The sequence below is a fragment of the Lactuca virosa genome, chromosome 2 (genome assembly GCF_052849685.1).
Source record: "Lactuca virosa cultivar CGN04683 chromosome 2, Lactuca_virosa_CGN04683_v6, whole genome shotgun sequence".
Taxonomy (NCBI): Eukaryota; Viridiplantae; Streptophyta; class Magnoliopsida; order Asterales; family Asteraceae; genus Lactuca; species Lactuca virosa.
In genome coordinates this window covers 164,615,163-164,687,251 of record NC_136427.1, presented here as the reverse complement: position 1 = coordinate 164,687,251, position 72,089 = coordinate 164,615,163, and the positions used below count along the sequence as shown (strand labels likewise).

At 37.7% G+C, this 72,089-nt stretch overlaps 5 protein-coding genes across 5 annotated transcripts; 2 read left to right on the top strand and 3 right to left on the bottom strand.

Annotated features, from left to right (window-relative positions):
• The first annotated feature begins 48,338 nt into the window (after window positions 1–48,338).
• On the top strand, window positions 48,339–51,604 carry LOC145157942 (protein FAR1-RELATED SEQUENCE 5-like). The gene is made up of 6 exons (XM_079076915.1): window positions 48,339–48,495; window positions 48,931–49,167; window positions 49,568–49,757; window positions 49,862–50,120; window positions 50,261–50,704; window positions 50,993–51,604. The coding sequence occupies exons 1-6, from the start codon at window positions 48,339–48,341 to the stop codon at window positions 51,602–51,604; spliced, it is 1,899 nt and encodes a 632-aa protein (XP_078933041.1).
• A 782-nt stretch (window positions 51,605–52,386) lies between these two features.
• LOC145156591 (uncharacterized) lies at window positions 52,387–55,517 on the bottom strand. Its single transcript, XM_079075895.1, has 9 exons — window positions 54,897–55,517; window positions 54,583–54,789; window positions 54,447–54,491; window positions 54,325–54,372; window positions 53,652–54,205; window positions 53,382–53,564; window positions 53,182–53,292; window positions 52,943–53,080; window positions 52,387–52,866 (listed from the first exon to the last, which is right to left on the bottom strand). Exons 1-5 carry the CDS (start codon window positions 55,140–55,142, stop codon window positions 54,161–54,163), a joined length of 591 nt encoding a protein of 196 aa, XP_078932021.1. The 5' UTR covers window positions 55,143–55,517; the 3' UTR covers window positions 52,387–52,866; window positions 52,943–53,080; window positions 53,182–53,292; window positions 53,382–53,564; window positions 53,652–54,160.
• On the bottom strand, window positions 55,233–57,686 carry LOC145157941 (uncharacterized). The gene is made up of 5 exons (XM_079076914.1): window positions 57,492–57,686; window positions 56,214–56,565; window positions 56,033–56,125; window positions 55,824–55,952; window positions 55,233–55,735 (listed from the first exon to the last, which is right to left on the bottom strand). Exons 2-5 carry the CDS (start codon window positions 56,314–56,316, stop codon window positions 55,233–55,235), a joined length of 828 nt encoding a protein of 275 aa, XP_078933040.1. The 5' UTR covers window positions 56,317–56,565; window positions 57,492–57,686.
• Window positions 57,687–59,133: 1,447 nt separating this feature from the next.
• Window positions 59,134–62,292, top strand: LOC145159684 (putative HVA22-like protein g). Its single transcript, XM_079078706.1, has 7 exons — window positions 59,134–59,426; window positions 59,652–59,728; window positions 59,849–59,947; window positions 61,260–61,316; window positions 61,401–61,464; window positions 61,640–61,849; window positions 61,946–62,292. Exons 2-7 carry the CDS (start codon window positions 59,697–59,699, stop codon window positions 62,180–62,182), a joined length of 699 nt encoding a protein of 232 aa, XP_078934832.1. The 5' UTR covers window positions 59,134–59,426; window positions 59,652–59,696; the 3' UTR covers window positions 62,183–62,292.
• On the bottom strand, window positions 62,242–62,980 carry LOC145159685 (uncharacterized). The gene has a single exon (XM_079078707.1). The coding sequence runs from the start codon at window positions 62,841–62,843 to the stop codon at window positions 62,358–62,360; it is 486 nt and encodes a 161-aa protein (XP_078934833.1). The 5' UTR covers window positions 62,844–62,980; the 3' UTR covers window positions 62,242–62,357.
• Between the last annotated feature and the right edge of the window lie 9,109 nt (window positions 62,981–72,089).

Genomic DNA, 72,089 nt, shown 5'->3' with positions numbered 1-72,089 from the left:
TACGCATTATCAATGCACAACCAATTAGTAAACAACAAACCATATATCTAGGTTTTAAGACCATATGATATTATCGTCTCGCGATCACTCGTGATAAATTCCATGAAGTGATACCAGCAAGCGCGGGTCTAATCCAATGCTCAAATCGAACTCATAAGCACTCATGAACGTTGTAGCAAACATTTGTCATGTCTAATACACTTTAGACAATCTACACACCAATTCATGACAATCTTCTTTCATACCTACTCCCAAAGTATGAGCGATTGTGGAAGATTCGAATAATCTTATTATTCAGGAAGTCAAAACATACAAAATGAAACAATAGGTAAATAATTAACATAAGACAGTAACTTTACTTATAAATAATACCCTTTTATTTAATCATCAAATGTCAATTACATTTATCTATTACACGTTTATAAACTATCTAATCTAAACTAATATCGTCCTTCAGCCTGATGCTCCTAGCGTGCTGCAAGTGCTTAACCCTACTCAGTCCCTTCGTAAGGGGGTCTGTTGGGTTATCTTCTGACGATATCATCTTCACTACGAGGAGACCTTCTTCCACCCGATGTCGAATAAAGTGATATTTTCTGTCGATATGTCGAGATCTGCCATGATCCCTTGGTTCCTTGGTCAAGGCAACCGCTCCTTCATTATCACAGAAAATTTCCATTGGCTCCTTTATGTCTGGCACAACTCCAAGGTCTCCAATGAAGTTCTTCAACCATATCGCCTCCTTTGACGCTTCGCTCGCCGCTATATACTCTGATCCGCACGTTGAATCAGATACGGTCTCCTGCTTGGAACTCTTCCAAGTCACTGCTCCTCCATTTAGAGTAAAGACCCAGCCCGACTGTGAACTGTAGTTGTCCCTGTTGATTTGAAAACTGGCGTCACTATACCCTCGCACCCTTAAGGCATCACTCCCACCGAGGACTAGAAACCATTCCTTGGTCCTCCGAAGGTACTTAAGAATATTCTTGATTGCGGTCCAATGTGCTTTTCCAGGATTCCCTTGATATCTGCTAACCATGCTCAAAGTGAAGGCCACATCAGGGCGAGTACAAGTCATAGCATACATAATCAAGCCAACTACGGAAGCGTATGGTACTCGTCTCATTTCTGCTATCCCGACTTCGGTACTCGGGCTTTAAGTCTTACTCAACTTGGCATTACTTTGGATTGGTAACTCCCCCTTCTTTGAATTCTGCATACTAAAACGTTTTAGTACCTTGTCCAAGTAAGTATTCTGACTAAGTCCTATTAGTCTCTTACCTCTGTTTCTCATTATCCTTATTCCCAGAATATAGGCAGCCTCTCCAAGGTCTTTCATAGCGAAGCACTTCCCAAGCCAGGATTTAACTTCCTTCAGGGTTGGGATGTCGTGTCCTATGAGTAGTACGCCATCGACATACAATACGAGAAAGCTAACTATACTCCCACTGGCTTTGACATATACACATGATTCATCCTCGCTTCGTAGAAAACCAAACTCTTTGACTTTCTCATCGAAACAAAGATTCCATCTGCGAGATGCTTGTTTTAGTCCATAAATAGACTTCTCAAGATTACACACTCTATTGGGATGCTTCGCATTGACAAAACCCTCTGGCTGAGCCATATAAACATCCTCAGCCAACTTCCCGTTAAGGAAGGCGGTTTTGACATCCATTTTCCATATTTCATAGTCATGAAATGCAGCAATGGCCAGCATTATCCTGATAGACTTTATCTTCGCAACTGGTGAGAAGGTTTCATCATAGTTAACTCCGGGAGTTCGAGTGAAACCCTTCGCAACCAATCGTGCCTTATAGGTGTGTGCATTCCCATCCATGTCGGTCTTCTTCTTGAAGATCCACTTGCACCCGACCGTCTAACGACCTGGTACATTGTCAACCAAATTCCAAACTTGGTTGTCATACATGGACTGAATCTCTCTGTCCATAGCCTCTTTCCAATTCGAAAACTGAGGGCCTGCCATGGCTTCCTTATAGGTGTTAGGTTCGTCCAGATTCACTAGTGTACTATCACTAATGAACGTATCACCCTCACTCGCTATATGAAAACCATACAACACGGGCGGAACACTAACTCTACTGGAACGTCTAAGAGGTAAGGACTCGTCAATCGGTTCAACCGGAGTTTCCTCCTCGGGTTGAGCGCCAGTGTTAGAGGTTCCTTCATCGCTCGACTATTGAAGCTCTTCAAGATCGATTTGCCTCCCACTGTCCCCTTGGCTTATGATTTCTCGCTCTCAGAAAATCCCTCTCCTCGCAACGAAGATAACATTGTCACTCGGTCTATAGAAGAGATATCCAAAGGACATTTGCGGGTAGCCGATGAAAATACATCGCTCACTACGAGGTTCGAGCTTGTCGTGAGTCTCTCGTCTTATGAAAGCCTCGCAACCCCAAACCTTGATGTGTGCCAACGAGGGAGCTTTCCCTGTCCACATCTCGTGAGGTGTTTTGGCAACCTTCTTCGTAGGGACTAAGTTAAGGATATGGGCGGCAGTCTCTAAGTCATACCGCCAGAATGAGATAGGTATCGAAGCACGACTCATCATGGAACGAACCATGTCCAGCAAGGTTCGATTACGCCTCTCAGCCACACCATTCAACTGCGGTGTCCTAGGTGGCGTCAATTGCGAAACAATTCTGCATTCCTTGAGGTAGTCGTGGAATTCAAGACTTAGGTACTCTCCACCTCGATCAGATCGAAGTATCTTGATTTTCCTGCCCAATTGATTCTCCACTTCTTGTTTAAACTCTTTGAACTTTTCAAAGGTTTCTGACTTATGCCTGATTAAGTAGATATAGCCATATCTTCTATAATCATCGGTAAAAGTCACGTAAAAGCGGCATGCATCCCTTGTGGTGGATCTAAATGGTCCACATACATCTGTATATATGAGGTCCAATAAACCCTCACCCCTCGCACAAGTGCCAGTGAAGGGTGACTTGGTCATCTTTCCAAGTAAACAAGATTCGCACACGTCATCGTCCCTAAGGTCGAATGACTCCAATACTCCATCCTTTTGGAGTTGGACTATGCATTTTTTGTTGACATGTCCAAGACGACAATGCCACAAGCATGCTTTATCTAAATCATTGGAAGAATCAATACACAACACATCATTTCCTAAATTGTCTACAACCATCACAGTTTCATATATTCCATTACAAGGCAATGCTTCAAAATAGAAAACATCATTAAGATAAACATTAATAGAACCCTTTTCATTATCAAATGAATATCTAAAACCTTGTCTATATAAACCATGAAATGAAATGATGTTTCTTGCCATATCTGGTGAATAGCAACAATTATTTAAATCTAATCCTAATCCACTACTGAGCATTAAAGAGTAAACTCTGATCTTGGTGACAGGCGACGATCTTCTGTTCCCCATGATCAAATTTATCTTCCCATGCTCCACATCCCTATTTCTTCTTAGGCCCTACAAATCAGAACAAATGTGAAAACCACATCCTGTATCAAGAACCCAAGAAATAGCATGTGATGAATCATTAGATTTAATAGTGTAAATACCTGCGTAGGATGGCTTGATCTTTCCATCCTTGATGTCTTGCAGATATTTCGAGCAGCTTCGTTTCCAATGCCCTATTTCATGGCAGTAGTGGCACTCTGCCTCTTTGGGGTTGGAGTTGGGTTTAGCAGGACCAACCTTGGTTCCACTAGAAGAGGAGCCATTTTGGGCTTTCCCTTATGGTGGCTCTTTGAGGGAGCCTTCCTCTTCTTACCCTTCCCTTGCCCAATTGCCAGGACTGGGGCAGCAGTAGGAGTTGGAGATGATGCAACAGATTTATCTTTGAGGTTGCTCTCAGCAGTCCTCAATAGTCCTTGAAGCTTGCTCAAGGTGACCTCTTCCTTGTTCATGTGGTAGGTCATGCGGAGCTGGCTATAGCAGGGAGGCAAGGAATGAAGGATGATGTCAATTGCCAGCTCTTCATCAAAGTTCACATTCAACTTTAGCAGGCGGTCGACATATCTCTGCATCTTTTGCAGATGAGCAGTAAGGGACTCTCCATTACCCATTTTGGTAGTGATCATCGAAGTGATGATCTCGTACCTTTCTTGCCTAGCGATGTGGTGGTACCGGTCCAGCAGATCCTGATGCATTTCATAGGGGTACATGTCCTCATAGGACTTCTGGAGTTCTGCAGTCATAGTCGCTAGCATGATGCAATGGACTTTCGTGGCATCACGCTCATGGGCCTAAAAGGCCGCGATCTCATCAGCAGAGGCAGTGTTGATGTTGATTTCCTTTAGCTTTTCATCGAGGACATACTCTTTGTCCTAGTAACGAGTGACCATTCGAATATTGTGGATCCAATCATTGAAATTAGACCTGTCAAAGATCACTCTCCCACACAAGTTCATGAGTGAGAACGAGCCAGAGGAAGTTGAACCAGAAGCGTTGTTGTTGTTGACGTTCGACATCTGAAAAGGAAAAAGAACAAATTTGATTAGAAATGAATCCCCAATTAAACACCCAAATGAGAAATTAGGGCTAGGATCCAACAACATTATTTACAAATTAGAAGAGGGATGTCGTAATCTAACAAGTAAATAATTTGAAGGTAAGTGAATGACAATTCACTAATTTCCACCATGAAAAACAAATTAAAGCTAAGTTTTAAATGTACTGAAAACTCCTAGATCTTTTGAGATTCATTGAACGTTTCAATGACATGTTTAAATCTCGATATGCCCCTCAAGTTTGTGACTGGGATGCCGAGGATCACAAAGCGGGTGTGAATAACCATGTAAATATACATGGTGCCCTTATTGTTACAGTCACCTATTCGATGTGCCGGTTAACCACACACGCTCCATCGAACTATGGTAAACAATGAGTCACCCTTTGCCACCTTTGCTTAGAACCCAATTAGTGTGTCTGTTAACCACACACGCTCCACTAACGTCTTAGCAAGGGTACAAAGTGTAATTTCATGGAATTGCATCAATTCACTTTTGCCTAAAGTAACTAAGATTGAGAATTTTGTAAAAAAATTTAGTTACTTTTATAATTTCATTATACTTTTAATGAGGAAAGGGTTGCCATATCCTACCCGTTCGGCTAACGACCCTCCACTAGTCAAGGGTGCGGTGGATAAGAGTGGATACCCAATGGCGGTCATTTTACAGGTCGTTTCCTTAAACACCCCTTATATACCAGCTTCGTGAATGAGGCCTACTAACAGTAAGACTAGCATTTAAGTTATATATATATATATATATATATATATATATATATATATATATATATATATATATATATATATATATATATATTAATCTTATAATATTATAAAGTATAAGGTTGAATTTTTAAACTTGTAAAATTCTAGGGTTTGAAATTTAAATAGTTCAAATTAAACTTTTAGTCAAAAATTTAAATTTCAAAACTTGAGGGCAAGTTTTGAACTTTTCAAAACATATAGGATCAAATAGCAAATAATTTAAAATTAAACATTTAATTTAATGATTATCTAAATTTGACCTAATCAATTTTATTTACAAGATAATTCATCAAATAATTTAAATAATCAAATATTATCACATAAGGAATTTATTATTCAAATAAATAGTAATTATCTTTTGTTTTGGAAAGGATAAACATATAACAGCATTAAAATTCGGATTTTATTAGTCAAAAACGATTTTGGTAATTATCCTTCAGCAAAACAGCAAGAAATCCCGAAAATCCCTCTGACAGACGTCCCGACTCGCTGAGTCCCCTTATGGACTCGTCGAGTTCATCCTACTCGTCGAGCCCACTTTGGGACTCGCCGAGTCTGTCAGTCAGGGGGCCAAAAATTCGATTTTAAAGAATGAATGAAAACACAAAGCATCAATACAATAGAAGCCAACCTGGCTCTGATACCACTGATGTGTTTTACACAAAATAACATCCTATGTGCTCATGCAAACCCTAAACCTTGGATCTAGGCTTCTCTATTGTACATGCAATTCATCCAATACTTTCTAACCCTAGATCTAGTTTATATAATTCGAAATTGACATAACAAAACAGATCTAGATGATTACCTCTTCTTCAAAGCTTGAATTTTCCTGTCTTGGAGCTTAGAGTCACAAGTGTCACTCCTCTAATGGCTTACAAACACCAAGGAAGCAAGAGGATGATATTGGAGAGAGAGGAGGCATAATTTTGGCTATGGAACTCTCTAGGGTTTCAAGTGGCCAGAAATTGGAAGCCTTAGGGTCCTATTTATACTGGTGCTGCTAAGGTTTCAGCCTAAACCCTAATGGATAACTTAGGCCTTAAGCTATTCAAGGAAGCTTCTGGAATAGGGCCTTATGGCCGAAATTATGGATGGACTCATCCTAACTTCGTCCATGCCTAATCCAAGAGGCTCCTCAGCCCAATACTCAACTATCACACATTTGACAGTTTAAGTCCCTGATATTAAATTAATGCCTTTTAGCCACAGAATTAATTTCTTAATTAATTCTTGTCCAATATTAGTATAATTATATGATTTCTCTTTTAATATATTATTCATATAATATATTAATAAACCATATTAACCTCTCTATTCATAAATCATCCTGTCAAGTTGCTTCTAGTGAAGGCAACCCAAAAGGACCATGCACAACCGGGTCAAGTACTTACCAAATATAGTTACGGGCTTAGACACTAATCCAACAATACATTGAGAGGGACTGGATATAGTGACACCAACTTTCAGACATATCAATACAACTTATGTTCTCAGTCGGGTTCGGTGTTTTTGTTAAACGGTTGAGCGGTTAATTGGAAAAGTTCCTAACAGGAAATGGTGGCTGGTTCTACTTGTGAATAATAGTACATCGCATCGAGTGAGACATCAAAGGAATCGGCTTGGTTGAAAAGCTTTATTGGTGATCTCGGAGTAGTCCCAGCCATTCAAGCGCCATTGGAAATATTATGTGATAATGAAGGCGTGGTTACTTTGACCAAAGAACCCAAGGATCATGGTAGATCCAAGCATATCGACAGAAAGTACCATTACATTAGACATAGGTTTGAAGAAGGTCATCTCCTGGTGAAGAGAGTATCCTCAGAAGATAATCCTACAGATCCTTTCAGAAAGACTCTGAGTAGGGTAAAGCATAACCAGCATGCTAGGACATAGGCTTAAGAGATGATATTAGTTTTAGTAGTTATTTGATAGTTTGAAACTTGTAACAAAATAAATGTAATTGATTTTGGTGATTAAATAATATAGATTATTTATGAGTATGGTTAATTAAGTTGGAATTGTTCAATAGTTGAACAATAGAAGGATTCTAAATCCTTCCTAGGGGGAATGGAATTCAGGAGCCTCCTAGGGGTTCTATAATACCTCATGTGGATAATAAGGAAACTAGATAAAGCCAGATTTGTAATAATATTATTTTATTTCAAATTAGGGTTTTTAGGGTTTTCCTATCAGCTATAAATAGGACCTCCTGGGTTCCTCGTTTTGGTTCAAGACTACACTCATACAAGAAGAGCCGAAATTGTGCTCCTATCTCCTCTCTCTTCTCAAGTCTTCTATTGTTAGGGTTTGGGTACAAACCATTAGAGATATCAAGCTTTTGGTGTTGGCTTTCCAAGTAAATTGAAGAAAGGAATTCTTGATTATTTACAACAATAATCAAAGAGGTATGTAAACCCTAATCCATGTAATTTCGATTATATTAGGTTTGCCTTAGGGTTTGTGATGTTCAATTGTTTATTGCTTTCAATAAAGAAAGCTTAGATACAAAGAAGGTTGCATGTGAACTTAAGGGTTACGTTGTTTTCGCCACATGTCTTAATTATAACCTATAAGTCCTATCAGATGTATAGGAATCAAAATCTGCTGAATCACTCATGTTATGATCTTCTACATCCTAGGTCTTCCTGTTCCATCATTTGGCTTATGTTCTTCATGTAGCATTCAAACTGGATGACTCTATGAAATTACGTTGATACTTCCACATATTATGGGTACGTATGAGACATCTCTATTTTTTCCCCGGGAATCTTTAGAATTACCACTGCTTAGCTTGCAATTCGGCTCTGACCATCAAATGAAATGTGAATAATTCGTCCTCTTCTCTTTGAAATAAGGGGCGATTCCAGTTATGTCGGTGCTTAAAACAATTTTGTCTTCTCCATATTACTATATCTCTAGTGTCAATAATTTTATATGAGGAACTACTGAACTCAATCACTTGTTGTCATTACTCTTCAGTTTTCTATTGAGGCCTATCCTGTAGAGGTACTCAAATTAGATCAATAATCGATTTATACGTTTCGTCGTAGACCTAATTGATTACTTCCAAATACACAAATCAATAGTTCAAACTGCACTCAAAGGTAGGGCATTTCCCATTTTTATAAGAACTTTTGTACCAGAAACAATGGTATCTCCAATTATAGCACCCCCCCCCCCTAGGATGTAAAATATATCTCTTCTCACCATCCATATAGTCTATGAGACAAATGTATGCATTTCGATTCAGATTGTATTCTGTGGTTACGATTCTACCATATATGTCTTTTTCATTCCGTCGAAAATCTATTTTACGGTATAGACGCTTATATGTTATGACCTCCCCCCCTCTATGCCCTGCGGTAATGATTCCTCTGGCATTATGACCTTTACCACAATGATGTTGTCCATAGATCAAATTATTTCGTGGATTGGATTTCACTTGACTACCTACGGCTCCATTGTGTGTGCTCGGGGTAGAAGTTTTGTATAAACGTATCGCCATGCTATTAAGTATTTTGATTTAAGTTATTTTCTGTCTAAGAGGTGGAATAGAATAACCTAGTTGAAGCGTAATGGCCATACGTCTGTAATGCTTTGTCTGTCCCATAATGGGTCCCATTCTTCTAGCCTTTCCCCGCAGTCGATGACTATTCATCGCGATTACCTTGACACCAAAGAAGAGTTCGACCCAATGCTTTATTTTTGTCCTAGTTAATCCCGATTCAACATTAGAAGTATATTAATTTTTCTTCAATAACTGAATACTTTTGTCTGTAAATACTGCATGCATCATTCCATCCATAAATCGATTTGGTTCCCTATGAGTTTTAGTGTAATGCCCGGTTCCCGGTACGTATTTTTATTGTAAGTTTTTGCATATTTACACAGAGACTCGACGAGTTGGAGGCCCAACTTGTCAAGTAGATGCGAAGGATTGGACACATGTGAGTCATGTTTAGGGTTTGCACCCTATTTAAACACATTACCCAGCCTCCCATGCAGCCCCCATCGTCTCCCTTAGTCCAGAAAACCCTAACTCGTGACCCTTGAGCTTTTACAAGTGTGTGAGTCATTTTTTAGAGTATTTATGTGATCTTGAAGCTAGAGGAGGAAAAAGAAGGAGCTAGAAGGTTCAAGGAAGCAGTATATCCAGGGTTCAAGCTCCATTTCCAGTCCCTTTAAGGTATAAAGTTGCTTCCTTGACTTCTCTATTGCTAGATCTCTCTATATTTGAGTTTAGGGCCATCTTTTAGCAGTTTTGTGATCCTTTTTGAGTATGGAGTGTAATATGAAGTTGTAATTTCATATCCAGATCCCTTTCAGCAACTTTAGCCATAAAGTTTATGAAATTATCATGCTTTAGCCCTTCCCTTTGGCCTAGACTTCATTTTAGACTTGGAAATGGTGTTCTTAACTCACAACACCTTGCATGCACGTAAATTTTGTAACTTTACGTGCAATATCGACCCTAGGAGGTCAAATCTATGTTCTGGATGCATTAAGCCCGACTGAAATCAACTTGGGAGACTTGGACTTTCGGGGACTCGGAGAGTCGCTCATAGGACTCGGCGAGTCGGGTTATGGTTCCCCAACCTTTTCTGTTCTGATCGATCTGGTTGAGTCTAGAAGAGGACTCAACAAGATGGACGTGAATATGGACATGAAGATCAAAAGAACTCGACGAGTTCAAGGATTAACTTGGCGAGTTCAAGGCAATGTCCCAACTTATATGAAGAAGAACTCGACGAGTTCAAGAACTCTGCGAGTCAAGGACTAAAAGCTTCAACTTGTATGAAAAAGGACTCGACGAGTTCATGGACGAGCTCGGCGAGTCAAGAGCAAAAAGGTCCCGATTCTGTATGAAGGAGAACTCGACGGGTTCTTGAAAGAATCGACGAGTTCTTGAAAGACTCGACGAGTAGGATTGAAGTTCCAGGATTTTGGTGGATTATGGAACTCGACGAGTTGGTGGACCAACTCGGCGAGTTGAGTCAACCAGATGTTGAATTTGACCAAAAATTGACTTTGACCAGGGGTGTTGACCTTAACTTTGACTTTGACCTGAGTTGACCATTGAAAGGGTTATGAGTATGAAATGGTATTTAAGGAAGGTTGTTATGTGTAGGAGTGTGACAGGAGTCGATTCCAGCGCCAAGGACAGTTTAGTTACTACACAACATTCAGGTGAGTTACCTTCCAGTAGGAGTGGGTCTACGGCCACAATGTTGGCCCACTAGTAGGAGTTGTTTGTTAGATGATTGTCTTTGTGATAATTATCTAGGTTTGCTATTACCTGATATGTGTTATGTGCTAGCATGTTGTGATGATATGTGATAATGGTAGTAGGGGGAATAGTCCCCGTGTCACGGTCGTAAGGACCGAAGGGTAGGTCGAGCACCCCAGAATGGCTTGACATGGGTAGGTCAGGCACCCCAGAATTGCCTGGCAGGGTAGGTCGAGCACCCCAGAATGGCTTGACATGGGTAGGTCAGGCACCCTAGAATTGTCTGGCAGTATGTTGTTATATGGTACGTGGTATGATGGGGGAACTCACTAAGCTTTGTGCGTACAGTTTTCAGTTTTGTTTTCAGGTACCTCTTCATCGAAGGGGAAGGAGTCGTCACGGTAGCAGCGCATCACACACACACCGGATTTCCGCATTATGAGACTCTTGGGATTGTACTCTAACATTATTACTATTTTATGATATCGTTTTGAGACACGTGACTAAGTTTTATGAAATGATATGAATCGATGATGTTTTTCAATAAACTATGTTATAATTTTCTTAATTAAAAACAAAATTTTTGGTCTTGAAAATTGGGATGTTACAAGTTGGTATCAGAGCCTTGGTTTGAGGGATTTGGACGCACCTTCGGTGGTGTCTGGACTCAAATTGATGGTTTAAAAGATTTTTACAAGAAAATAATTTTTCTAAAATTTAAAATAAAAAGGTTTTGAGCAAGAACAAGGTGTGTGATGCGTGCAACCGGCTGAGCTCAAGTAAGTTTTCCCCAAGATACCCATACATGTTATGTTATGATATGATTATGAGAACTGCATGCTAGATTAGGGCTAAGGATCTAAGAATGATGCCTTATATGCCTACTATATATGTATGAGAACTGCATGCGAGATTAGGGCTAAGGATCTAGGAATGATGCCTTATATGCCTACTATATATGTATGAGAACTACATGCTTGATTAGGGCTAAGGATCTAGGAAGATGCCTTACGTCTATATGTACTTATTGAGTTACATGTTAGAACTGATTTGTCAGTAATATGATGGCTTGAATAGGATATGCTTGGTATGGTTACTCAATGCTCAAATATTGCATGCTTTGTGCTTTTAGGAGTTCTAGTTATCTTTGATGGGTTTTGAGCACTACAACATTCCTATGGTGTACATGCAAACCCTAAAGCTTTGGATCTAGTTTGTCTAATGAACATGCAATAATCATCCAAAGCCATAAACCCTAGATCTAGCATATAATAATCGAATAACATATGAATTAGGATTTAGATCTTACCTTGATTGTTATGTAGCAATAACAATCTCAATTCCTTCTTGTAATTAGCTTCTGAAAGCTTAGTGTCACAAGTGTCACACCTCTAATGGAGTCACAAACACCATAAGCAATAAGGATGAAGAAGGAGGAGAGAGAAAAACATCTAGAAACCCTAAGGAATCAGTTAGCCTCGTTTTTGGTGCCCTAGGGGTCCTTAAATATGTGAGGCTATTAGGGTTTTGAACTAGTAAACTCTAATCTGACTGCTTAGGCCCTAAGCAGCCCATGGACTCCTCCTTTAGAGGCCTTGGACGAATTCTAATGGGTTTCCCCATAGATTTCGTCCACTCCATCCTCTATGGAGTCCATTAGCCCAATATCCAACTATCACACAATTGACAGTTCTAGTCCCCTTTATTTAATTAATGTCTTTTAGCCACAAAATTAACTCTGATTAATTCTTGACTATTATTAATTAAATAATATGATTTCTCTCTTAATATATTATTCATATAATATATTAATAAATCATAATTAATCTCTTTCTCCATAAATCATCCTATCAAGTTGCTTTGGTGAAGGCAACCCAAAAGGACCATGCTCGCAATCGGGTCAAGTACATACCAAAATAGTTATAGGCTTAGACACTAATCCAACAGTCTCCCACTTGGATAAGTCTAATAACTATTATGCGTATGACTTCAGATCCTGATCAGCAATCGTAGCTTTCAAAAGCCGCTGTTAACTCTGATCTTATCAGATACGTGTCCTTTAGATAAGGGATCATATATTCTTCCATTCTAGATATCGTATAGACGTGAGACATGGATTGAAATCATTCTCTCAGTCTATGTGTTGTTTCCCGATTTCCGATTTATGACGACTGAATAATTGAACAAATCAAATCAGTCCTGGCCCGGCCGAGCACTTTATGTTTGTCATCACTAAATCATCGAGGGGCCCACAGATATCGCTTTTATCCTACATTGGGTAAAAGGAACGGATAAACTTCGACTCAATGCTCGCTTGTACTTACTCACCGAATCACACACAACAATATGTTTTATAACACCAAGTTACTAGTGCGTTTACATATTATCAATGTGTAACCGACTCGCAAGATACAACTCACACATCTCGGTTTCAAGAATCTTATTATTCAGGAAGTCAAAACATGCAAAGTGAAACACAATAATAATCGAATCCAATATGGTCCCAAACTTTTAAGTATAAATAAAACTCCTTTTATTTAGTCACCATATTGATCACACATTATTCATTGTATAATGTTTCGATTAATCAACTTATTACTTGAATTATAACAACAATTGTCCCATGCTCTTAGCATGCACACTATGTTTTTCCTATGGTCCTTACCTTGTGAAATAGATCTATTGAGAACATTTTCAACAAAACTCATTTCACAATTCATAATCCTTATCAATTAGTGTAAGATTACAAAATTCTCGCCACTACTAGAATATGTTAGATTCTTACACTTTATGCAACGGCCCTTTCGTAATGTCACAACACAAAAGTCACCAAGACTCGGCCAATGAAATTACGAAATGCTCTATTGGAGATTGTTACAAGACAATTCCATAGATGTGAAGTCTCACATTCAAAGTACATTCCTTTGAACATCCTTCTTGTATAAAAGTTTCTAATCTAGACATAAACTCTTAACGTCCAACTCCCAATATGGAAACATTTCCATATTTTCCATATGACAACACATTTTAAATAGAATCTTATCTATTCATAATAATGTCAATATGGTCCATCCATGACTATACTTCTAACTGTCCACAAGTGACCAATCCTTGGCGAACCTCAGATTATCCTTGACAGTTGTTTAACTAATTCAGTCAAATCCGATTCTAGTCCTCTTTCCCTCTTAATGCCCTAGGCATTTGGAACATTTTAGAACGGTCGAATATTACAGCATATGCAATCGATCCTATACCCGAAGTGTGTGGGATACGATTCATAATAAGAAACGTGATACTTTACCAGTTTCTTGCTATAATATTGTCATAATATTTCTATTTGATGTGTTCTCAAAATTCGAACTATGAAGAGGGATGTCGTAATCATAATCGAACTTTGAGAATGCAAATAATAAATATATCCTTGACTAAATTCAATTAAAATTTCTCGATCTAAGCTTTTAGATTGGAAACGAAGTATAACATTCTCTCCCTTAATTATAGCAAAAACAACTTTTCAACCCCTGCAACTTTGCAAAGTGAAACTTTTGTTTTTCTATAATTAATATTGCTAACTTGCAATAATAATCATGCTCCCACTAACATGATGATTATATCCATACCAGCATAACATTTATGCTCCCACTAGCTTTGACACATATTCAGAAAACAGTTGGACTTCTAAAAGACAATACTAATTGACTTCCAAAGTTCATATTTCCAATACGATGTGCTTCAATAAGCCTTTATCTAAGCTTCTCAAACTCACACACCTTTCCTTAGACAGCTCACATGTGTGTCTAAACTAATTCAAAACTTATATTACTAAGTCCCAAATGTTCAGACTAATTGCCAAATCTCACAATTCGAACTATGAAGAGGTATGCCGTAATCATAATCGAATTTGAGAATGCAATTTACATAATCGTTATCTCCTTAAAATCTCTCTTAGTGAAAGCGTTTCCTCACAATCATTTTCATGAATGAGAGAAATCTTATGACACTTAGATTGTATGGTGCATGTGTTCCTATCCATGCAAATTTGTCATAAGCATAATCGTAAGATAATGTTTGTGACAAATTCAACCTCTTATGGACAGAACTTGTTCATTCTTAATTTCTTGCCATCAAGGGTCCCACCATTGCTTCCAAGTTATTTAGCAGCTCACCTATGCCAGTCAATGTACTTTCATTGATCAAGGTGTTTGCCCTTATGCATTTAATTGAGAACTCGTAGAACTCATATGCATAATCACTCAACTGGATTGGCACAGAAATAAAATTTTGTCAACACGATAGGTTACAATCCTCAAGTCGTGTGCTAGTGTTTAATAGGTTTACTTCTTGATTTGTTCTTGAAATTTTTCAAGATCTTTAGACTCCCACTGACCTCTTGACATATAAGATTCTCTTATCAAGAAACATTTCTTGACAAAACAAATATTCAAGAGTCAGTGTGTGTCTTTATCAAGACAAACCTACACACAATTTGGTACTGGTTGGTCTTTGTCTTATCCAAGACATCACAACTTACCAAATTCAAACGTGCAAGAGCAAGAAAATATTTTCCTACTTCACAATTGATGAGTGTGTTAAATTTCTTACGATGATGTCACTCAAATCACAATTTTGGAGTACGAATCTAAAACTTGATTTTGGAACGAAGTATGATTCATCTTATTGACTTAACCCATTTTAACAATTCTCGACTCCTCTTCTTAGCCATACTAGTGCACTAAGGTGTCCTTAGAGGATGAATTGTAATATGGTTCTTAAGACGATCATAAACATGATACAAAAGTACTCTCCCTTCTTCTTAGATTGGAGAAACTTTTATCTTTGATTCTTCTTATTCGTTCTGCCATTCATTGAAACTTTTCAATGCTTCAGAATTACACTTAATCTTGTAAGCATAATCATATTTACTAGACTTTTAGTAAATCATGACGAATAATCTCATTTGTTATTTATGGTGGACTTGATAGTGCACAACATTGTGAACTCGGTCTCCTAGTCCTTCACTTGACTCTTTGTCAAGGAATTGGCCTTAAAATTTCTAAGTACGAAGATTTCCATACATCACATGATTCAAATCATATGATTCCAAGCTTCTTTCCAATTGAAACTTGTGCAATGGGAATCTTTCCTTACTTATAAAATCACGACGCTTCCATAAATAACATAACTAAGAATCATATTCACTTAATATTGCTTATAATAGAAACACACAGACATCAATTTTCACAATTTCCATTGCAAGGAAATATAAATAAGATAAAATGAAAATTTATTTTATTGCGGAAAAAATATATATATCCTTACAATGCAAACGAAAACTATGCTATTACGTATTCCTAAGCAATTTATCATAACTCTAAGCAGCAGCTCAAAAATCCGATCATTGAATCCATGCCTTCGCGATCAGACTCTGCTCGCTCCTTCCTTTAAGCTTCCTTCCTTTTCTTCGATCCTTCAAAAACATCAAAATGTAATCTTATCACATCATGTATTAAGGATCTCCAAATAGGAACTTAATGGAGTTAGATAGTGGATTTTACCTGAAGCAGAGTCATACATCTTGACTCTCCCATCTCTTAGATCTCTCAGGTAGTCAGGGCAGCTTCGTAACCAATGCCCCTTCTTTTGGCAGTAGAAAAACATGGATTCTTATGGAATGGTACACGAGACTATCTCAGACTCAGCCTTTCTCTTGCGTAGAGAAAACTTTTCTAGACTTCCAATATTACCATTGCCCATAGAGGGTTGGGATATTGATTTACCAGAAAAATTTGCTGACCAGTGCGCCAAATCATTTCTGATTCAGCAGCAATAAGCAAATAAGTCAAATCAATAAGCGTGATGTCGTGGTCCATCATATAGTACTCTCTAACGAACTTACCATATGATTCGGGAAGTGACTGAAGAACCAAGTCAACAGCCAACTTCCTTTAAACATCGACACCCAACAATCCCAATCTATCAATATGTAACCTTTTATCCAAGACATGAGCACATATAGACTTTCCATTTTCATGTCTTTTGCCAATAGGGCTTGAGTGACCTTGAACTTTTCAAGTCTTCGAACACATGGGTCAGGGAGAATTATTGAAGGAGGTGGAGGAAATGAAGCATGATTTCCATTTCCATAATACAATCGTGGAACGTCATCTTCACGTGGAAAACATTTTCCAACGGATTTAGGAAGACCATAGTTGTCAGACTTTGACATCTATGAAACGGGAGAAAATTCAAGTTTTAGTTGATTGAGTCCTTAATAAAACACCCAAATGAGATATTAAGGCTAGGACCCAACACAATATCCTACAAATTGGAAGAGGGATGCCGTAATCCAACTCGCATAACATTTGAAGGTAGGTAAATGACGATTTACCAATTTCCACCATGAAAAACGAAAAGAAGGTTAAGTTTTAAATGAATTGAAACTCCTAGATCTTTTGAGATTCATTGAACTTTTCAATGTTATGTTTAATCTCGATTATGCCCTTCATTTGTGACTGGGATGCCGATGATCACAAATAAGGTGTGAATAACCATGCGAATGTACGTGCTGCCCTCAATGTTACAGTCACCTAATCGACGTGCCGGTTAACCACACACGCTCCATCGATCTATGACAAACATCGAGTCATCCTTCGCTACCAATGCCAAACCCAACTTAGTATGCCGGTTAACCACACACGCTCCACTAATTGTCTCGACAAGGGTACAAAGTGTAATTCCATGGAATTGCATCGATTTCACTTTTTCCTAAAGTAACTAAGATTGGGAATTTCGTAAAACATTTAGTTACTTTATTATACTTTTAATGAGGAGAGTGTTTGCCCTATCCTACCCGTTCGGCTAACGACCCTCCACCAATCAAGGGAGCGATGGGTGAGAGTGGACACCCATTAAACGACCATTTTATAGGCCATAACTTTATACCCCCCTTATAGATCGGCTTCGTGAATGAGGCCTACTAACGGTAAGACTAGCAGTTTAAGTTATACATATATAATATTAGAATTTTAATGTTATATATAGTATATGGTATATTTTTCACTTTTTAAAATACTAGGTGGTTTAATTTAATAAATTATATTTTTAATTTAATTAAATATAAACCATATCATTATGGATTTATTAACTCTCTTTTAATTATACCTTTAATTAACTGAATAAGACCATAAGGGTGTAATTTGAACTTTTCAAAACTAGGGTTTTAGAATTTAAAATTTCAAAACTTAAACTTTTAATCAAAATTTAAATTCCAAAACTTGAGGGCAAATTTTGAAGCCTTTCAAAATATTAGGGTTTAACTATTTAAATTTCAAAACTAAAACTTTTAAAGTTCAAATTTAAACTATAAAACCTAAGGGGTGTAAATTGAAACTTTTCAAACTTACTAGGTCAAATATTTGACTAATAATAATCCTATATTATCCATATTTAATCAAATCCATCAATTTTAATGAGGATAACCATTCCAAACTTAGAAATTCAGATTTTGGCAAGAAAAACGAGTTTTGGCAATTATCCTCAACAAAATCTGGCAGAAAATTCGAAAATCCTGGCACCAGAGCCCTGGACTCGTCGAGTCCATAATGGAACTCATCGAGTAGGACCTACTCGTCGAGTCCATTCATGGACTCGGCGAGTCTGCCAGTCAGAACCCAAAAAAATTCGATTTTCAAGCAAGCAATGAACAATTAAGCATCAAATACATCAAACAAACACCCTAAGCTCTGATACCACTGATGGGTTTTGAGCACTACAACATTCCTATGGTATACATGCAAACTGTAATGCCCGTGTTTCTAGGCTAGGCATTTATATTGACATTATAGTCTACGTTAACCTTTGTAACTCATTTTGAAGAAATGAAAAGAAATTATGTGAATTATGTGTTTTATGCTTAATTATTAGGGCTTAATTAATTAAGAATAAAAATGAGCGTCAAAAATTAAATTTTAGATAAAGACGATATCTATTAAGAAACTTGTAGTGGGCGTGACAAGGATTACGGATATATAAAGAATGCCGAAATCCGAGTTATAACGAAGAAGTTATGACATGTCGAAGTTTCATGACAAAACCGGCTCGGTGTTGAATGTCGTAAAAAGTGAGTTTTCGATAAACTACTTTTTAGCCTTAGTGATCTAAACGAAACTCGTAGTGTTCGTTAAACCGAGAAGTTCTATAAAAAGAATACCCAAATCTGACTTCGTATAAGAAAGTTATGATTTTTCGAAGTTTCAGCTTAGCAGTAGACAGCTAAAAACTCGAATTTTAGATCGAGTGATTTTTAGCCGACACGACCTAAACGAGAATCGAAGGTCTTGTCATTAGTAGCACAACGGTAAAAAGTCTAACAAAAACGGACGTCGGATGAAGAAGTTATGAATTTTTAACGAATTTCCTGTCCCGGTCTGCTAAAAATAATAATATAAAAATTAAAGTCAAAATTAACCGACGAAGTCTAAATGGAAGTTGTGGAGCGTAATTTTACCTACGCGTGCATATAAAGAACGTCAAAAACGGAGCTCGTATGCAAAAGTTATGGATTTTAGAAGTTTTTGCACAAAAACCGAGAACATTCCCATAGTCACAATTTGCCACGTCACCCTCGCTTAGAATGTGACACGTGTCCGAAATCAGTGAGTCATGCGAAGCCACGTGGCGAAATCTGCTGAGTCACCCTCGCATGAACAGTAACCGCGGTCCACTAAGAATCCGACGCGTGCCCTTGGTGCGTGTCCGAACCCTCGCCTGCATGCCACGAACCAACCCTACTTCGGACTAGACCTCGGTCCAGTAGGAGACTGCCAGCAAGCCCTCGCATGCGCAGCCATGTGCGAACCCACGTGCAAGCCTTCCTGCGAGCCGTCGGATCTGCAGTGCGTGGCCTCTTCTCAGCGGTTGGATCGGGACTTCGGACCCTATAAATAGAAGGGGACCTGCGAGCCTTCTCGGGTACTTTTGGAAATTTGCTATATTTCACCCCTTTCTTCATATTTTCTTCATATTAACATCCCCCGAAGCCCCGGTATCGATTATAAGCCCCGGAATATGCCACGAAGAGCCCGTAAAGCCCGGAAAATTTATCTTTTCGGTTTCGAAGGCCGACTTTTGCAGAGCCCGGTTTCTCAATAAAACTCCCGGTTTTATTAGAAACGAACATTTTAGGAAACGAATTGCTGCCCGATTATCATCAAAACATGTGAGTGTATAGTCACTTTCATTTTACACATAGATATGAAGTATTTACCTTATAATACGTGCTATGTGTAAATATATTAATTGTTTATTTGAGGTGACTGTTGAGTTGATGTTTTATACAAGTTTTAAACTGTATAAGTATTTTTATCTACAAATATGTTGGGTAGAACATGGGTAGATAGTGATGTGTGATAAAATAAAAGTGATGAGAGGCCTCGTTGTGATTTGTGATTCAGTCATCTAGCGGAGTTTGGATGACGACCACGGACTTTCTAGACAGTCCAGTGGGAAACATTAGCATGTCCGCAACCTGTAGGTGTTAATGAACTTGGGTGTTTATTCGTTGTACTCCATCCCCCTCATGGTTGCCTTTAGGACATGTATGGCTGAGGAAACCCCTTAGCAGTAGTGTCCATCCCGATGATATTCTTTAGGCTAGGTCCCTTGTGAAAAGTTTTTAGGGACGTAAAGTGAGGATAACGGGAATGGGTAATCAGGGTTATTGTTGATTGGTGAACTTAATAAGTTTATTATTACTGTGGGTTGAAAACCCTATATGCTCACCAGGCTCCCAAGCCTGACCCACTCAGTTTTTTTATGATTACAGGTAGTGGACCCCGAGCTTAGTCGGTGGATGACGTGGGATTTTTGGATTATAGGCCAGTAGTTGTAAATAACTGTAGTAAGGCTTATAAGGTCTTGTTTATGCTTTTGATCTGTATCGGAACATGACATCCCGAGGTTTTGATATATATGAAAAATATATACCTTCTTAATGAAAGGTTTTGATAAACTTTTATCATATGTTGTTTGGGGACCAATTTCCGCAACATCTTTTGAAAAGATTTCTCTGATTTTATTTTAAAAAGCATAAATTAAATCGGTCTTTTCTGGCCGAGAAATTAGGGGATGTCACAGTTGGTATCAGAGCATTAGTTTAAGCGAACTAAGAAATATCCTACGATTTCTAGACTTAAACTTAGAATGCTAAGCGATGATTGTGAGTTGAGTGTGTCTATTATATTTTAGGTAGTACACCTAAATTGACACGAGCACTGGTTTATTTTAGGAAAGATGCCTAAAATGCCCTTATGTGCTAAATGTTATGTGTTTGCCATGTGTGCCATTAATTGTTCGGATCTATGGTCTGTTGCCAACCGGATCTGAAAACCTTATGTATGTAGGATTCTAAGCGTATGATTACGAGATTAGAACTAACATGTAAACGTTTCGGAGTGATAAGGGAATTAAAATGTCTAACAAGGATAAAGACCTAAATTCGCCTTATTCGGTATATAGATTGTAATGGCAAGAACTCGTAGTGGAGTTGCGAATGCAAACGAAAACAGGGATCAACAGCCTCAACCTCAAGTAGTTGAGCAAGTACCTGTTGTAGGAGCTGCACCTGAGCCAATGACGATGGCTGGGGTACAAGCAATGATGCAGATGATGTTGGATTGCCAAATGGAGGAGACGAGGCGATTACTACAACAGAATAGGGAAGAAACTACGATGCCTGTTGAACAGCCCGTATTGAATGAAGGGCAATCAGTAGGAGGGAACTATAGTGGGACTCTTGGTCAAGCCAACCCACCGATAGTTAGACAAGACAACCAGGATGGAGGAGCTGATGGACGCGGGTGCAAATATAAAGATTTCATGGCATCTAAACCACCATGTCTATCTGGAAGTCCGACACCGGTGGAAGTCATGAACTGGATCTCCGAAATGGAGACAATGTTTGAAAGTTGTGAGTGCAGCAACAAACAAAAGACCGCACTTGCAATTCCTCTGTTAAAGTCTGGTGTGTTGAGCTGGTGGAAATTACTAGCTGATTCGATGCCCAAGGGAGAAGCTAGTAAGATGTCTTGGGAAGACTTTGTGCTACAACTGAAACTGCAATACTGTTCTGAGCAGGACCTTCTGGAAATTAATAATGAGTTCCAGAATTTAAAGAAGGGAAAGATGAGCGTTACTGAATACGCTGCTAGTTTTACTGAAAAGATGAAGCTTGTTCCTTACCTAGTTCCAACTGAACTCTCTAAGGTCAACAAGTTTGCCCTCGGATTACCAGCGGACTTTGGTCCGATGGTTAAGCAAGCAACCACTTTGAAAGCCGCCATCTGGGCTGCTAAGAATGTGGAGGTTCAGATCAGGGAGAAGAGTCTGGAGAGGGCAGAAGTTGGTGAAAAGAGAAAATTTGAAGGAACTTCAGGTTCCAACAAGAGAAGCAAATTTTCTAAGTCTAAGAAGTTTGGAGGAGGAGGAGGTGAAGTGAAATGGTGTGAGAAGTGCAAGAAAAAGCACTCTGGGAAATGTAGCGAGGAGGTGACTTGCTACAAATGTGGAAAGACTGGGCATTATGCCAACGTGTGTCCATCCGACAAGAGGGTATGTTTTGAGTGCCATGAAGCAGGGCATGATTTTAAAGACTGTCCAAAGAGGAAGGATGCAGCAAAGCCCAATCTACCACCAAAGCCGAAGGAGAGAGCCTTTCAGATGACCCTTGAAGCTGCGAAAGAAGAAGTCAATGTCGCTTCAGGTACCTTTCTCATAAACGAATTGCCTGCCCAAATTTTGTTTGATTCTGGAGCCAATTACTCCTTTATATCGCATGAATTTGGTAGAAAACTAGCTTTGCCTGTAGATAGACTAGTTAATGCCTTATTAGTCGAGATTGCTAGTGGCAAGTTTGTACCTGTTAGCCATCGTATGAAAAATATCCTTATTGACTTGGATGGGAATAAGTTCCACGAGGAATTGTTGCCTATCGAGTTAAATGGATTCGACATAGTTTTAGGAATGGATTGGCTTAGCGCCAATGACGCCGAAATATTGTGTAGGAAGAAAATAGTAAAAGTAAACCCGCCAAGGAAAGAGTCGTTTATGGTGTACGGAGACAAACGCAGAGTAAACTCTGGAATCATTTCCCTAATGAAAGCCAGAAAGTGTTTGGCCAAGGGGTGTACATCATATTTAGCGTTCGTGATCGATGCTAAGAAGGAAAAGAAGGAGGTGCAGGATATTGCGGTGGTGTGTGATTATCCGGAAGTCTTTCCCGAAGATCTTCCCGGATTGCCCCCTGATCGACAAGTTGAGTTTCGTATCGACTTATTACCAGGAACGATGCCGATAGCCAAAGCACCGTATCGATTAGCGCCAACCGAAATGAAAGAACTTATGACACAACTTCAGGAGTTATTGGACAAAGGTTTCATTCGACCTAGTTCATCACCCTGGGGAGCCCCTGTGTTGTTTGTAAAGAAGAAAGACAGGAGTATGAGAATGTGCGTCGATTACCGAGAGCTGAATAAAGCGACAATAAAGAACAAGTATCCGTTACCGAGGATCGATGACATGTTCGAACAGTTGCAAGGTTCGAGATACTTCTCGAAGATCGATCTTAGGTCAAGATACCATCAAGTGAAGGTGAGGGAGCAGGATATCGAAAAGACTGCGTTCAGAACAAGATATGGACACTATGAATTTTTGGTTATGTCGTTCGGATTAACCAATGCCCCAGCAGCTTTCATGGATTTGATGAACAGGGTTTGTAAACCATACCTTGATAAATCCGTGATAGTATTCATAGACGATATCTTGATCTATTCGAAGAGCAAGCAGGAGCATGACAAGCATCTGCGTGAAGTGCTAGAAGTTTTGAAAAAGGAGAAGCTGTATGCAAAGTTCTCCAAATGTGAATTTTGGATTCAAGAAGTCCAATTTTTAGGTCATGTGGTTAACCAAGAAGGAATAATGGTTGACCCAGCAAAGATTGAAGCTGTGATGAAGTGGGAACAACCAAAAAGTCCTATGGAGATTAGAAGCTTTTTAGGATTAGCTGGATATTATCGAAGATTTATCCAAGGCTTTTCTTCGATCGCTACTCCATTAACAGCTTTGACCCACAAAGGAGCTACTTATGCTTGTAATGAAAAGCATAAGGAGGCCTTTGAAAAGTTAAATAAGAGACTGTGTGAAGCACCGATTCTTTCGTTACGTGAAGGAGTTGATGACTTTGCAGTTTATAGTGATGCCTCTGGAGTTGGGGTAGGATGTGTTCTGACCCAAAGGGATAAAGTGATAGCGTATGCATCGAGGCAGTTGAAAGAACATGAAAAGAACTACCCCACTCATGATGTGGAGTTGGCAGCGGTAGTATTCGCCTTAAAGATATGGAGGCATTATCTTTACGGTACTAAGTGTAAACTTTTCACTGATCATAAGAGTCTTCAATATCTCTTTAATCAGAAGGAATTGAACATGAGACAGCGGCGCTGGCTGGAACTACTCAAGGACTACGATTGTGAGATACTTTACCACCCTGGTAAAGCAAATGTTGTTGCTGATGCTCTCAGTCAGAAGGTAAATCTTGAAAAGAGAAGGCCAAGAGCGTTGAAAATTGAAGTCGTCTCGACAATTGTGGAAAGTATAAAGAAAGCTCAGGAGGAAGCTTTAGAGAAAAATGACCGGAAGGAGGAACGTTTGGGAAAAACGTTGGTGTTTGATACAAACGGTCAAGGATTGAAGGTATTCAAACATAGGATTTGGGTACCTAAGACGGGAGGAGTAAGAGGTCTTCTGATGGAAGAAGCTCACAAAACCATGTACTCAATTCATCCCGGCAGTACGAAAATGTATAGGGCTCTAAAACCCTATTACTGGTGGCCGACGATGAAGCTCGATGTTGCTAAGTATGTGGCCGAGTGTGTAACATGTGCTAGGGTTAAGGCACAACATCAGAAACCGTATGGGAGTTTAGAACCTTTACCTGTACCCATGGGTAAATGGGAAGATATCACTATGGATTTTGTGACTAAACTGCCCAGAACAAGGAACGGTCACGACATGATTTGGGTGGTCGTTGATCGCTTCACTAAGAGTGCGCATTTCATAGCCGCTAACGAGAAATGGTCTATGGATAAACTTGCGAATTATTACGTGAAGGAAATTGTGAGGCTACACGGTGTTCCGTTAACGATTGTATCCGATCGTGACAGCCGTTTTACCTCAAGGTTTTGGAGAAGTCTACAAGAGGAATTGGGTACCAATTTGTGTTTGAGTACAGCTTACCATCCTCAAACCGATGGTCAGAGCGAACGAACGATTCAAACATTGGAGGATATGCTGAGAGCATGTACCCTAGAATTCCAAGGTTACTGGGATGAACACTTACCTCTAGTAGAATTTTCCTATAATAATAGTTTCCACTCGAGCATCAAGATGGCACCTTATCACGCTTTGTATGGGGAGAAGTGTCGAACGCCATCATGCTGGCTGGAAGCTGGGGAAAAGCAGTTTATGGGACCTGAGATAGTCCATCAAACTGCTGAAAAGTTGAAAGTGATAAGGGAAAGGATGTTAGCTGCTCAAGATCGACAAAAGAGTTAAGCTGACAAGAAAAGACAACCGATATCCTTCGATGTTGGAGATTCGGTTTTACTTAAAGTCTCGCCGTGGAAGGGACTTATAAGATTTGGTAAGAGGGGAAAATTGAGTCCAAGGTTTATTGGACCATTTAAAGTTATTCAGAGGATCGGGAATCAAGCTTACAAGCTAGAATTACCGGAAGAACTGGAGGGTATTCATAATACCTTTCATGTGTGCTATTTGAGAAAGTTCACGGGAGATGTGCCCGACATAATTCCCATTTCTGAGTTAAGGTTGGATGAAAACAAGAGGTTGATCGAAGAACCTGAGGCAATCGTTGACCGTAAGACTAAGAAGCTGAGACGCAAGATGGTCGATTTAGTGCTTGTGCGTTGGAAACATACGAATGGGCCAAATCTCACTTGGGAAACGGAGAGTGACATGATGAGTCGCTACCCGCATTTGTTTGCTGATGTGTGATTCCGGAGACGGAATCATCCTAAGGGGGAGAGAATTGTAATGCCCGTGTTTCTAGGCTAGGCATTTATATTGACATTATAGTCTAGCTTAACCTTTGTAACTCATTTTGAAGAAATGAAAAGGATTATGTGAATTATGTGTTTTATGCTTAATTATTATGGCTTAATTAATTAAGAATAAAAATGAGCGTCAAAAATTAAATTTTAGATAAACACGATATCTATTAAGAAACTTGTAGTGGGCGTGACAAGGATTACGGATATATAAAGAATGCCGAAATCCGAGTTATAATGAAGAAGTTATGACATGTCGAAGTTTCACGACAAAACCGGCTCGGTGCTGAATGTCGTAAAAAGTGAGTTTTCGATAAACTACTTTTTAGCCTTAGTGATCTAAGCGAAACTCGTAGTGTTCGTTAAACCGAGAAGTTCTATAAAAAGAATACCATAATCTGACTTCGTATAAGAAAGTTATGATTTTTCGAAGTTTCAGCTTAGCAGTAGACAGCTAAAAACTCGAATTTTAGATCGAGTGATTTTTAGCCCACACGACCTAAACGAGAATCGAAGGTCTCGTCATTAGTAGCACAACGGTAAAAAGTCTAACAAAAACGGACGTCGGATGAAGAAGTTATGAATTTTTAACGGATTTCCTGTCCCGGTCTGCTAAAAATAATAATATAAAAATTAAAGTCAAAATTAACCGACGAAGTCTAAATGAAAGTTGTAGAGCGTAATTTTACCTACGCGTGCATATAAAGAACGTCAAAAACGGAGCTCGTATGCAAAAGTTATGGATTTTAGAAGTTTTTGCACAAAAACCGAGAACATTCCCATAGTCAAAATTTGCCACGTCACCCTCACTTAGAATGTGACACGTGTCCAAAATCAGTGAGTCATGCGAAGCCACGTGGCGAAATCTGCTGAGTCACCCTCGCATGAACAGTAACCACGGTCCACTAAGAATCCGACGCGTGCCCTTGGTGCGTGTCCGAACCCTCGCCTGCATGCCACGAACCAACCCTACTTCGGACTAGACCTCGGTCCAGTAGGAGACTGCCAGCAAGCCCTCGCATGCGCAGCCATATGCGAACCCACGTGCGAGCCTTCCTGCGAGCCGTCGGATCTGCAGTGTGTGGCCTCTTCTCAGCGGTTGGATCGGGACTTCGGACCCTATAAATAGAAGGGGACCTGCGAGCCTTCTCGGGTACTTTTGGAAATTTGCTATATTTCACCCCTTTCTTCATATTTTCTTCATATTAACATCCCCCGAAGCCCCGGTATCGATTATAAGCCCCGGAATACGCCACGAAGAGCCCGTAAAGCCCGGAAAATTTATCTTTTCGGTTTCGAAGGCCGACTTTTGCAGAGCCCGGTTTCTCAATAAAACTCCCGGTTTTATTAGAAACGAACATTTTAGGAAACGAATTGCTGCCCGATTATCATCAAAACATGTGAGTGTATAGTCACTTTCATTTTACACATAGATATGAAGTATTTACCTTATAATACGTGCTATGTGTAAATATATTAATTGTTTATTTGAGGTGACTGTTGAGTTGATGTTTTATACAAGTTTTAAACTGTATAAGTATTTTTATCTACAAATATGTTGGGTAGAACATGGGTAGATAGTGATGTGTGATAAAATAAAAGTGATGAGAGGCCTCGTTGTGATTTGTGATTCAGTCATCTAGCGGAGTTTGGATGACGACCACGGACTTTCTAGACAGTCCAGTGGGAAACATTAGCAGGTCCGCAACCTGTAGGTGTTAATGAACTTGGGTGTTTATTCATTGTACTCCATCCCCCTCATGGTTGCCTTTAGGACATGTATGGCTGAGGAAACCCCTTAGCAGTAGTGTCCATCCCGATGATATTCTTTAGGCTAGGTCCCTTGTGAAAAGTTTTTAGGGACGTAAAGTGAGGATAACGGGAATGGGTAATCAGGGTTATTGTTGATTGGTGAACTTAATAAGTTTATTATTACTGTGGGTTGAAAACCCTATATGCTCACCAGGCTCCCAAGCCTGACCCACTCAGTTTTTTTATGATTACAGGTAGTGGACCCCGAGCTTAGTCGGTGGATGACGTGGGATTTTTGGATTATAGGCCAGTAGTTGTAAATAACTGTAGTAAGGCTTATAAGGTCTTGTTTATGCTTTTGATCTGTATCGGAACATGACATCCCGAGGTTTTGATATATATGAAAAATATATACCTTCTTAATGAAAGGTTTTGATAAACTTTTATCATATGTTGTTTGGGGACCAATTTCCGCAACATCTTTTGAAAAGATTTCTCTGATTTTATTTTAAAAAACATAAATTAAATTGGTCTTTTCTGGCCGAGAAATTAGGGGATGTCACACAAACCCTAAAGCTTTGGGTCTAGTTTGTCTAATGAACATGCGATAATCATCCAAAGCCATAAACCCTAGATCTAGCATACAATAATCGAATAACATATGAATTAGGATTTAGATCTTACCTTGATTGTTATGTAGCAATAACAATCTTAATTCCTTCTTGTAATTAGCTTTTGAAAGCTTAGTGTCACAAGTGTCACACCTCTAATGGAGTCACAAACACCATAAGCAATAATGATGAAGAAGGAGGAGAGAGAACACACCAAAAACGTCTAGAAACCCTAAGGAATCAGTTAGCCACGTTTTTGGTGCCCTAGGGGTCCTTAAATATGTGAGGCTATTAGGGTTTTGAACTAGTAAACCCTAATCTGACTGCTTAGGCCCTAAGCAGCCCATGGACTCCTCCTTTAGAGGCCTTGGACGAATTCTAATGGGTTTCCCCATAGATTTCGTCCACTCCATCCTCTATGGAGTCCATTAGCCCAATATCCAACTATCACACAATTGACAGTTCTAGTCCCCTTTATTTAATTAATGTCTTTTAGCCACAAAATTAACTCTGATTAATTCTTGACTATTATTAATTAAATAATATGATTTCTCTCTTAATATATTATTCATATAATATATTAATAAATCATAATTAATCTCTTTCTCCATAAATCATCCTATCAAGTTGCTTTGGTGAAGGCAACCCAAAAGGACCATGCTCGCAATCGGGTCAAGTACATACCAAAATAGTTATGGGCTTAGACACTAATCCAACAATCTTTAGCTAACTAGTAAACGAATACGTTAAGTTACATATTGCGAGGACTAAATAATTTCAGAAGGTTAGGTCTAGCCCTATTGCGTAGCTCTTGTTTGAGTCCAACCGTTGTAGGGTAGGATCTCTCATTCGAAGAATTATCTGGTCTTAGTGATATGTAATGGTATTCGCAGGCTAGTTAGGTAAAGGCAGCAGGAATTCCTTATGCAGCTGATGACGGAGAGTAGGTCGGAGAGTTACCCTAGGGTAAGCCTATGATGAGATTAGTGCAGATAGCGGTAGTAGTAGAAGGGACTTGGTGAAGTCAAGGCAATCCTTGAGGAAAGTACGGATAGATGTAGAAGGTAGTATGGGCCCGTACTACTGAAAGCAGAGGATCCATACTCGAGTCAAGGAGGGCTGAGATAGAACCAGGGAACTTGTAGTATGTGAGACCTCTTTAGGTTATGTATGACCCTAACGATTATGTGTTTTGTTTCAGAATGGTGATGATTACGCGACACGGAGGGGGAGGTTCGGGGTCAGGATCAGTTTCAGAATCAGGTTCGGGATCAGGCACCAAGCCAATTGATGAGGAACTATGAGAGTTCATTGCTTCTGAGATCACGAGAGGCACCCTTGAGTCGACCCCAGTTATTTTCGGGTCGATCAAGGAAGGGATTATCGAGCTGACGGAGGATCACCTCAGGTCGTTTCGGAGTGACATAGCTTCCATTCAGTCAGAGACATGCACACTCTCCTTCAAGGACTTCAGGGGATGTGGTGTGCCAGACTTCCACGGGGTGAAGGACCCGATTGTTGCCTGGAGATGGATTGCAGACATGGAGTCTGCTCAGTTGACGTGCTTCTGCCCTGAGGGGTCGAAGGTCTGGTATGTTGCAGGTTGTTTGAGGGACCGAGCTCGAGGCGGTCAGTGATTCTTTAGGAGCCCCAGTCATTGAGGCTATGACTTGGTCAGACTTTTTGACCAGGTTTAGGGCTGAGTTTGTGCTGACTGTGGAGCTTCAGCAGCTGGCCAGAGAGTTTCTTGATATGAGGCAGACGACAGAGATGGTGGCGAAGATTACCACCAAGTTCCGAGAGAGGGCCTTACTGGTACCTCAGTATGCAGGGGATAAGGAGATGCGGAAGACCCGCTATCACGACATGTTGAGAGCTGACATTCGGAAACATGTCAGCTACTCGGCATGCCCGAAATTGGATGTCATGATTGCGAGGGAGAGGGAGAGGGAGATTGACATTGAGCACCTCTAAAAGAGGAAGGCGGACACTGAGTAGGGTACTAGGGTTTCAGGGAAGAAACCCAAGGGATCCGACACTAGGTCGAAGGGCCAGCCGGGCCAGAGCCGCTGCAGGAAATGCGGCAGGCCGCATGAGGGAGTTTGTAGATTGGGATCATCAGGCTGCTACAAGTGCGGCAAGACTGGGCACTTGGGCAGGGATTGTACTGCCCATACCCCCACCTTTCAGACATCAGACCTGATATGCTTTCATTGCAATCAGAAGGGCCATAAAAAAGGCCACATGTCAGAGACTGACAGCAGCAACGCCAGTGGCGGCGCCAGCTCCAGCGACCCTACGGATTACGGATGGCCGACAGGGCAAGACAGATGCTTTGGTGGTGAGGAGCCGAGCCTTCCAACTGACCGCCGAGGAGGCGCGTGCCGCACCTGATGTGGTGACGGGTATGTTTTCTTCTCCCTAACTCTTATTTCATGTCGATTATGATATTTATGTGCTATGTTTATGTGTTATGTTTAGGATCGTTCCATGTGAACGGCATCCCAATTCAGGTGTTATTCGACTCGGGGGCTACTCGATCATTTGTCTCTCTTGCACTTAGCAAGAGGTTCCCTGAGTCTTCGGGCATGTTGGATTGCCCTTTAGAGGTCGAGATTGCTGACGACCGATCAGCACGGGCATCAGAGGTTTTTAGAGATTGTGTTTTGAGACTGTATGAGGAGCGCTACCTAGTAGACTTGGTTCCCATTCCATTGCATGGGAACAAGGTTATCATAGGCATGGACTGGTTGAGCCCTAATGGGGCAGTGATCGAATGTACACAGCAGTTGGTGAGTGTCAGGACCCCAAGTGGGGTAGAGCTGGTGATTCAGGGCGAGAGGCCACAGCGAGGACCAGCTTTATGCTCAGCAGCGAGGGCTAGGCGCTACCTTCAGCACGGTACGTCGCCTATGTTATGGATACCCGGGAAGCGGGTTAGGTGACTGTTAGTGATGTGTCAGTGGTGCGAGAGTACCCGGACGTATTTCCAGAGGAGCTGCCTGGGATACCTCCGGAGAGGCAGGTGGAGTTCCGGATCGACCTAGTCCCTGGTGCGGCTCTGATAACCAAGGCACCATATCGGTTGGCTCTTCCCGAGATGCAGGAGCTGTCTACATAGTTGCAGGAGCTGTTAGACAAGGTATTTATTAGACCTAGCAGTTCACACTGGGGAGCCCCGATCCTATTTGTGAAGAAGAAGGATGGGTCGCATCGGATGTGTATAGATTACCGGGAGCCGAACAAGGCAACAGTGAAGAACCGTTACCCACTCCCGAGGATTGATGATCTCTTCGACCAACTACAGGGGGCATCTTGGTTTTCCAAGATAGATTTATGTTTAGGCTACCATCAGATGAGGGTCAGAGACGAGGATGTACAGAAGACTACGTTCCGAACTCGCTATGGCCACTACGAGTTCGTGGTGATGCCCTTCGGGCTCACCAATGCCCCTGCCGCGTTCATGGACCTCATGAACCGCGTATGCAGACCGATGATGGATCAGTCTGTGATAGTTTTCATTGATGACATCTTGGTTTATTCCAAGACGTGGGAGCAGCACGAGGAGCACTTGTGAGAGGTGTTGGATACCTTGAGTAGGGAGAGCTTGTACGTCAAGTTCTCTAAGTGTGAGTTCTGGTTGCGCGAGGTGCAGTTTCTGGGGCACCTTGTCAACCAGAACGGTATTTTGATTGACCCGGCCAAAGTGGAGGTCGTGATGAGATGGGAGGTTCCGAAGTCTCCATCTGAGATTCGGAGTTTCCTGGGATTGGCAGGCTATTATCGGAGATTCATTCAGGACTTCTCCAAGATAGTTCTTGTCACACCCCGAAACCGATGGCGGAAACGTTTCGGGGTGGAGGACGTCATGAATAACATCACAACCAATGAATAACAGCAATCATAGCAACACAACCATTACAGTGAATACTTAAGTAAAAATTTTTACATCAATTCTGAAACTTGTTTGAATTACATCATATAACTTGTATGAATATAACATTAAACTCTTATTGCTTCAACTCTTCAAAAACCCAGCAGGCACCTGTCTACTGATTTCCTGAGAATACAAGCAGTTTAAAAGAGTATCAGCATAAAGCTGGTGAGTTCATAAGCGGTGGTTTGTAGTGAAAATCGTTGATGAGTTCGGAAAATATTTGAATAGTTTCAAGAAAATCCGATATTTTCCTTAGTGAGAACGTAGTGTTATCAGTTATGTAATAAACCATGAATATATGTATGTTTCCAATAAAATCCGATATTTTCCTTAGTGAAAAGGGTAGCGTTATCGATTTCGTATAAAACCATGAATGTTCGTTACTGAAAACTATAGTGATATGCGAGAATACTACCTCATGTGACTAGCAAAAACTAATCATGAAGTGTAAGTATTTTATATGTGAAACCATTGCATAATCAGTTCTGTTTGAAAAACCCTGGCCTTAGCCAGAATACGTAGTGTGTATCAGTTCTATTTAGTAAAAATAGAACTGTTGAAGAGTGTTAAGTTGTAAACTAAAGGTGATTTATACATATTGTGAGTCGTATAACCATGCTTGATATGACTAGAGACCTTTCCAACGTTCTTCAGGCGTCAATTTAAATGACATTTGTACATCTCAGGCATGCCCGCCTAACTGTAGCTAGCAGTCCAGATGTGGGATTGTCAGTCCCGAATAGATCTATTCACAAATCTCACGCTCTCCCTCCAGGAGACTCTGGTTATATAGTGGTAGGATTTATCCTTGTACACCTACGGGTACAGTAGTGAAGTAGCGCCTCACAGTATCGTACAATCTAGTTTACATGTAGTGTAGTAGCGTTCTACCGTAGTGAAAATCCGTATGTATACCGTATATAATGATAATTACAGTTATGAAAAACCATGATAAAGTGGTGATGTAACTGTAAACTATTTATGTCTTCGTGCATATGTTTAATAGTGAAAGTTTCTGTACTCGTGATGTTTAGAAAATCCCAAACTATACCGATTATAGTTTGCATGTATAGTGAATAGCATGTCCGGAAAACTATGCAAATTTTTGTGAAAACGTCCCTTATGCTCAACACGGTACAAAAGGGTTAAAGTATGAGATTTGCATAAGTTTTGAAAACATTTATGATTAGCTTGTATTCCCCCCCTGAAAACATTAAAAATACGGAAAATGTAGGGGTATGAACTCACAGTTCTTGTTGTGAAATCGTTGACTGAAATGAAGATCCTCGAGTTGTTGCACGCGACACTTAACGGAATCCTATTATCAAATACATACGTATATGTATCTAAATTAGCGATTTCGTTAGATAACGTGTTAGAGGTACACTTGAATTCGGTTGAGGAATGTTACCGGGACTTGATCGAATCAAAGAAGGTGAGTTTTCAGTCAAAAACACCACTTAAAAGGTGTTTACGGTCGAAGAGGAGTTTACGGTTCTTGAAGGCTTGGAGCGTAAACTCAAGAACAGAGTTTACGGTTTCTGAAGGCTTGGACCGTAAACTCAAGAACAGAGTTTACGGTTTCTGAAGGTTGGACCGTAAACTCAAGAAAAATGGTTCTGATTGCTGATTTCGAAGAGCTAATCGTTTCCAGGCGTTCCCAAGTGACTCCAAACGTGGTTTCTTGATGATTTCCGAAGTTTGAAGGCGTTTTGAGTGTTACGGTTAAGGTTCTTAGAGAGAGAAGGAGAGAGTTTTTGGCCAGAAATGTTCTAATGAAGGTGGAGGCATCATATTTATAGGGGTGTTGTGGGGGGTCCACTCTTCACTGACCGTAAACAGGTTTACGGTCGTAAACGAGTTTACGGCCGTAAACACGTTTACGGTCGTAATCTCATTTAGACCGCAAATGCTTGATTTTTTGAGATATTCGGGTTTCCGCGCGATTTTTGGTTCCAACTCGTAAATAATTTAATTAAATATAACTAGATTATTTTCTAAACCAAAAAGTTTGACGGAAAAGTTAACAAATTCAAAATTTTATTAACGAAACTCGCGCAATGGAAACAGACAAAGTTTCGGGTTGTCACATCATCCCCCCGCTAGAGGGAATTTCGTCCCGAAATTTGAACGCAGAACACAACTCATGGATTAGGAAAGAGATGCGGATATTTCTGTTTCATCTGATCTTCGCGCTCCCAAGTGAATTCGGGTCCCCGCTTGGCATTCCATCGAACCTTCACTATCGGGATGCGACTTTGTTTTGTTCGTTTGACTTCCCGATCCATGATTTCGACAGGTTCTTCCACGCAGTTGAGGTTCTCGTTGATTTCAATCTCGTCGAGAGGCATCACAAGTGTCTCATCGGACAGACACTTCTTTAGGTTCGACATGTGGAAGACAGGATGGATGTTGCTGAGCTCTCGGGGTAACTGAAGTTTGTATGTCACGGGACCGATCCTAGCAAGGATTTCGAACAGTCCAATGTACCTTGGGTTTAGCTTTCCACGTTTCCCAAAACGTATCATGCCTTTCCAGGGTGAGAACTTTAGAAGGACGTGGTCACCAACCTGGAACTCCAAGGGTTTTCGTCTCTTATCGGCGTAGCTCTTTTGTCTATCTCGTGAGGCTTTCAGTCGTTCTCGGATTTGTATAATTTTCTCAGTTGTTTCTCGGATGATCTCAGGACCAGTGAGAGTACTATCGGGGGTTTGACCCCTGGCTAGCTGTGTGTTACCCACCTCAGCCCAGCACAGAGGGGATCTGCACTTACGGCCATAGAGGGCTTCAAATGGCACAGCCTTGATGCTGGTATGGTATCTGTTGTTGTAGGAAAATTCAACCAAAGGAAGATAAGTGTCCCATGACGCCCCGAAATCGATGACGCAGGCTCTCAACATGTCTTCCAAGGTCTGAATTGTTCTCTCACTCTGTCCATCAGTCTGCGGATGATAAGCCGTGCTCATATCCAATTTAGTTCCAAGAGCCTTCTGTAGTGATTGCCAGAATCTCGAGGTAAACCTGCTATCTCGGTCGGAGATAATAGATGCAGGTACCCCATGAAGGCGAACTATCTCTTGAATGTAGATTCGGGTAAGTCTCTCCATCTTGAAGTTTTCTTTGATTGGCAGGAAGTGGGCGGACGTCGTTAATCGGTCGACAATTACCCAGATGGCATCATGCCCACTCGGAGATCTGGGTAACTTGGTGATAAAATCCATGGTTATCCTTTCCCACTTCCACTCAGGTATTTCCGGCTGTTGAAGTAGACCTGAGGGCTTCTGATATTCGACCTTCACCTTGGCGCAAGTCAGGCACTTGCCCACGAAGGTAGCGATCCCTGCTTTCATGTTTGGCTACCAATAGAGCTGTTTGAGATCCAAGTACATCTTATCCGAACCTGGGTGAAAATAGAGTATTTCGTCTTGTGAGCCTCATTCATGACAACCTCTCTGTACCCGCCGAACTTTGGGGTCCAGATCCGGTTCATGAAATAGTACGCTCCGTCTCCTTTGACCTCCAAGTTCTTGTCCATTCCTCGCAGTGACTCATTTGCCACGTTCTCGGGTTTTAAGGCTTCCAGCTGAGCCTCTCTGATTTGCGCGGTTAAATGGGAATGGATGGTCATTGTTAGTGCCTTCACCTTACGTCCTGAATACTCCTTTCGAATGAGGGCATCTGCTACCACATTGGCCTTTCCGGGATGATAGCGAATTTCGCATTCGTAGTCACTGAGTAACTCTACCCATCGCCGTTGTCTCATGTTTAACTCCTTTTGATCGAAAATATGTTGCAAGCTCTTATGGTCGGTGAAGATAGTGCACTTGGTTCCATAGAGATAGTGTCTCCAGATCTTTAACGCAAAGACCACTGCTCCCAACTCTAAATCGTGAGTTGTGTAATTTACTTCGTGTGTTTTCAACTGCCTCGAGGCATAGGCGATGACCTTTCCTCTCTGCATGAGCACACACCCTAGGCCCTGATTGGATGCATCACAGTAGACAACGAAGTCTTCTGTCCCTTCGGGTAGGGACAAGATAGGTGCGCTGCATAGGGCCTGCTTCAATGTTTGAAACACAGTGTCTTGCTTGACTCCCCAACTAAAGGTTACCCCTTTTTGCGTCAGGGTAGTTAAGGGCTTAGCGATTCTGGAGAAGTTCTGGATGAACCTGCGATAATAGCCCGCGAGACCCAAGAATTGCCGGATTTCTGTGGGTGTCTTTGGTGCAGACCAGTTCTCAATCGCCTTGATCTTGGAAGGGTCCACGTGTATTCATTCCTTGCTAATCACGTGTCCAAGGAAATTCACCTTCCTGATCCAAAATTCGCACTTCGAGAATTTCGCGTATAGCTTTTCTACCCTTAATGTTTCCAACACCTGCCTTAAGTGCTGTTTATGATAATTCTCACTCCGCGAATAGACAAGTATATCGTCGATGAACACAATCACAAACTTGTCTAAGAAAGGGCGGCACACCCGATTCATCAGGTCCATGAATACTGTCGGTGTGTTGGTTAGACCAAAGGGCATTACTACAAACTCGTAGTGTCCATAGCGAGTTCGGAATGCTGTTTTGGGCACATCATTCTCATGAACTCGCAACTGATGGTACCCTGATCTCAGATCGATCTTTGAGAAATAACTGGCTCCCTGAAGTTGGTCGAAGAGATCGTCGATTCTGGGTAAGGGATATCGGCTCTTGATGGTCAGCTTATTCAGCTCTCGGTAGTCAATGCACATCCGAAAGGATCCATCTTTCTTTTTCACGAATAAGATCGGAGCTCCCCAGGGTGAGGAACTCGGCCTTATGAATCCTTTGCTGATCAGCTCATTGAGCTGACTGGATAATTCTTGCATTTCCGCTGGCGCTAAACGGTAAGGAGACTTAGCTACGGGAGTAGCTCCGGGGATCAAGTCGATACGAAACTCGACTTGGCGTTCGGGAGGGATTCCTGAGAGATCTTCAGGAAAAACATCAGGAAAGTTACAGACTTCGGGGATGCTCTCGAGGTCTCTAACTCCTTGCGTCACGTCTATAACGTGAGCTAGAAATGCATGGCACTCCTTTCGCAGATACTTCTGGGCTTTGATGCACGAAATGATACGGAGGTTCGAGCTAGGCTTATCTCCGTAAATCATGAGAGCTTCGCTAGAGGGAAGATTGAGACGGATAGCCTTCTCGAAGCAAAGAATATCAGCACGATTGGAGCTTAGCCAGTCCATGCCGATAATGACGTCGAAACTCTTGATGGACACAGGCATAAGATTGATAGGAAAAGAATAATTGTCTAGGGTAAGAGTACAGCCTATGAATATGTCGTTAGTGCTCTCCTTCTTTCCGTTAGCCATCTCGACGGTAAATGTTTCGGTTAGAGGTTGGGATTTACATTTGATTAGACGTTTGAATGTATGACTAACAAAACTCCTCTCCGCACCAGAATCGAAGAGAATGCATGCATAAGAGTTGTCAAGGAGGAACGTACCCGTAACAACGGTAGGATCAGCAACTGCTTCCTCCTGGCCCATCACCAGAACTCTTCCTGTATTGCCACCAGTTGTTGCCTTGGGGCAGTTTCTCCTGAAGTGCCCAGCCTCTCCACATCCATAACAAGTTTGACCAGCGCCCGCTCCCGGAGCCTGGTTGGTTGGTTGAGCCGGTGTCTTGCAGTATCGAGCTGTGTGTCCTTTCCTTCCACAGTTGTTGCAACTCAACTCACGGCAGGGTCCGTGATGATGGAAGTTACACTTGTTGCACAGAGGTAGTTTTCCAGCATAACCACCGGTAGGAGATTGGGTGGTTGGAACAGCAGTGGGAGCAGCAGCAGGAGCAGTAACAGCATGAACTGCCACTATTTGTTGTTTCTTGGAGGGCTCCTGCGAAGACTGACCCTTTCGTTTGCAACCAAACTTCTTCTTCTTCCCACCGCTTTCCTTTTGTGGTTTAGAGACAGCTGCCACTTCATCCAGATCGATTCCATGATCGATCAGAGTCTGTGCCAGATCCTTGGCGCTTTCAAATGTGGTCGGCCTCGCAGCCAAGACATTTCCTTTTGTTGGTTGTGTCAGTCCCCAGATGTACCTTTCGATTTTCTTGCTTTCCGGGGTGACCATTCCCGGACAGAGGAGAACCAGATCACAGAATCTAGCGGTGTAGGCAGCGATGTCGGAACCCTTCATCTTCAAGTTCCAGAGTTCGTCCTCCAACCTTTGCACTTCGCCCCTCGGGCAGTACTCAGCGAGCATGAGCTCCTTCAATCTTTCCCAACCCATGGCATTAGCCACTGGCAGGGTTAGGGTTTTGACTCGACCATTCCACTAGGTCAAGGCTCTGTCGGTGAAGGTGCAGGCGGCGAACTTCACCTTGTTTGCTTCAGAACAAACGCAAATTTCGAAAATGGATTCGATCTTCTCGAACCATCGAGTTAGGGCGATGACACCTCCATTTCCGTCGAAGGACTTGGGTTTCGCAGTCATGAAGTCCTTGTAGGAACACTCTTTTTGATGTCCCTGACTTCCATCTTGTCTCTGGGGGTCGGTTCCACGTCCAGTCCCACCAGCGTTCACTTGTGCCATTGCTGCAGTCACGGCGGCTGTAACTGCTGCCTGGAACATGACAGGGTCGAACTGAGGGGGTGGTGGTGGTGGCGGAGTGTCGTCGTTCCTTCTGATGGGTCTTGGTCGAGGAGGCATCTTGTTCTAGAAACAATCACGAAGAAGAGGATGGTAAGTCCTCGAGATATAAAAACAAAATATCTCTCATCCTGATAATGAAAGTATTCTACCGAGCGATAAACACAGAAAGGTTACTAATACAAGTAAGTTATCGCTTAAGGAAGGAGAGGTAGCAACACTTAGAGTGAATCTGTATACTGAGTTTGGTTCTAGCGAAAATACTCCTATAGTATTTTATGTGAGATGATTTTGGTAAGTTTTAGGCCTGTTGTAACACCACAGTCACTCCCAAGCACATGTTGGTCATGTCTCGACTGAATATAGTTGATCAGGCTATATTCACCCTAGACATGATTACATAACTGCCCAGGTTTAACCGCAGTGTTCCAGCATCCAAATACTTTTGTTCTGTTCTACTAACGACACGAATTTTGTTATGTATGCATGCTCGTATACTTTTATAAAATTACTTTATATTTTGAAAGTATACTTTTAGCGTAGAGCACTTAGGCCCCTTAGTGTTTATAGTTGTATACCACGTAAGGTTCGGTATACTAGTTCGCTATAAACAAGGGCTCTGATACCAATCTGTCACACCCCGAAACCGATGGCAGAAACGTTCCGGGGTGGAGGACGTCATGTATAGCATCACAACCAATGAATAACAGCAATCATAGCAACACAACCATTACAGTGAATACTTAAGTAAAAATGTTTACATCAATTCTGAAACTTGTTTGAATTACATCATATAACTTGTATGAATATAACATTAAACTCTTATTGCTTCAACTCTTCAAAAACCCAGCAGGCACCTGTCTACTGATTTCCTGAGAATACAAGCAGTTTAAAAGAGTATCAGCATAAAGCTGGTGAGTTCATAAGCGGTGGTTTGTAGTGAAAATCGTTGATGAGTTCGGAAAATATTTGAATAGTTTCAAGAAAATCCGATATTTTCCTTAGTGAGAACGTAGTGTTATCAGTTATGTAATAAACCATGAATATATGTATGTTTCCAATAAAATCCGATATTTTCCTTAGTGAAAAGGGTAGCGTTATCGATTTCGTATAAAACCATGAATGTTCGTTACTGAAAACTGTAGTGATATGCGAGAATACTACCTCATGTGACTAGCAAAAACTAATCATGAAGTGTAAGTATTTTATATGTGAAACCATTGCATAATCAGTTCTGTTTGAAAAACCCTGGCCTTAGCCAGAATACGTAGTGAAAATCCGTATGTATACCGTATATAATGATAATTACAGTTATGAAAAACCATGATAAAGTGGTGATGTAACTGTAAACTATTTATGTCTTCGTGCATATGTTTAATAGTGAAAGTTTCTGTACTCGTGATGTTTAGAAAATCCCAAACTATACCGATTATAGTTTGCATGTATAGTGAATAGCATGTCCGGAAAACTATGCAAATTTTTGTGAAAACGTCCCTTATGCTCAACACGGTACAAAAGGGTTAAAGTATGAGATTTGCATAAGTTTTGAAAACATTTATGATTAGCTTGTATTCCCCCCCCCCCCCCCCTGAAAACATTAAAAATACGGAAAATGTAGGGGTATGAACTCACAGTTCTTGTTGTGAAATCGTTGACTGAAATGAAGATCCTCGAGTTGTTGCACGCGACACTTAACGGAATCCTATTATCAAATAAATACGAATATGTATCTAAATTAGCGATTTCGTTAGATAACGTGTTAGAGGTACACTTGAATTCGGTTGAGGAATGTTACCGGGACTTGATCGAATCAAAGAAGGTGAGTTTTCAGTCAAAAACACCACTTAAAAGGTGTTTACGGTCGAAGAGGAGTTTATGGTTCTTGAAGGCTTGGACCGTAAACTCAAGAACAGAGTTTAAGGTTTCTGAAGGCTTGGACCGTAAACTCAAGAACAGAGTTTACGGTTTCTGAAGGTTGGACCGTAAACTCAAGAAAAATGGTTCTGATTGCTAATTTCGAAGAGATAATCATTTCCAGGCGTTCCCAAGTGACTCCAAACGTGGTTTCTCGATGATTTCCGAAGTTTGAAGGCGTTTTGAGTGTTTACGGTTAAGGTTCTTAGAGAGAGAAGGAGAGAGTTTTTGGCCAGAAATGTTCTAATGAAGGTGGAGGCATCGTATTTATAGGGGTGTTGTGGGGGTCCACTCTTCACTGACCGTAAACAGGTTTACGGTCGTAAACGAGTTTACGGCCGTAAACACGTTTACGGTCGTAATCTCATTTAGACCGCAAATGCTTGATTTTTTGAGATATTCGGGTTTCCGCGCGATTTTTGGTTCCAACTCGTAAATAATTTAATTAAATATAACTAGATTATTTTCTAAACCAAAAAGTTTGACGGAAAAGTTAACAAATTCAAAATTTTATTAACGAAACTCGCGCAACGGAAACGGACAAAGTTTCGGGTTGTCACGGTTGTACCCTTGACCCGGTTGACAAAGAAGGTTGTGGTCTTTCACTAGGGTCCTGAGCAGCAGGCAGCATTTGAGACATTGAGACAGAGACTATGTGAGGCGCCGATCCTAGCCTTGCCAGAGGGCGTGGAGGATTTTGTATTATACTGCGATGCGTCCATTTCGGGTTTGGGCGAAGTATTGATGCATAGAGGGCACGTCATCACCTACGCCTCGAGGCAGTTGAAGCCTCACGAGGAGAACTACCCGAAGCATGATTTGGAGTTAGGGGCGGTTGTCTTCGCCCTCAAGATTTGGCGACATTACCTCTATGGGGTCCGTTGTACCATTTACACGGATCACAAGAGTCTGAGATACCTCATGGATTAGCCGAATCTGAACATGAGGCAGCGTCGGTGGCTAGATGTGGTGAAGGATTACAACTGTGAGATCCTCTACCACACGGGGAAGGCCAATGTTGTGGCCGATGCTATTAGCCGCAAGGCAGCCCTGATCAGAGACATTTGCTTACAGATGACAGTAGTGACTCCGCTGTTGGAGCATATCCGAGAGGCCCAACAAAGGCTATGAAGGAGGAAGATCAGAAGAGCGAGTGTATTGTGGGACAGGTTTCCTCCTTCGACTATGATAGTCGTGGGTTGTTGACACTACATCGTAGAGTGTGGGTTTCATATCATGGAGGGGTGCGCCAGGTTTTGATGGAAGAAGCGCACAAATCCCGATTTTCTATTCATCTCAGGGCGACGAAGATGTACAGAGATTTTCATCCTGATTACTGGTGGCCCTGCATGAAGCGGGATGTAGCCTGGTACGTCGAGAGATGCCTGACCTGCAGGAAGGGTAAGGCCGAGCACCAGAGGCCTCACGGCAAGACACAGCCGTTGGATATCCCTATGTGGAAATGGGAAGATATTACTATGGATTTCATCACGAAGCTTCCCAGGACCGCACGGGGAGTGGATTCAATTTGGGTCATCATGGATCGATTGACCAAGAGTGCCCATTTCATACCGATCCAGGAGAGCATCTCGGCCGAGAAGTTGGCCGATATCTACATTCGAGAGATAGTAGCTCGACACGGAGTGCCAATCTCCGTGATTTCTGACAGAGACGTGCGGTTCACTTCCAGATTCTGAAAGATATTCCATGACGAGTTGGGTACTCGTCTGCACTTTAGTACCGCTTTTCACTCGCAGACGGATGGTTAGAGCGAGCGGGCCATCCAGACTTTAGAGGATATGTTGCGGGCATGCGTTTTAAACTTAGGTGGTAGCTGGGATACCTACCTTCCCTTGGCAGAGTTTTCCTACAATAATAGCTGCCACACGAGTATCGACCCTCCTCCCTTCGAGATGTTATACGGGAGGAAGTGCAGGACCCCGACCTGTTGGGGAGAGGTTGGACAGAGGGTCATGGGGAGTATCGAAGTGGTACTCAAGATGACAGAGAGGATCCAGCAGGTCCGGAGCAGGCTCCAGATTGCTCAGAGTCGGCATAAAAGTTATGCAGACAAGCGCCGTTCGGACCTGGAGTTCCAGGTCGGGGATATGGTTCTCCTGAAGGTGTCACATTGGAAAGGTGTCATCCGGTTCAGGAAGCGGGGCAAGTTAGGCCCCAGGTACATCGGTCCTTTCAGGGTTGTTGCCCGGGTGGGCAAGGTGGCATATAGGTTGGATCTGCCAGCCGAGCTTAGTCAGATTCATAGTACCTTTCATGTCTACCAGCTACGGAAGTGCCTGGTAGACGACTCTGCAGTGGTGCCTCTAGAGGATATTCAGGTGGATGACAGCCTGAACTACATTGAGCGCCCAGTAGCTATCCTCGACAGGAAGTTGAAGGATCTGAGGAACAAGAGGGTCGAGCTGGTAAAGGTGCAATGGCAGCACCGCAAGGGCTCAGAATGGACTTGGGAGCCGGAGGACGAGATGAGGGAGCACTACCCCGAGCTTTTTCCAGATGCAGCAGCAGACTTCAAGGACGAAGTCTAAAATAAGTGGGGGAGATTTGTAACGCCCGGTTCCCGATACGTATTTTTATTGTAAGTCTTTCCATATTTACACAGAGACTCGACGAGTTGGAGACCCAACTCGTCGAGTAGATGCGAAGGATTGGACGCAGGTGGAAGAGTCTACTCGGCGAGTCGGAAGCCCCGACTCGACGAGTAGACCTGTCTGGATGAAACCCTAAATTTTAGGGTTTGCACCCTATTCAAACACATTAACCAGCCTCCCATGCAGCCCCCATCGTCTCCCTTAGTCCAGAAAACCCTAACTCATGACCCTTGAGCTTTTACAAGTGTGTGAGTCATTTTTTAGAGTATTTGTGTGATCTTGAAGCTAGAGGAGGAAGAAGGAGCTAGAAGGTTCAAGGAAGCAGTAGATCCAGGGTTCAAGCTCCATTTCCAGTCCCTTTAAGGTATAAAGTTGCTTCCTTGACTTCTCTATTGCTAGATCTCTCTATATTTGAGTTTAGGGCCATCTTTTAGCACTTTTGTGAACCTTTTTGAGTATGGAGTGTAATATGAAGTTGTAACTTCAGATCCAGATCCCTTTCAGCCCCTTTAGCCATAAAGTTTACAAAATTATCATGCTTTAGCCCTTCCCTTTGGCCTAGACTTCATTTTAGACTTGGAAATGGTGTTCTTAGCTCACAACACCTTGCATGCACGTAAAGCTTGTAACTTTATGTGCAATATCGACCCTAGGAGGTCAGATCTATGTTTTGGATGCATTAAGCCCGACTGAAATCGACTTGGTAGACTTGGACTTTGGGGGACTCGGCGAGTCGCTCATAGGACTCGGCGAGTCGGGTTATGGTTCCCCAACCTTTTCTGTTCTGATCGATCTGGTTGAGTCTAGAAGAGGACTCAACAAGATGGACGTGAATATGGACTTGAATATCAAAAGAACTCGACGAGTTCAAGGATGAACTCGGCGAGTTCAAGGCAATGTCCCAACTTATATGAAGAAGAACTCGACGAGTTCAAGGAAGAACTCGGCGAGTCAAGGACTAAACGCTTCAACTTGTATGAAGAAGGACTCGACGAGTTCATGGACGAGCTCGGCGAGTCAAGAGCAAAAAGGTCCCGATTTTGTATGAAGGAGAACTCGACGAGTTCTTGAAAGACTCGACGAGTAGGATTGAAGTTCAAGAATTTTGGTGGATTATGGAACTCGACGAGTTGGTGGACCAACTCGGCGAGTTAAGTCAACCAGATGTTGACTTTGACCAAAAGTTGACTTTGACCAGGGTGTTGACCTTGACTTTGACTTTGACCGGAGTTGACCCTTGAAAGGGTTATGAGTATGAAATGGTAATTAAGGAAGGTTGTTATGTGTAGGAGTTTGAGAGGAGTCGATTCCAGCGCCGAGGACAGTTCAGTTACTGCACGACATTGAGGTGAGTTACCTTCCAGTAGGAGTGGGTCTACGGCCACAATGTCGACCCACTAGTAGGAGTTGTTTGTTAGATTATTGACTTTGTGATAATTATCTAGGTTTGCTATTACCTGATATGTTTTATGTGCTAGCATGTTATGATGATATGTGATAGTGGTAGTAGGGGGAATAGTCCCCGTGTCACGGTCGTAAGGACCAAAGGGTAGGTCGAGCACCCCAGAATGGCTTGACATGGGTAGGTCAGGCACCCCAGAATTGTCTGGAAGTATGTTGTTATATGGTACGTGGTATGATAGGGGAACTCACTAAGCTTTGTGCTTACAGTTTTCAGTTTTGTTTTCAGGTACCTCTTCATCGAAGGGGAAGGAGCCGGCACGGTAGCAGCGCATCACACACACAGAGGATTTCCGCATTATGAGACTCTTGGGATTGTACTCTGACATTATTACTATTTTATGATATGGTTTTGAGACACGTGACTATGTTTTATGAAATGATATGAATCGATGATGTTTTTCAGTAAACTGTGTTATAATTTGCTTAATTAAAAACAAAATTTTTGGTCTTGAAAATTGGGATGTTACATTTAGTCTCAATAAGACTACGAATTCTTAGTGTTCATATAATATGATATGAATATATCACATCAATTCATGTTATGCATACCACCCTTTAATTTTTTTTTTTATCATTGGTCATAAAATGATCCTTGCGTCCTTATGGAAGGACTGCCTACACTTCAAGCACCATTGATAACTTTGGTCTATATACTTGTAAACTGATATGTTCCTTGATTTCTTGAATGGTCTAATGAAACGGAAATTATGTCAATAAATTTCGGGAGAATTTCGTATACGCCCTTGCTAAAGGGTTAAATATCGTATTTGTCCGGCCTAAATTCTAAATATCGTGTTTGCCCTTCTTAATGTTTTTTAATATCATAAATACTCAAATCTATTTTTTTGATTATTTTTATTGATTTATAATCTTTTTTACCATTTTAAAATTATTAAAGCTAAAAAAAACATTTGAAATACACAATTTTGCCCTTGCTTCTAAATTCCAAAAGCATGCCCACATGAACAGATAGAAATCGCTTGAGTCCTGCTTCATGAATCGTCTTCACATGAGTTTTCTAGAAATCATGATATGATTATGTGAAGAAGAACAAAGATTGAAATGGAATTGGGAGCAGCAGCTACTTCAAAACCCCCACAAATTTCAGAAATGTTTCAGAAGTTTGCAATTGCATTCAAAGCCAAAACCTTCGAATTCTTCACTGAAGAAGAAGAATCTACCGCTAACTCCGCCGCTGTATCAGCTGCCGTCTCCGATACTGAAGATGGGTTCACTCTTCTTGACTCCACCGAAGACTTCATCACCGATCAGAAAATCATCATCATCAAACCTGATTTGAATTTAAAAAAGTCAAAATCAAAGTGTTTCTGCTTCCCCACTTCGGTAACTATCTAATTTCATCTGTTTTCGTTGTGATTTCATCTTTCGAAGCTTCGTATCTTCAATTACAAACAGCCCATGTGCCGTTTGATGAAGAAGGGATTATGATTAATGATAAAGCTTTAGTGAATCAACTTCAGAAATTATATGATTTGAGGGGATTGTATATAGATTCTCGAAAGAATCCGGATTTTAATCTTGATTTCACAACTGGGTCTTGTTTGGAAGCTCAGGTTAATGAGAATCACAACAAATTAAGAGCTTTAGAAACCATGTTTAATAGATTGCAGTCAGATATCGACGGGAAAGACGACAACGTTTCAATGTTAAAGAAGTAATTGGCGGACATCGAGGAGTGTAATTCCAAACTATCAATCAAATTGTCGAAAAACTTAAAACCCCCAAATGGTTTTTTGCCAACAATCGCACACAATCGTGGATCAGCAAGGGAAGACGATTCATGAAGCAGGACCCAAGCGAGTTCTATCTGTTCACGTGGATATGATTTTGGAATTTAGAAGCAAGGGCAAAATTGTCTATTTCAAATATTTTTTAGCTTTAATGATTTTAAAATGGTAAAAAAGATTATAAATCAATAAAAATAATCAAAAAAAAAAGATTTGGGTATTTATGATATTAAAAAACATTAAGAAAGGCAAACACGATATTTAGAATTTAGGCCGGACAAATACGATATTTAACCCTTTAGCAAGGGCGTATACGAAATTCTCCTATAAATTTCATCCTAAACATCAAATACATATACTCTAGCATATCGTATAACTTATAAATCTTTTAGAATATTATTTTATTGATATACATGTTTGTATATGCCATATGATCCGGTATATAAGAAAATATACAAGTAAGATGACTTGGAAATTCAAGGCTATATGATTTAAATACAATCATGCCGTCTCTCCATTATGTTTGAATAATTTCCAACGCGTGTCCGCATCCTAAGTTTAGTATTTATTTTATGGGATTTTTTGGTCAAATTTCCAATGGATTCTTCCATGCGACGTTGACCTCCTCTTGAGGTTATTTTAATTTTTAACGCAGCCATATGCATACTTATTTCAAACAACTATCCAACTAGGCAACTACGATTTCATTATAAAAACTAACACTATAAGTTCTAGATTCCAAATATATTTATGAAAAAAGATGAACTACTTCAAGTTTATGTACTTTCTATAAAACTAAATCCCATTTAGTTCGGTTTGTAATGTGTAAAAGTTTATATAAAAACCATACAAATATTTTATAATATGTAAAAGATGTGAAAAACTTGTAGTTGTACTCTTTTTTGGATAAATTTTAAGCTTTGTTTACTACGTTGGATATTATCTCTCGATTATACTCTTTTTTGGATAAAGTGTTAAGTTTGTTTATTAAAATAAAGCATAGATGACTGAAAAGACGTGAGTTTGAAAAAAGAAAGAAAATATATGTTTGACAACTTTATGTTCTAGACTTTTACTTACCATCGAAGATTCTTTGGAAAATGAATATTATATATTAATCTATTGCCTTTAATAATATTTTCTGTTGGGATTTTTTTAAATGAGATGTAGAAAAGATCAAAAGAACAGAAATACCAGTTGCAATACGATAGCGAAAATAAAAAACAAATTCAATTTCAATTCATTTATATATTTTCGTTTGATTTTAAATCTATCAAATGATTTCAAATATACTAATACTGAATAATAGCAATATAGCATTGCTTTTTTATTTTTTTATTCTTGGTTGCAGTTTATTTAAAAACTGTAAAATGATTTTGTTATCATTTTAGAAATATCTTTTCATAAAACGTTTGAAAAACTAACTTTAAGTAAAACAAAAACCCTATACATAATAATATAGATAAATTTAGCGATACACAACTACATATTACTACGAAATAAATATAAATATACATTAATAACTAATAACTTTTAATAATAAAAAACCAACATACTGTTATAAAAAAATAATAATAATAAATAAATAAATAAATAAAAACTCAGCCGTTTATAAATATTTTATGATTTCCAAATAAACTAAATTCCGTACATTTTCTAATAAAAAAGGATATATATATATATATATATATATATATATATATATATATATATATATATATATATATATATGAGTAGCATCAAATGAGAACACCTAAAAGGTTGAGAACGCGAGAACACTTATCAGCCAATCATTTTATTAGGGTATTTAAGTAAATTTGTATTTAATATAATTTTTAATTAATATAATACAATTAATAATCAATATATTATCCATTATTATTTACCTATAATTAAGGGATATTCCATAGTTATCGTTGAAGGAGATAGGGAATTGAAGATACGATTTCCAGTATACCATTTGTGATTTAGTCAATCGATATTTGTATCTGTAACATCGTTTATGGTTGAAGATAACAACATAGGAATTTGTTAACCCAAAATATCGATGTTGGACTGTTTTGATTACAGTAGCGATGATACCGAACATGATGATCAATATGGCGACGAAGCATTCGACAATAATCAATATGATGAAGACGATTTCTATCATTCGGATGATCAATACAGCGGAAGAATTCAATTATCTGATTATGCGAGTGAAGGTAACAACATCAACATCTTTTAAATACAGATCGTGTATTACAATCATTATTGAATTTATGTATATGATGAATAAGACGTGTCATTTATTCAGTACATATTTGTATACGATTAATCATATACGTTTTATGTATTAATTAGTTAATGCTGGTGTATATCACAAATCGTTGTACATTGTTTCGTAAGTTTAATACAATGTTGATTAAGTTTAATAAGCATTGGTGATTATGCGTTAATACAATTATATATGATAATGATTTAAATCTTTTGACATAGTTATGTGTATTTTAAAATGAGTAAACACTTCAACTTTGATTACTGTTTCACACACGTTGATTATGATTAGAAAATTGTTTAGTTTATGAATACGTAATTGATCGAAATTTATATCATGTCTCTCATGTCGCATTATTGTTTTTTGTTGTCTAAAAAAACAGGTACAAATCGAACTGATTCTGAAGAGGAATCATTCAATAGTAATGTTGTTGACTCACCCGGTGGGAAAACCAAGTTGTGGAAACCTATTGTTCCTAAAGAATTTATGCCAGATGTAGATGCTACTTATCAATCATTAGAGGAGGCGGTTGAAATGTATAAATTATATGCAGATAAAGCAGGTTTTGGTGTCAGGTTAAATACAGTAACGAGGTTTGGTGACAAAACCATTAAAAAAGGTATGTAGTGTGCAACAAAATGGGTAAAATACCTAACAGATCAACTGACACTTTGGATCCTGAGGGAACTGGAAGGAATAAACGAAACTCAAACTTCAGAATCACGGACTGCAAGGCATTGATAAAGTTTGAAAGGTTACATATGCGAACTAATGATTGTAAAATATATGAGTTTGAAGAGAATCACAACCACCCCCTAGAAACTAAAGAAGAAAGACGGTATTCCAAACGTGCACGACGACTTAGTTATAAAGACAAGGAGTTTATAGTGCGTTCTTCAACATCTAACATTGGTGCAACAAAGGCACATAAGTTACAAGTTTACAAGGAGGTTATGAAAACGTTGGCCCTGAAGCAATTGATTATAAAAATTTTAGAAGGAAGATGGGAAACATTATAGGTGACAAGGATGCACAGCTGGTTGTTGACAAAATGAACATGAGGAAAGATGAGTTACCTAACTACACATTTGAGTATAAATGTGTTGATAGTGTGTTAAACGCAATGTTTTGGGCTGATGAAACCGATAAGTTATATTACAATGAGTTTGGAGATGTGATCTCATTTGATGCTACGTTCCGAACAAATAAGTATGCTCTTATAGTTATCTATTTTTTTCTTTAAATATGAATATTGATGTTTTTTGAGTTTTCAATCAGTGTTCAATTTGTTTTTAATTACCTTTTTAATACAGGTATGGAATGATTTTTGTGCCGTTTACAGCCATTGATAACCACAAACGTTCAATAAACATTGGAGCGGGTTTGTTAAGCAACGAGTCAATAGAATCTTATCGTTGGTTGCTCGAAGCTTTTTTGAAAGCACATGGAAAACACCCTCAGTTAGTGTTAACAGACCAAGATCCAGCAATTCTACAGGTCGTTGAAGCAATATTTCCTAGTTCTAATCATCGTTTATGTATGTGGCACATTATGAAAAAACTACAAGCTAAGGTGTGTATATTTTGGTTAAAGTTAACACGCAACATGTTTTATTCAACAATGATTTACACAGTTTACGTATTTTTAAAAATGATTAGCATAGATATTGTTTATTCATAGATAATCTTATAAAATTCTAATGTTTTTTTTAGGTTTCAGCCGATTTTTTGAAAAACACTGATTTTCGAAAGCGTTTTACTAAGCTTGTTTGGAATGTCTACATCGAGCCTGAAGTCTTTGAATCAAGGTGGAAACTGCTTATGAGAAAATTCAAACTACAGGACAAAAGATGGTTCAAAGACATGTACAGGGATCGAAAGCTTTGGATTCCAGCCTATTTTAAAGACATGCCACTACACGGTCTGATGAAAACTACTTCAAGGTCTGAAAGCGTCAACTCATTTTTTAATAAATACTCTAACTCTGGTAATTTGCTTATCTATTTCATGATGAACTACGACACCGCAATTGGAAAGCAACGAAATGGTCAACAGAAACTAGAACATGATACAAAAAATGCAAAGCATGAAATGACGCTTCCAAGTGGATTACTAGAACATGCAGATGCGGTTTACACTAAAACTGTTTTCTATGAGGTCAAAAAGGAAATATTTAAAGCAGCCTGGTACTGTTCTATTGACAGTGTTGAAATGATTGATGGGTGACAAGTTGTTATGATTACACAAACGGATAAGAGCAAACAGTTGAAGATAAAATGCAAGGTTATATTCATCGTTTAAACGCTATTCATTAGTGATCATACAAGTATATTATATCATTATTTTTAAATTACATATACTTGTTTCAATATTATGCAATAACCACCAACTAATATGTTAATTCAATCAGTTACTAACATACATTATTTTTATTATACAATGTAGGTTGAACTAAAGTTGCCTGAAAAAGAAGTTAAATGTTCATGCAATCACTTCATACGTACTGGCATTTTGTGTCGTCATATTTTTGCTGTATTGAAAAACAACCATTTTGAAGAGATTCCAGAGCAGTATATTCTCAGAAGATGGAGAAGGGATGCAATTTCCAGCCATTTGCTTGCCATGAAACATGTTGCCATGGAAACAGAAGATGACACCTTTAAACTTCTAACAGAGGCATACAGCAATATTGAATACTGCTTGGATCATTTCAAAAGAAGCAAGGAGAAATTGTTAGAATTTGTTGAAAAAACACGTAACTTGAAGCAGGCAACAATGGAGTTTGGCAGTTCAAACCAAACATCATCTGATAATTATGAAGAAGAAATTATTCGGATGCTTGGAATACGCAGCATTCCTGATGAAATAAATATCCATCCACCTTCATCTATACGTACCAAAGGTAGTGGAACTAAGAAAAGAATGGTTAGTGCTATTGAGAAAGCTGTTGCAGCTGCAAAGAAAAAAACCAGAATGTGCACAGGTTGCAATCAATATGTTAACCATAATTGGAGGACTTGCAAAGTCAGACTTGCACGAGAGTCAAAACAACCTTAAAATGGCCCATTCGTTTGCCCAATAGATTTTACTTTTCTATTAGATTTATGAATAAGAATATGTTTCTATGATTTAGTATGTTATTTTATCTTAAAACACCTTCATTATTTTTAACGTTTTGTTTTATTCAACAATGAATAATAGCATAAACAAATCTGGTAATCAACTTGTTTTATTGTATGTTGTTAGTAGTATCTCATAATAACAAATGTTTGTACGATTAACTTTTAAAACACCTATACATCATATATTGATTTATGTTTGCTTTTGGGTAAATTTTAGTCATAAGTTTAACCATATTAGACTTTAAACCCTTTGTTATAGTCAATAATGAATAATATCATGAATACATTAATTACTTTCAACATATTAATGATATGAAAATTGTGAAATACTCTTCTGTTAAGTTAAAACAATTTGCATTTAAAGTATAATATGTTATGAATAATTCATGTATTTATGCTATTATTCAATATTGAATAACAACATACTTTAAGATATAAAAACAACAGCAACCATTATAGACTATAGATATATTCATTTAAATTATTAAAAATTCTGATTGTATGGTCATAGTAGTATAGCATATTAACAAATGTTTGTTAGTAAGAATCATTCCTGAATATACACTAAAATTATACCAGTCATGTTAATCATCATTTTTTGACATAATTTAATTTTTCAAATGTTAATGTAAAATTATAACTATTAAAATATCACCATTCCATTACTAAAATTAGCAAACCAAAAGGAACTATTGTACGTTCTGCAACCCAAGTTAATATCCTTAGCATACAAAACCATTGTTTTAAAACTATCCAAAAGAAACCATCGAAGTCATAACTAAAATAACTTTTTTAACAGAATTAACTAAAATCATCCAATCTCCTGTGAATTTGTTCCTTTGCAATGGCCAACAGTTGAGAACGTTGTCTTGAAGGAATCTTGTGGAATTCATCAACCTTTTGCAGCACATAATCTTTTTTCACATTATATTCATGAGTGATGATTTTGTATAAATACTTTGTCCTCAGTTTAACAAGTTGATCATCTTGTGCAGAAGACTCGTTCTTGAACCCAGCTTTAAACTCATTCATACTTCCACCCATATACGTTTCCATGTGACGCATCGTAAACACACCACAATCAATGTGGTTGTTTATTGTTCTCCAAGGTATTTCCAGTCTATGTGGCATCACATGTGAAAACATCTCAGCTTTTGGATGATTCTGAGATTTTAAGTAATCAACTATGTACTCTTTCTGAAAATGTAAAAAACATTGTCAACACATATGAAATTTTATTAACTATGTAATGTAACTTTTATTAATCACTTACAATGATTTGGGGCAACTGACCATATCTCTCATCATTAGGATCATCAACTTTGATGTTGTCAATGATTACAAACTCTGGGTGTTGTAGATTGATCACAAAAAGGAAAATGTGGAAGGAACGGATGACTGGTAGGAAAAGCTGCAACGTTTATTCATTTACATGTATTCACTTTATTTAATATTCATATTTGATCAATGATAAATAAACACATAAGTAAACTGTTCAGATATATCTCTTACCAATCCAACGTAACGTAGGCTTGCGTCCATATCTTCAATAGAAAGCACCAGATTCTCAATGAATTTATCTTTACATTGACTTTCTGTTAAATCACTTTCAAGATACGAATTCTGTAATCCATTTTTAAAAACTCATTAGCTTATTTATATGTTGTATTTAAAAAATAGTATAATCAACATTGAACAATATTAAATTATACCGTCACATCTGTCTTGCAATAAACTCTCAGAGGCGATTCAGGTGCACACTTACTTTCATCAAGATTCAACACTTGACTCCAACAATCAATCACATGACCAAATAGTTCACATGTTGGAAAAAAAAACTTTCCATGTGAAACCTCTCAGCAGAAAAACCATCCAAAGTGTGGAAAACTATATCACTGCAAAAGACGTGACCAATTAATACTAATTTTAATAAGCAACCAACAAAATTAAGTAATTTTAAACATATTTTAAATGCAACTTACTTTGGCTCTCCCTAGAGAGAGAATATCCATTCTGCTACACGTTTTTCTTATCGTGGAACTCCTTTGATGATATCAACAGCCCGTATAATGTAAGGAGATTTTAGATATTCGGATTTCATGCGAGGCATGTACCCTCTTCTACTAAACCCATTTTCATCATTGTTGAATGGTACTACAGACAAAGGAATTGGCATTTCCATTTTAGATGGTGGTGTAATCTGAAAAGATTTTCTTCCAGATCTATTCACGAAGTTTGCATATTCCTGTGACATCTGAATACTACATTTTGCTATCGGGGAGTTGTCAAACTGTTTGTGAGATGTTGCTAGAATCAGCGTACGTTCAATTTCAGCCGCGTTATCATACCACCATTGAGATTGTTCTGGTTCCTCTGATGCGGAAACTTCATTAAACAAATCATTTACTTTGTTTTTCCATTCTTTGACCAACTGATTCTCAGGATATTTCTTGACATCATCATTTATTTTGTCTTCCAACACTTTCTTTTGCTACACTAGCATGTCGTACATCTCCTTTATTGTTGAAATAGCTGTCTAATAAGGTCACCACAATATAATTACGTTACAAACCAAATAAAAACATTAATATGTCCTTTAGTATTAATTAATACTATAGTAACTCATAATTCAAATGTGAATAAGTAGTAAACTACCTCAACACTTTCCCCACTTCCACTAAAAATTCCCTCTCCTTGATTTCCCTACGAAAATTAATAGAATATTAGTTTTTGTACTAATACCTTATTATTTATTAATGATTATATTATATTAATACCTTACACCTTCTATCACTAATTTTAACACCTCCTGCATCATTTCCCTGTCAACATGTATGAATATAATTAATTTGGATTATACAAAATAACAAATTTTAAATTTCATATGCATTATTCAATATAATAAAATATTACCTGAACTTTTTCTTGCCCTACATTACTAGTTCCCGATGCTTCATTGATGACTTGAAATGGTTCTTGCAATTCACCCATACCCAGACCTATTGTCCTACACTCTACTCTTTCTCGCTCACGCAGTTTATCAACATTCCAAAAACATATTGCTGATCTGCCTCGTACAATCTTCATTGAATCGCATCGAACACTTTCTACGTATAGCAACTACAACAAAGACAAATAAATAATGTATTAATTAAATACACTTTAATGAATCTGCACACATAAGTCAACCAATATTGAATGACAGCTGAATTTAAAACAACTCTTACCAGCAGTAATATAATTGGCCCAACATAGAATCCTTTTTTGCTATTTGGATTCCATGCACTTTTTGTCTCCTTAAGGCAATCAAAAACATATCCACACCAATCAATGTCACTTAGATCCAGGTCTTTCGTGACTTTTGATAACATGGACAGGTCACATGTTCCCATGCTCATCGACTGATCTAGTGTATTACACAGCAGGACAAAGATGTTTACTTTAAAGAGTAAATCCGCACGTGTTGATTGCATAATAACTTGTTGAACTGCCCTTGGTCTAATATTATCTTCATCATCGAATTGTTTCTTCCAAACAGTTATCGTGTCGTCTGTGACTTCTCTTTAAGCCATGGACTTTATTGTAACATTTCCCAGAGGCAGACCCAACATTTCGTGAATAACTTGCCGATTAATTGGTATCTCTCCATGATGAAGGTTGAGTACCATCCTATCTGCATCAAAATTCCTTACAGTATAATGCCCCATAATTGATGCACACCCATCCACTTTCATATTCAACAAATGCCCCAGACCAATAGAAGAAATATACGCTTCCTGTTCCTTGCTAAGGTTATGCATACAACTGTACAAAACATTTGGAGATGTCCGTACTTGTATTCGCCTTGCTTCTTCTGCATCATTTCCTATAACTTTAGGCAGTTTCCTTGCTTTCACTACATTTCCTTCTTTATTCTTTTGTCTTTTAAATTTTTTCACATTTTCTTTGTCATCATTTTTGAAGGAAGTATAATGCATTCTCTTTTTCCTTGTAAGCACAGGTTTAGCATCTTCAAAATCAGAGTCTTCATCTTCTTTAAGCTTCTTGACAGTAACATAATCTTTTCCTGTTAAGACATATTTAACACAATAAATGATTATAACTAAATTACAAAAATAATACTATACTAAATTTAATTAAAAATAAATCATTACCTGAACATGAGTTTAAAACAACAACTTCATCACCTTTTATTTTACATCTATCAAACCGTCTTTTTGTTCTCAATTCATTTTCCCTATGTATTCCACTATCTTCTGTCATGTCATGACTTTCAATCAAACCTGCCAATATGTAGACAACATAATCATAACTGAAGACACTTTGATATACAACTTACATTACATGAAATCATCATTGATACCTTTTTGTTTCTGTATCAGGTTTTTAGAATTTGAAAACCTTGCTTTTCCTGCAGCAAACTTCTTCACATTGACTTTGGGTTTCATATTCTTTTCTATTAATAAATATAAAACAATACAAGTTATTAAAACTAACTACAAAAACAAACTCTAAATAAATTTAATTTTAAACAAATATATTACTTGAATCTGAGCTCAAAACTACAACTTTAAGATCCCTTCGCATTGAATTATCTGGTGTGCGATTAACACGTTCCTCCACACCTGTCCAAAAAATAAGCCACATAATCACTATAGATTCCAATTGATATTTACCATTTTAATTTTCATTTAATCATCATCACCACCAGTTTGTTTTTAGTTTTCTTCTTAGGTGTTGAACATTTATTTTGTCCTTCTCTTCTAATCTGAGGTTGTACTATTTCGTTTCCTTGATTGTCTTCATCTTCAATATCAATAAGCAATGGATTGGATTCTTCATTAGTGAATTTGCTGAATGTCGTCTTTAGTAATATCCTCTCGCTTTTCTTTCTACCTAATAGTAGAATTAAAATACCTTACTCATTTATAACTCAGAATTGAATCATTAACAACTAAAATAATCATAAATTATCCCTACTAAACACAAACTCAATCAAACACATACCCAAGAACAGAGTAATGTCTACAATAATCATCACTTAACAAACAGTGTAATTAAGTTAGTCACAAAAACCAATAGGGACTCCTACAATATTATTCTTTACTTACTACATCATGTACAGGATCAAAACCACATATATACTCAATAAAGTACCCATTCACAACCGAATATGCCTTTAACAATCTACATAATATACAACCAACAACAAGGATTAATACTAGAAAAGTATTTCTGTAGCACAAACAATCAGATTTTACAAATAATCAATAGTGAAGACATTTATACCCTTCCTTATTATTTTGCTATTAAACACCATTCAAAATCGAATACTAATATCAATTACTCCTCTTGTCCTACTGATAATCTACTTACTTTGCCATTCAACAATACGACTCTGAAAAAAAAAAGTAAAAAAAAACCCTAATTTTTGGGTTTTCGTAATCGTACTTCAGTTCAAAGTAGTCCACTACGACTACACATGTATCTGCATCTTAAAACTTTCAATCACAATCATAAACGATTAATTTTAAATACATTCAATATCAGACTACCGTAACATCGAAACTCATCTACAATTACCATTTTCATTTAAACATTCACATACACCAACGTTTTATTTGTAAAATACAAACTTTAAATCAACAATCATCAACGATTTAGAGTCACTACAGTTCATAATCGATGATATAAAGAAAAAACGAAAAAACCTAATTCTAGGGTTTTAAGAATCGTTAAAATGTACACATTAACAAAAAATAAACCCACTACTACACCCGTTTTCCACTCAATCGACATTCAAAAAAGATTAGAAAGCTTACTTCTTCCACTTCGGTTGATGATCGACGACATTCCTCCACCTCAACCCTTTACGGACTTCTGAATGCACAAATCTCTTTACGGATGAACAGTAGTAATCGAGTGTCGTATAAATGTTTAGCTGTGACAATATTTTGCATTGCAGATACGATCGAATCCTCCCAAAGATAATAAGTTAGCTGTGATTACTAAAACATAGGAACGGTTTCTTTTAATTGTCAAACTTACCTGATATATTCAAAATGGATGACATCATAAAATTACTTGAATACCCTTTTATATTTTTTTTAATTAAAAAACAATTTAAATTTATTTAATATTATGTTTAAATTAATGATTAATGACAACCTTAGATTTTAAATATTTAATGTACCAGATTTGTTCTCGCGTTCTCAACCTTTTAGGTGTTCTCATTTGATCATTTCCCTATATATATATATATATATATATATATATATATATATATATATATATATATATATATATATATATATATATATATATATATATATTCTCTAATAAATGAAAATCTATTTTACCACATGTCAATCTCTCATAAGTTTTGACACTTGTCATTTTGTGGTATTTTTGAAATTAATAGTATCCACATGTCAATTTTAGGTTTTCTTAAATTTTAAAATTAAAAAGCCACATAATACATATAATATATAAGTAAAGTATTAAATGTAATAAATATGATCATAAATTGCAATAAATATGTTTTTTCTTTTCTTATTTTAAAATTTAATTTTAAAAGTACTTAAGGTTTACATTTTGATAATTAATTTTTTTATTTAACTCATGTAATAAATGAGTCTCACACCTAGTGTGTGTATATATATATATATATATATATATATAATATTTTTATAAATATTTTATAATTTCCAAATAAACTAAATTCCATAACCATTATGATTTTCCGGCCAATAAAAATTACTAATTTTTTCGAAAGAAATTTGCATTACTATCATTATCACCTATATTTTTTGTTTTTTATCATCCTAATAAATGAAAGTAATTTTACTACTTATCATCTTCTTATGTTTTATGTCATATGTCATTTTATGGTAATTTTAGATTAAATTATATCCATATGTCATTTTGTAGTTTTTTTCTATTTTATTAAATTTCATATAATACTTAAATGTAATAAATTCAATAATAAATATATATCAAATTCATTAATGCAACTTTCCTTATAATTTTTTAAATTTCTAAAATGAATCCAACTATTTTAATTGTTTATTTATTTAAATTATTAGTTTAAATTTAAAAAATAAATAAACACTTCAATTTTAATAATTCATTTTTTTATAAATTTAAATTTTCTAAATTTTTAAATCTTCATGTTTATTTTTTTTTAATAAACTCATGTAGTACATGAGTCTCACAACTATTTTATCTATATAACTATATAGTATGTATAACCTATCAAACCACTAATCAACAAATAAAATGTTATTTAATAAAATGTTATTATCAAATAAAGTTCTAATCAACAAATAAAATGTTATTTAATAAAATGTTATTATCAAATAAAGTTCATATGTTAATAAAGAAAATAATGTTTAAAATTATGACCTATTCTTTGCATAAACTTTTTATACATTTACTAGTTGACTGCAATTTTGTTCAAAGCACCAAACGAACTAAAAATCTATTAAAAAATGGAACTCGAAAGGGAGAGGAAGAAAGGCGTCGGAGGCAAGTAACCATGGTTTCCAAACACACCTGTTCTTCTCTTTTCTATATCTCTTCTACGTTTTACCCATTCCAAATTCAACCGCTATCTCCCTTTATATACCCAATTTCAGAACATTTACACAATCAAAATCTCTTCTTTTCTCTCAATTTCAAGTTTCCCAGATCAATTTCACAATCCCATCAATATCTACAAACAATCGATCGAGCATCGTACATCTATTTCCACTAAGGTACTAACAATTTGTCTCCTGCTTTTCTAAGATTCCCCTCTTTCTCGTTTTTTTATTGATTTAATAGGGTTTTTGCTGGGTTTTGTAATGCTAGTAACAGTGTTTAATCGCATAATTTGGTTCATCAAACTTGTATTTGCTGTGAATTTACTCATGCGATTTGATGAGGATGCTGAAAACCAACGATGATCCATTAAATTAATTCCCCCTTTTCCGTTTTTACAGTAATTTGGCGAAAATAATTGGCGGCAAACGGAAGAAAGTTAGAAGATGTTGGGCGAGTTGATTACGAATAGTCTTGTGTAAGTTTCTTTCGATCACCCAGCTCAATTCGCTATAAATTTGGGATTTTTGGCTACGATTTTTGTGATCGGAGCTTGATAATTCTAGTTTTTGATCTGATAATTTGATTACGATTGCAGATTGGTTCTTGGATATGCGTATCCAGCTTTCGAGTGCTTTAAAACGATAGAGAAGCAAGGAGTAGGAAATGCAGAATTGCGATTTTGGTGTCAATATTGGTGAGTGCCTTATTTCATGTTCTTCAATTTCATTTAGCAAATAGGATTTTTTTTATAAAGAATGTGGCCATGTGGGGTTATTAAATACTAGTATTTTAGTATAAAGCACATTAATAAATTCATAAATTGTTTGGTATAAGACATTAGGTATAACCATTGACTTGCAATTAATACAATTGGTTCCTATCTATTATTTTGTAAAAAAAAAATTATATTTCTCGAAATTATGAGATGACTTACACATGGCGTACTTGAAAAATCATGAGAGAGATAAATCAGATATATAACAGTCTGATAAATGGTTCGCAGTGCCCACACATCGTTTAATCCACATTTGAATTAAAACGCCCACGTTGTAGGGCTATTGCATCGGAACCTTTGACCTTGATCTTGACCATTGACTTTGACCATTTATGTAAGCATAGGGTGGTAGTGGTATATTTGTAAAAACGGTTAAGGGTTTGTGTATAATATGGAAACTAACTTATTATATTAGCGTTTGTTAGACCATAAAAGTAGTTTATCTTATACTTATAAGATACAATTTTGATAAATTAATTTGAGATAACTTATTGATAAGTTAAAATCTAGCTTTTCGTCTCCATCGCAATGGAAATATAGTTAATGTGCAAGAGTAGCTTTTTTGCAAAACATTATTGGAAATTACATTGTTTGGGACATGATTGATTTTGAGAAAGGAAGCCAAATGCATACCAAACATGTCATATGCTTATTTGTACTTTTCTTTTAATATTTTATGTTAATTTGATCATTTTTATATGGAAAAAGGCTTGTGTAGAGAATCTTTTTGGATCAAAAAAGAAACTTTTTTTGCACACAAAAAACTAATTTTTTGGTCACTATCATGTCAGATAAATGACATTGACGACCCGTGAAAATTTAACCCCTCTTTTTGGACGTAATAATTTTAGAATTGGACACATTTGTAACAAATATGATTGAAAGCTTTTATTCCGTTATTTCTACTAAATCCAAATTTATTTTGTTGCTTTTTTGTCCTCTTTTATTGCCCCTTAACATTTTTAGTCCCTAACATTGACATTATTAATATGTCCATTTTGTCCCCTTTTCATCCCTATTTTGTTGATTTTTTTTTGTTCTTATTTATCGATTAATGGTTTTCAAAAATCCGAAACCTATTTAGCCTTTATGTCGAAGAAGATACATACAAAATGGTCATTTTTATAGAATTAACAGATGGCCTACTAACGAATGATATTACATATGAACCAAAACTCATAATTCTTTTAACAAATGTTTGATTTATCGGTTTTGGTTTTTTCGAACTCAGGGTAATTGTTGCAATACTCACAGTATTCGAAAGAGTAGGCGATATATTCATTTCATGGTACGTATATTTACACATTTAACAAATAAAGTTTTCATGCAACGATTTTGGAGTTAAAAAGTTTGAATCTTTTTTTTTTTCTAGGGTTCCAATGTATGGAGAATTAAAGCTAGCACTCATTATATACTTATGGTATCCAAAAACCAAGGTAAACATATCAACATATCTCACTTTCTTTCATCTCTTTTGGTTCCCAAACTTTGATATCATTCGATACAAACAAAACAATCCAAAACAAACTAATACCAGTTTTGTATTAAAACAGTCCAAAACCGAAACTGATATTAATACTGATACTGATATTGATACTGACATGGTTGCAGGGTACAGGGTTTGTATATGATACAATGTTGAGGCCGTTTATATATAGACATGAAACCGATATAGAAAGAAGCTTAAAGCAATTTAGAGACAGAGCATGGGACGTGGCAATTTACTATTGGCAGAATTCCACAGAATTAGGTCAAACAAAGTTCTTTGATATCTTAGGCTATTTAATCTCAAAGCCATCATCCTCAAGAACACAATCTCAGGTATCATTAATCGTTTGAATAATCACCAAAAAAGATTGAATCTAATTAATGTTGTTCGAAAATTTTGAATAAAGTTCTCGAATTATCGTTATGCAGGGGTTGCAAAATCATCAAAGTTCCGGTGACGGACGTCCGCCGCCGCCGCCGGTTACTCCAAGTCCGGTTTCATTCGGATCAGAGCAGTGGGCACCGACTGCTCCTCCGGCGTCAACCACCGGCCACCACCAATACGCGGAGGAACCGCCTTTCCCGTCGTCGCCGAGTACGCATAGTCATAGTTCGGGTCATAAAGAACCAGTTTGGCTAAGATTTAGACGATCTAGAGGACTTTGATTCGTGAAAAGTAGGCATAAGTCATAACTACAGATTGTAAAGAAACAAGAACAACAAAATTTGTATTCTAATTCTTATTATTAATTCTATTGGTTTATTGTTTCTACAAATTGGAGAGAAATCGAAACGAATCCCCGATTTGGGTGTTGTACAGTTGACTTGATTACCTTTTTTGTTATAATCGGAAGTTGGTGGTAGTTGTGATTGGAGTACACCGGAGCATGCAATCGCAGATTTGAGTAAAGAGATGGAGGAAAGCGTCAGAGAATCGAGTCCAGAGACGGTGGAAGACGGTGGATCCACCGGATTCAGGGGAGGTCGACATGGGTTGAAGGTACGCCCAGGCGGCCTGTTTCACGAGCCGGTTTCGGATCGAAATCTCGTAACCGGAATGAACGGCGGAGGAGGGGACTTTAGGTGACTGAACAACGGCGGCTGTTGATGGAAGGATGTCGCGGAGGGAGGTGTAGGAAGCTGGTTTGAGAGACACCAGCTCGAAATCTGTTGAAGAAGATAATGAGGAAGACGCCGTCGTGGTAGTGGTGGTGGAAGAAGAGTAGTCGTCATTAGTGTGGAGCTTTATATCGGATGGTGTTGCGATGGAGTTACGTCGTCGGAGGGTGGAGATGGGTGTTGTAGGCTCATCGCCGGCGATGTCCATGGCGGAGGTCGGAGAAGAAGGAGGAGGAGGTAGTTGTAGTCTTGAAAAGACAACGGCTGCCAATTTTGTTATTGACGTGAAATTATATTTGAAAAGAAAGGAGTCGAGTAACGCCAAGCTATTTCCATCCCCCAATTATTTGGTCTATGCAATCTTCAATTAAATTATTATAGTATTTTTTTTATAAACGAATATTATGTTTATTAAATTATTAAATATTTGGATAATTTCTTGCGTGTCATTTCGCGAAGGGACTATTAATTAAATATTAATTTTAAATAAGATAATAATTATAATGTATATGTATAAGATAATAATATTTTCAACGTCGATGATAATATTTTGCAATAAAAATCTACGAATTCATATTTCTGGAAAGAAAAAACTTTGTTAACAAAAAATCATGAACTTGGGTTGTGCATTCTTGAAAATACTCGAAGCTTGCGAGTTTTTATATATTTTTATGAGATGATATATATTTCATAAGTTAAAAAAAAAATCTTAAAATTGACTAAAATAAGTTATATTTTAAGCATGTGAACAAAATAAGGTGTAGAGATAATTAGATATTTAGATGTACGGTTCTATTGATCAAGTTGTGAGTTCAAATTTATCATAGATGATACATGTGTAAAAAGGTTCATTGATAAAAATTGAATTCAAGACCTAAGCCTTAGATATTATACAAATCTTAGTATTTAGTATTTACTATGCTTTATTTTATTTAAATTTGTAAGATATATTTATCATGGCAAATTTTGAGTTTTTTTGCAAGCTTGCAAAAAAATCTGAAGAAATTATTAAAAAAATCACAAGTTTCGAGGATTTTTGAGGATCTGTGGCCTAAATCTGTCATATTTTCTGTCATAAAGAGTTTTGTTTGTCAAAAAATTAAATTTTATGAATTTACTAATATTTTTTGTGGAGTAAGTAGCCGTTTTGTGATAGACATTTTTTATGGAGTAAGTAGTTATTTTGTGATAAACGGACGTTAGATAATAGATATATGGTTATACTGATGTAGTAAGCTTTCAAATATGATCATTTTAATGGGTAATTCAAAATGTAATTCAGTGTATCTTTAAGGACAATTTAAGTTTCTTATAATGCCTTATTCTTTATATTACCAATATAAGGAAAAACCTAGACAAAAGAATCTTCCTTAATAAACTCTCTTGATGCAAGTTTTTTATTTGACTTAAGATAGATATAATATTATTAAATTAGATGCTAATAGATATAGTTGATTTATTTTCTTTTATATAAAAAATAAAAATAAATAAATAAATAAATAAATAACAATGAACAAAAAGAAGAAATAGAAACGTTAAAAAATATATTGAAATACAATAAATTGTAAAGACGTTATCGTGGGACCAATGTGGAAGACATAATGATGTTGTGGTTGAAATTAAAAAAATATGTTGGAGAAAATATGTGACAATGAATATGATATTTTTAACAAAAACATGTGCTTTCAATTGGATGATAAGAGAAGACCGAGTCTATTTTCCAATTTCTAAACTATATTATATTATAAATAATAAATAATATTTAGTGGCATATCACTATGATACGTTTCAATTTAAGAATAATATAATTCCATGATTTTAGGAATATTTTATTCTGCAAACTTATCTTAAATCTTAAACTAATTAATAATGATGTTCGATGACCTTAAATTCCAATTACTTTATGGTAGGGATGAGCAAAAGGACTGAACCGGCCGGAACCGGGAACCGGCTTCGGCCAAAATCAAGAACCGAACCGGCCCGGCGGTTATACCGGTTCCGGTTCCTATCGGTTCTTGTCGTGTCTTCAAATGTTGGAACCGGTCCTTGAAAAATAGCATCATACGGTTCCGGTTTTTGCCGGTTCTACCGGTTCCGGTTATATCGGTTCCGGTTCCTACCGGTTCCCGGTTCCAAAAATCCACAAAAATAACGTCCCGGTCCCGGCCCGACCGGTTCCATCGGGTTCCGGTTCCGGTGCCGGTTCCGGTTCTGGTACCGGTTCCGGCCGGTTCCCCGGTCCATATGCTCATCCCTACTTTATGGTGAAACCACATCAAGTTGTTGCTTTGCCTTTTAATGAGAACTGATCTGACTTTTTTTTTTAAGTTTTTTGTTATACTTTATAAAAATCTGAATATACATAGATTTTGTTAAATGTGTTATTTTATAGCAATACTCCTTTTATATTCAGAAGAGCTGTTTAAATTACTCCTATGTTATAACAAATTACCAATCAGATAAATAATAACATGAGTAAATTACACGAGTGGTTATGTAGTTTGGATAGTATGGTGTTCGTAATAATATGTTTTGGTTCTGCGTTTAGAAAATATATCCATGAACATGGATATAAAGTGAATACATATCGACAGAAGACAAACGGACAACAAGTTGCGTCACTAGTCCTTTCTGGATAATAAAACTAATTCTTTTGAAAACAACATATGTGGATCTAGGAGAAAACCAAAGATATCAAATGCAAAAGGCATAAACACATGTTGATTTTCAATACATGCATTCTCGTGCTTTGTCACTTTGCATGCGGTGGCTTTCAAAGCAGCATATCCCGCTGTGAAACCCCTGCTCCTCAAACCAACAAGAGGGAGACCCCAGTAAGATCCACACAAGCGTGCTTCCCTCCTGTCTATTCAAAGACCAAAATGTCACCCGGTCTGAGTGTGGATCTTCCATCCATGGGGCCCGTCAAAAAGTTCACATGTGTTTCTTTTTTCACGGAAATACCAGCACATCGACAGAAATCAAAGAGAACATCTGTAACCACATCATGTCGGTATTTGAAGCCAGAGAACTCTCTACAATGAACCGCATGTTCCTCAAAGGTGTCCAGACATGCCTTGCGGCAAACTGTGCATATCTCGTCAATCGGGAATAGAGGAATCATAATGCGGTATCGAAGGATAGTACGATATTCCACAGGAGACATATTTTGGCCGAGGCCATCAATAAGGATAGTTAGCAGAAAATCTTGAGCATGAGGCGCTCAGAGACACTCAAAAGTTGTTTTCTATCTAACAGTCATGTCCAAGTCGACGTCCATATCTTTGACAATTTTGCTAAAAATGGCACATGTCAATGGTTTTTGGGATTTAGGGTGAGGGGGTCCTTATTAGTGAAACCGCTACAGTCGAATCTCGAAATCGTATCACGAAGACGAGTTAAAACACAAATGTAATCAGAGTCCATACCACATATGTGATTGTTACGTAAGATATGGTCTTGTAAAGTTCAAGAGGCCCTCGAGTCTACAAATGTGTAGGAGGAGACCTCATATGCTAAGTACAAGCCCAAACCACCAAAATGAATATGTAAAGAAGCCAGACGCCACTGGATGTCTCCAAAGAAGGGGCCTCCACAAACCACCATATCCTCGATAGACTTGCACAATCCTTTGTCAAAGAACGACGTTGCCTCCTCCATATGCACAGGTTGACATATCCTTAAACCAAAGAAAAGTTTTGCAATGCCCATACATTATTGAAGCAAAAGGAGCTCACTTTGCGGGTCACATAGTTATGGAAGAAGACTCATCAAATCAACAACATTGACAACTCTCTTCATGACAAACTCACTAATAAACCCCGCATCTCTACTATCCCCTCTTCCCCCCACCCACCCCCACCCCCCCTAAAAAATGAGTTTCACCTCCAGACGGGCTCCCTATATCTGTTGGGAATAAATCGACACGAAGCTTCCTACCATTACATGCAGCCCAACAAAATCTCATTTTTCTTAATATTCAGCTCAAGACCCAAGCTTAGACCTGTTGAATTAAGGTATCTAAGCTAATAAATAAATTGGTATATTCTTGAATTAGAAGTAAAGTCCTTTTTGGGCTGCCCTCATAACCAATAACTAAATAGAATGACTTTTGGAGAAAGATGTTGTTTTGTTAATTTATTATATGATTAATAAATTGTAACAAATGATTTATTAATATATTATATGATTAATATATTAATTTGAAATAGTTATAATTAATTAACAATTAACAGAAATTAATTGGAATTAATTTCTGGTTAATTAGAAGTAACTGGAAGTGCGGAGACTAAGTTGTAATAGTTTAATAGTCTCCTAGCATGGCCGGTTTTGGTCATGGTTTTAGGGTTTCTAGAATGTTTCTTATTGATAATTAAGTAGTTGGATAATTGTCATATTTGAAATAATATTAATATATTCAAATTAGGGTTATCCAAGGCTTCCTTATCAACTATAAATAGGACCCCTAGGGTCTCATACTTTCGTTCACTCTTCATAAGCTTCATAGAGCCAAAATTTGCTTCAAGCCTCCTCTCTCCTCAAGTCTTTTAGTTATTAGGGTTTTAGATACAATACATTAGAGGCCTTCAAGCTTCTGGTGCTTGCTTTCCAAGGAAGTCAAAGAAGGTTTTGGTTGATTAATTGTTACATTAATCAAAAGGTATGTAACCCTAAGCCTTCTTGTAATTTTGATTATACTAGGATTTCCTTGGGTTTCTTGATATTCATGGTTAGTTGTTATCAATATAGAAAACATACATTTTTTCTAGGTTGCATGTGAACTTAAGGGTTTAAGAGTTTTTCCGCCACATGAATTTTTTATAACCTAGAAAACTTATCAGCGGTATCAGAGCCTAATTTTTCTATTTTAATGAGCCTATAAATGAATTGATCAAAATTAGGGTTTATGGAAATTAAACCCTAAAGGCTTAAATTTAGATAATGGTTGGGATTCTTGAAGCCTCCATCCTTATTTTCGAAAATTTGGGAGGATCCCTTAGGGTTTCTAGTTTCCTTAATTACAATTTTTAAATGCCTTAAAATTTGGATAATTAAAACTTGGTAACCCTTACCCTTTTTTCGAAAATTAGAAGGGTTAAAGGATTATAATTAAATTTGAATTATTTTATTAATTATTAATTGAAGATAACTATTTAATCCATAATAATTTAAATTTTAATTATTTTATTAAATTGTTTAATTGAAAATAATTATTTAAATCCCTAATGATTTAAATTAAATTATAATTGGTAAATCATTAATTGTTTAAAATTAATTAATTATTAATTGCTTAATTTGAAAATTAATTTTAAACCTTAGTATTTTGAAAACTTTTAAAATACACCTTATAGTATATATGATTAAATGTTTAATATATTATATGTATAAGACATCTCAGTCAAATCAATAATAGACCTCATTCAAGAAGCCATATTCTAAGGGGGATATAAGAAAGCGGTCTATAGAATGACCATTGAATAGGTGTCCACTTTCACCCACCGCTCCCTTGTATAGCGAAGGGTCGTTAGCTGAATGGCTTTAATAGGACATAACCTCTAAAATTATGATACCATAAAGTAACAAAACCTTTTATAAATCCCAAATCTAGTTACTTTAGGTCAAAATGTGATGTGTATGCTAATCCATGAAAACGTACATCACTTTTTATATGTCGTTAGTAAAGTGTGGGTGGTTAACCAGCACACTAATTTAGGACTATAAAGCTGAGTGATGGACATATCGAAATTATCATTGTTGGTAGAGCGCGTGTGGTTTACCGGCACATCAATTTGAGATGATAAATGACCTCGAGGTTGTCAAGCAGGTTTGCGTGGTTATTCACATCTTATTTGTGATCCTCAGTATCTCAGTCACAAATTTGAAGAGCATAATTTGAGATTAAACATGTCATTGATAAGATTCAATGAATCTCAAATGATATAGGAATTTCATGTTAGAGATAAATTAATAAATTTGTGTTACCTACACTAATAAATTCTCAATTAGATTTCGTCATCCCTCTTCTACGTTGTGAATTGTAATTTGGATCCTAGTCTTGAATAATGATATTGGGTTAATATATTAAAGAATAATATCACTAACTAAAAACTATGCCTCTTTGTATAGATGTCTGGAAGCGGTGATCTCACTACTGCTCAATCCGCCCCCTCAAACTCAAACTTCTCTTTACTCTCAATTCTGTCAAAAAGAAGCTCAATGGTCCTAACTACATGGACTGGATGAGGAATTTGAAGATGACTCTAAGATACGAGGGTAAAGAATATGTCCTTGAAATTCTCTTGTTGAAATCGATAATTCCACAGCTACTCCTGAGGAAAATGCTTCCTAGAACAAGCATTATGATGACGCCACTAAGGTTGCTTGCACCTCGGTGTCCACTGTGGTATATGAGCTGGCTAAGTCCTATGAGGACTACTTGTAACGTCCCAAAATTCAAAGTAAAAATTTTCATTTTAAATCAATCCAACAACCACTCATTTAGTTTGAAAACCAATCATAGTATAAAACCTGTCATACAATCATCAGAGTACATATCAATCAAATCATGCGGAATAATGGTGGATGCAGTGCGATCATGTCGGGCCCTTCCCTTTCGAACCAGGAGTACCCTAAACCATAAACATAAACTGTAAGCGTAAAGTTTAATGAGTTCCCCAAAATACATGTTTGGCTGTCAAACCAACAAATAATGGGATAAAATAATATTAATAAATCTCAAATCACTGCTATTTCTTATACTAAAGATAGTATAGAGTAAGCAGGGTCGATCCACAGGAATACAGGACTTCTTATCTTGCCATATTTTCACACATAATACAAATAATATTAAAATGGGGGACTGTGTTTAAACTAGATTTAAACTTCATAAATAAACAAGATTGTTAAAAGAATTTAGTAAAAGAAATACATTTCCGATTCTGATTCTTATACATGTATTATGTTAAAAGATGCAAAATGAATATGATTATGTTCTATCTAGGTTGGTAATTTAGATACTAATAAACTCTAATATCCAAGTTGACAAAAAAATATTTTATTCAAAACATGTTCTTCAAATAAAACTTCATTTAATTGATTTGATTCAAATAAGCTCTTTCATCAAATCATTAAATGACTTTAAGTTCTTGCAACAATTACCAACAATGTTCAATATTCCTCATAAGCTTGGGATTATGAACATTTAATCTTTGATTACACTCATTTTGATTTAATTACAATCCATTAAGTGTATGTTACTAACATCAAATCATAAAACATATACGAATTTTACAATTTGATTAACTAGAGTGACAAAAACCCTAATTCATTGATCAAGTGAAAAAGAGAATAAACCAAACACATGATTAAGATCAAATCAAAGATTACTAGATGTTAAACACAAATCAAGTTCAAGTTACAACCTAACAACACATACTTAAGAATTCAGATTCGGAAATGATAATGAAATCAAACACACATGTCTAGGTTAATCTACAAATCAAACAAGTTTAAACTTCAAATTGACTTACAAAAAGGAAATTAAAGTGTTTACAAGTGTTAATCTACTTCCAAAAGCCCTGAAAATCGCCTTCTCTCTGCCCAAAATCCGACTTAACTCCCAACAAAACTGATTGTCTGAATTATATGAGAGTAAAACTACTCTAAAAACTGTCGAGACGTTTACACGGCCCGTGTAAATTAAAGGGTGCCATTTACACGACCGTGTAAACAAGAAAAGTAGACTGCTCTTGTATATGCGTTTACACGGCCCGTAAAAATTATAAGCTATCATTTACACGGCCGTGTAAACTCCTGTGAAGCCAAATTCTTTATTTCTTCATTCTTTCTCTCTTCAATGCTCCAAAACTTCTGAAACTTTGTCTCCAACTCTTTTTAACTTCCTCCATCAAAATCCAACCTTCAAAAATCCCTGAAATATCATAGAAGTGTGTGAATGGAATTGAATCATGAATAATCCCGAAAAATATGCAAAATGCATGAGTTTAAACCTAAATGCAATACACTTTTATGAACTAAAACTACAAAATGAATGCATGAAATGCACCTAACAAATATCCCCAAGCTTGAACCTTTCTTGTCCTCAAGAAAGAACAAGAAGATTTAAACTGGAGAAAATAAAATAGAATAAAAGAAAAGAAAATTAAAGTTAAAACTATTTGAAACTTAATGCATGAAATCAAAACAAACATGAAAAGATCCAACCCAATTACCCGGTTTTGTACCATAGTTGAGAATGTACCTGTCATGCCTTGAGTCAACTTGGCTTTAGTCTCAAAATATTATATGATAATAGAAATAAGACTTTGGCCACTCCCTAATACAACTCAACAGAATCAAATATCACAACACTTATTCCCTTTCAATATCATCAAGTCAATTCATGGAACAAATTATGGTCTTACTCTCGTGAAATTGTATGTGACAAAACATGCTCAATCATCTTTGTTTCATAAAATATAACAATGTCTGATTCCAGCTATTTGTTGGTCAACAACAATCTTTTTCTGAAAAATCTTTTCTAAAAATTCCCTAATATTTATCCAGATTGGTTACAAACGTCAAACCACTTACACCAGTCAAAGTAATTAACATTCAGTCCAATGTCATAAATTCAAATCCAAGTCCAAGGGAATCTTTTGACAGCCAAGTATTTTTCCTAAACACAATATTCAATTAAACTATAAACACAATTATATACAAACTTCTTAATTATATTTTTTTACAAATAAAGCTCATGGCTTTCTTTGAAATCCGTGTAACGGGCTTCCAACCAACACATCTAAATCAAATGACCTTAGTGTGCTAGATTTAAAGAGATCCCTCGGGTTTACTTGCCCGAACCTCAAAGGCCACAGATTAGCTTTATTTGGTTATTAAGTTCATGACTTTCTATGGAACCCGTGTAGCGAATTTTCAACTCAATCAGTCCCAAACAATTTAGCTTTAGGCGATTAGGTGTAAAACACCCCTCAGAGTTTACTTGTTCGAGTCCCAAAGGTCACAGATTAACTTAATAATAATTTTTTTTTTAATTTTATTATTATTATTATTATTATTATTAATTTTTTCATATAAATAAGATAACATATAACACTCTTATTAATTTATTTGCTAGGCCTATTTCTTTATATTTTCGTCCTTGACTTTTCTATTGTGGGACATCTCATGGTCTTTTACCGTGAGGACTTCTAAGACATTTTTCAAGGGACTAAGGTTAACATGCAAAGACCCGTAAGTATAGTTGAAAGCTATGTCCCCAAACAGGGTATATAAAAGGGAATGAGTAGAAAGGACTTTTAAGAGCGCTGGAAGGTGGGACATTGAGATTTTGCATTCTTTTTATGAACTTTTGAATTTGGCATTTTAAGTTCAATTGAGCATTTACTACTCATAAGACCAGTCATATGTCCCAAAGAATTGACTCATACCTGCT

Bases quoted from the DNA above. Each gene is read 5' to 3' on its own strand.
- LOC145157942 (XM_079076915.1), top strand. From the start codon at position 48,339: ATGTTGGACTGTTTTGATTACAGTAGCGATGATACCGAACATGATGAT. The intron at 48,496-48,930 runs GTAACAACATCA...CTAAAAAAACAG, and splicing joins ATCTGATTATGCGAGTGAAG to GTACAAATCGAACTGATTCT. The intron at 49,758-49,861 runs GTATGCTCTTAT...TTTTTAATACAG, and splicing joins GCTACGTTCCGAACAAATAA to GTATGGAATGATTTTTGTGC.
- LOC145156591 (XM_079075895.1), bottom strand. From the start codon at position 55,142: ATGCAATCAACACGTGCGGATTTACTCTTTAAAGTAAACATCTTTGTC. The intron at 54,373-54,446 runs GTATTAATATAA...TAATTTTCGTAG, and splicing joins TTAGTGATAGAAGGTGTAAG to GGAAATCAAGGAGAGGGAAT. The intron at 54,206-54,324 runs GTAGTTTACTAC...TGACCTTATTAG, and splicing joins GAAGTGGGGAAAGTGTTGAG to ACAGCTATTTCAACAATAAA.
- LOC145157941 (XM_079076914.1), bottom strand. From the start codon at position 56,316: ATGTGGCTTATTTTTTGGACAGGTGTGGAGGAACGTGTTAATCGCACA. The intron at 55,953-56,032 runs GTATCAATGATG...ACATATTGGCAG, and splicing joins CCTGATACAGAAACAAAAAG to GTTTGATTGAAAGTCATGAC. The intron at 55,736-55,823 runs GTAATGATTTAT...ATGTCTTAACAG, and splicing joins TGTTTTAAACTCATGTTCAG to GAAAAGATTATGTTACTGTC.
- LOC145159684 (XM_079078706.1), top strand. From the start codon at position 59,697: ATGTTGGGCGAGTTGATTACGAATAGTCTTGT. The intron at 59,948-61,259 runs GTGAGTGCCTTA...TTTCGAACTCAG, and splicing joins CGATTTTGGTGTCAATATTG to GGTAATTGTTGCAATACTCA. The intron at 61,317-61,400 runs GTACGTATATTT...TTTTTTTTCTAG, and splicing joins GGCGATATATTCATTTCATG to GGTTCCAATGTATGGAGAAT.
- LOC145159685 (XM_079078707.1), bottom strand. From the start codon at position 62,843: ATGGACATCGCCGGCGATGAGCCTACAACACCCATCTCCACCCTCCGA.